The sequence below is a fragment of the Rhinopithecus roxellana genome, chromosome 8, assembly GCF_007565055.1.
Source record: "Rhinopithecus roxellana isolate Shanxi Qingling chromosome 8, ASM756505v1, whole genome shotgun sequence".
Taxonomy (NCBI): Eukaryota; Metazoa; Chordata; class Mammalia; order Primates; family Cercopithecidae; genus Rhinopithecus; species Rhinopithecus roxellana.
This window is the reverse complement of record NC_044556.1, coordinates 44,453,981-44,526,069: the sequence shown is the minus strand read 5'-3', so window position 1 is coordinate 44,526,069 and position 72,089 is coordinate 44,453,981. Positions and strand designations below refer to the sequence as shown.

Below are 72,089 nucleotides of genomic sequence, written 5' to 3'. Positions count from 1 at the left end.
CAAGCTACCAATGAGATTCTTCACAGAATTGGAAAAAACTGCTTTAAAGTTCATATGGAACCAAAAAAGAGCCCGCATTGCCAAGACAATCTTAAGTCAAAAGGACAAAGCTGGAGGCGTCACGCTACCTGACTTCAAACTATACTACAAGGCTACAGTAACCAAAACAGCATGATACTGGTACCAAAACAGAGATATAGACCAATGGAACAGAACAGAGTCCTCAGAAATAATACCACACATCTACAGCCATCTGATCTTTGACAAACCTGACAAAAACAAGAAATGGGGAAAGGATTCCCTATTTAATAAATGGTGCTGGGAAAATTGGCTAGCCATAAGTAGAAAGCTGAAACTGGATCCTTTCCTTACTCCTTATATGAAAATTAATTCAAGATGGATTAGAGACTTAAATGTTAGAACTAATACCATAAAAACCCTAGAAGAAAATCTAGGTAGTACCATTCAGGACATAGGCATGGGCAAGGACTTCATGTCTAAAACACCAAAAGCAATGGCAGCAAAAGCAAAAATTGACAAATGGGATCTAATTAAACTAAAGAGCTTCTGCACAGCAAAAGAAACTACCATCAGAGTGAACAGGCAACCTACAGAATGGGAGAAAATTTTTGCAATCTACTCATCTGACAAAGGGCTAATATCCAGAATCTACAAAGAACTCAAACAAATATACAAGAAAAAAAACAAACAACCCCATCAAAAAGTGGGCAAAGGATATGAACAGACATTTCTCAAAAGAAGACATTCATACAGCCAACAGACACATGAAAAAATGCTCATCATCCCTCGCCATCAGAGAAATGCAAATCAAAACCACAATGAGATACTATCTCACACCAGTTAGAATGGCAATCATTAAAAAATCAGGAAACAACAGGTGTTGGAGAGGATGTGGAGAAATAGGAACACTTTTACACTGTTGGTGGGATTGTAAACTAGTTCAACCATTATGGAAAACAGTATGGCAATTCCTCAAGGATCTAGAACTAGATGTACCATATGACCCAGCCATCCCACTACTGGGTATATACCCAAAGGATTATAAATTATTCTACTACAAAGACACATGCACACGTATGTTTATTGCAGCACTATTCACAATAGCAAAGACTTGGAATCAACCCAAATGTCCATCTGTGACAGACTGGATTAAGAAAATGTGGCACATATACACCATGGAATACTATGCAGCCATAAAAAAGGATGAGTTTGCGTCCTTTGTAGGGACATGGATGCAGCTGGAAACCATCATTCTTAGCAAACTATCACAAGAACAGAAAACCAAACACTGCGTGTTCTCACTCATAGGTGGGAACTGAACAGTGAGATCACTTGGACTCGGGAAGGGGAACATCACACACTGGGGCCTATCATGAGGAGGGGGGAGGGGGGAGGGATTGCATTGGGGAGTTATACATGATATAAATGATGAATTGATGGGTGCTGACGAGTTGATGGGTTCAGCACACCAGCATGGCACAAATATACATATGTAACAAACCTGCACGTTATGCACATGTACCCTAGAACTTAAAGTATAATTAAAAAAAAAAAAAAAAAAAGAATTGGAAGCCAATGTGCGAAAACTAGAACTAAAAAGCGGTCAAGGCTGGGATTTACCAGGAAGAATGGGACAGAAGGTCATGTATAAATTGTCCCCACCCTTTTTTTTTAAGCAGCCCTACTCCTATCCAGCAGCAGCTGCCCTCAGCCTGGGGAGGGAGACAGGTGAGGAGCTGCCAGTCACCAACCATCACAGGACCCACGTGGGTATCAGGAGGTGAGTCCTCTCATGCCCAGGCCCTGTCTCACCACAGGAGGCAGAAACTCAGGCTGGGACAAAAGGGCTCAGGGCCAGAGCACCCCATTCACTCACTTCCTGAGGTGCTGAAGGACCCTGTGCTGCCTGTGACTTTGGTATGTGTCCTCTGGGAACAGGAGCAGGGGCTTCCACAGAGGGATGCTCAGATCAGGGTAGGAGGGGTGGGGGGCAGGGCCTCCGTGGGTGGAGGCCATGTTGAGAAGACTGATGGAATGGGGGACAGGGAGGAGACTGGCAACAACTGGGACAGAAAGAAGAACTGGCTGGCTGTGCCGTTGGGCTCCGAAAACACTGCTCTAAGGTGGAGCAGGTCCCTCAGGATGGGAAACCTTGAAGCACAGACACCTGGGGCACTCTGATAGGCCACAGGAACGAAGCCCACCTCTGAAAATACAACCTTGTCCTTGTCTGCAGGGAAGAGCTGGAGCCATGGACAGGGGACCAGAGGCTCCTTTGGGCTTATGGAGCTGACGTTTTTATGGGTCTGGATTTGTTCACAAACTTCTCAGGTTGATTAGGACACACCAAGCCTGAGACCCACCATGCCAGCCCATCAGCTTTAGCAGGTGGTAAGCTGAGGAAGTCTGAGCTCCAGCCTGAGATCAGGAGGCCAGGGTTCAAATTCCAGGGCTGCAGGAATTTATGGGTTTGTCTGTCTCTGCTTCAACAAAGTGAGTTTACTGAGCCAGTAATATCCAAGATCTTTTGTAGTATGGATCTTACAGAGTAAAACTACTTTGCAAGTTACAAAAGGTAGTGACTATTTTTTGTCTTTAAGAAATAATTTTCCCTAAATGACCTATAAATCATATAATTTCAGGATGTGAAGACATATTCGGAATAATTTATTCCTTCACTTACAACACTTTAGACTGTCAGATGCATTTGGTAATATTGTTTGGTCTTAGTTTACTATTTTGTGTAACAGATAACACACAAGGGTATCCTGAGCTTGCAAAGAGATGATGAGAGAATTTGGGGAAAGTATTGGAAGTGAAGCTACTGGACATGATGTTTCTATAATTATAAGTCATGCTAAGAGTGTCACAGGGGCAGGGGTGACCTCTGCCTAAGTCTGATTTTCTGTCTGACTCTCCCTCAGCTCCTAAGTACCTACTGCCGAGATGTCCTGCCAGCAGAGCCAGCAGCAGTGCCAGCCCCCTCCCAAGTGCACCCCCAAGTGCACTCCCAAGTGCCCCACTCCTAAGTGTCCCCCAAAGTGTCCCCCTAAGTGCCCTCCAGTCTCTTCCTGCTGCAGTGTCAGCTCCGGAGGCTGCTGTGGCTCCAGCTCTGGGGGCTGCTGTGGCTCCAGCTCTGGGGGCTGCTGCAGCTCTGGGGGTGGTGGCTGCTGCCTGAGCCACCACAGGCGCCGCAGGTCCCACTGCCGCAGACCCCGGCACTCTGACTGCTGCAGCCAGCCCTTGGGGGGCTCCAGTTGCTGTGGAGGGGGCAGCGGCCAGCATTCTGGAGGCTGCTGCTGAAGTGGACCTTGACTTCCTCTTCCTTCCGATTCTGCCTGAATAGCTGAGAGGTTCCAGCAAAAGCTTGAAGTCTTGCCTGGAGAATCCCTCTGGTCTGGTGTCAGGAAACCCAAAATCTTTGTCCTTAATGGCGTTCAGAGACTTTCTTCTGCATATCCATGGCTTCCCTGGGAACCCTAAAGCACACACCTAGTTCCTCCACAGTTCATGCTGAACTGAAGAAATAAAGTCCAGAATCTGCTCCCCAACTTGCTACCAGCTTGCTTGATTTTCCTGTTTGTGTCATCCTTGTTCTGCTCCCCTGTATCTGCTGGTGGCTGCTGAGTCCTTGGTGGGCAGAGGATGGGGAAAGGGTTCAGGAGGAAAAAGCTTGCATTTTTGTGTGTTTTGTGTTGTTTCTTCTTTCTGTGTTTTCCTTTTAAACCAAGGGACCGAAGTAGCTTTAAGAAGCATTGTTCTTTCAAATTCTGGTTCCTTTCGTGTATGTAACTGTGTCCCTTAGGCATGGCCAGGAGGCCGACTTCATCCTCCTTCCCACTATCACCTCTTCACTCTTGTGTTCCTCGTTCCCCACTCCTTCCACTAATAATCTCCCCGGACTCCTCCTCCGTATTGTATGTGCACGCATTCACACACACACGTACATGCACATAGGTGAAATGAATTTGCATTGTAAAAAAATTAAATCACATTTAGTGCTGTATAATTTGCATGCAATAAAATTTAATAAATTTAAATGTAAATTTAAATGAGTTTTGTCCGCTATTTATAGCTGTATAACCACAACTGCAATAACACACCAAAAATGTAGTTAATTTATTGAGAAGATTTTCAAAATAACACAAAATCTAGAATACATAAGTGAAAATGTGGTACAGTTAACCACATTAAAATTAAATTCTAAGTATCAGATAGTACCACTAAAGGCATGGAGGGATAAAAAATTAACTTGGGAAAATTACAATATATGTGATAGGGAGATGACTCATATTGGTAAGAAACATAGAGTTCATGAAAATTGAGTGAACAAATGTTCCTATATAAGTTTTGGCAGACAAAACAAAAAGCACCTAAGTACAGCAGAGAAAAATCTGCTTGGTAAAATAATAAGAATATATCAAAAAAGGGTTCTTGTTATAGATTTCTCAAAATTTAAGCATAGTGGCAAAATGTAAACACTTCTCACATTTTCAAAGTGGCTTCGGTTTAGAAAGTCGAGATAAAATAACCTGAAGCTATATTAAAGTCTTATTTAAAAATTTGAAAAAAAAAAGTTTTGGCAGAATTCATATTTAATTCTCAAATAATTAATGAAGAAAATCAATAACTTCTGAAATTAGATTTTAAAAGCAATTTAATCTCATTAATAAAGAAAAAGCGTAGCTCATCTTTTAGGGATGAGAACTCATCTATTGGTTCATAAGCTTTTTGTGAGCTTTTTAGCTCACGAAACATTGCTGTTGAAGCTGTGTGGAAATGATCACTTACTCTTTGTAATTTAGAATGCTAACTGGCATAACAATTCATGCAAAAGATTTAGTGACTAATTTATTCATTTAACAATACTTATCGGATTTCTAGTATTAGGCAAAGGGACAAAATATAATAATAATAAATAGATATTTAAGAGTGTTCACTGCTGAGGTGACATCAAATGATGACATAAGATGGTAAATAAGGAATCTCTGGGCTCTAGGTCACTTCAGAGACATTGGACAATGATATACAGACCAAAACATCTTTCTGAAAACTTTAAAAACAAGGTAAGAAGCTTCAGCAACCAAGCAAATCTTTAATAAAGAAAGTAACCATACACAAATGGTAGGAAATTTTGTGGTGCTTTTACTCATCCCTACCCTTTTCCATCTTATGCATAATGTGGTGTGGTCAGAGGAGGCTGCACAACTTCTCAGCCTTTCTTACAGATGGAAGGAAAAGAGTGGAACTTGCATGCAAGATTGTGGGTTGTGTGAGGACTGTGTGAGGAACTGATTTGTGTCTTACCTGACTTTAGAGCACCAATGAGTCAGTGGCATAGTCTGGATATTCGATTGAAGGCTGCTGAAAGCAGAGGCTGCACTGTGGCATGAAACAGCTGCAAGGGGACTGCAGACTTGCAAGTGCGTAAAGATAAGAGATTAGCAGTAGAGGAACAAAATTGCCAAAGGCTCCAAGAAGAAGCAAGAGTAAGACTCTCTGAAAAATTTAGACATTTAAAAGCAGTCAGGGAACTGAAACAAAAGTGTCTGCACACACACACAAACACAAGCACAAACACACGCTCAGGGAAGGTGCATCCCCAGGAAAGGTTTGAGAGGACTCTGAGCCTTCACACTACCTGAAGGTTTTCCACTGCACAGAGCCAGCTCCCAAAGATGGAAAGACATGGCTGTTTTTGCAAACATTTAATTTTCAACAACAACAACAAAAACACACGGCATGCAAAGAGAATGCATGAAACAAAATATTTACAGAAACAAAATATATCTCTAGAAACTGACTTTAAAGAAACACAAGCCAATGAATTCCTTGAAGAAGCTTTAAAACAACAGTCTGAAATGCTCAAAGAATTAAAGGACAACACACAAAAACAACTAATAAAATTAAGAAAATTATGTATTAACAAATAAAAATATCAACAGATAGAAATTATTTTTACAAAGACTCACACAGAAATTCTGGGGCTGAAGAATACAATAACTTCATAGAAAGATTATTCAGAGAAGTTCAACAGCAGAGTCAAAGAGGCAGAAGAAAGAATCAGCAAACTGAAGACAAGTTATTTGAAACTGTTGAATTTGAGGAGGAAAATGGAAAGAAAATAAAGTGAAAAAAACCTAAGAGACTTATTAGACAAATTAGACTTTAACTCAAAGACTCTTACGAAAGACAAATAAGGACATTACATAACGATAAAAGAAATAATTTAATAAGAATATAGAATCACTATAAACACATATGTGCCTCAAATCAGAGCTCCGACATATATGAAGCAAATACTGACAGAATTAAAGGGAGAAATGGAGAAGTCTTCAATAATAGCAAGAGACTTCATATTCCACCTTCGGTAACAGATAGAACCACCATGTAGAATATCAGTAAGTATACAGCGGAATACGCTATACATCAATTGGACCAAAAAGACATATGCAGAACGCTCCACCTGAGATCTGCAGAGTGAGTACACATTTATCTCAAATACACATGCAACATTCTCCAAGATGGGCCACATACGGAAACCCACACAAAAAGAATCTTAGTAAATGTTAAAACACTGAAACTATACTAAGTATTTTTTTCCAGCTACAATGGAATAAGATTAGAATTCGGCAGCAAAAGGAAAACTGGAAAATCCACAAATATGTGGAAATTAAACAACATACTCTTATACGACCAGTGGGTCAGAGTAAAAATTACAAAAGGAAATTATAACATATCTTGAGAAAATGAAAATGAAAACGCAGCATACAAAAATTTATGAGATGAAGAGAAAGCAGTGCTAAGAGGGGAATTTATACCTACAAACTTACATTAAAAAAGAAAAAAAATCCCAAATCAGTAACCTAGTTTTACACCTTAAGACTTAAGAAACCAAAAAAACAAACAAACAAACAAACAAACAAACAAACAAACAAAACACACAAAAAACAGTCTGCATCAAAGCTAGTAGAAGGAACGAGGAAATAAAAAAGATATAATAAATGAAATGAAAAATAGAAAATTCAATAGTGAAAATCAACAAAACCAAAAGTTTGTTCTTTGAGAAGACCACCAGAATTGACAAACCTTTCACTAGCTTGATGAAGAAAAAAGAGAAGAATCAAGGAACCAAAATCAAAAACGGGAGGGAAGGCATTACAACTAACTCATAGATATAAAAAATTATAGGAGAATACCATGAACAATTGTATGCTAAATTGTATAACCTAGATGAAATGGATAGATCCCTAGAAACAAATCTGAACAGACCTATAACTAGCAAAGAGGTTGAATTCGTAATTAAAACTCTGCCAACAGAATAAAGTGCAGCACCAGACAGCTTCACTCATTAATTCTACCAAACATTTGAAGAGAACTCAACACGATTCTTACTCAATGCTTCCAAAAAAATTGAAGAAAAGAGGACACTTATGAGTTCATTCTCTGAGGCCAGCATTATCCTGATGCCAAAGCCAGAAAACTACATAACAGTGTCTCTGGTGATATTGAGGGATGATAAAAATCCTCAACAGCACATTAAAAGGATTATACACCATGACTAATTGTGAATTATTCCTCAAATAATAAAACCAATCTTGAAGAAGAAAAATATAGTTAGAGTCACACACTTCCTGACTTTAAAACTTATCACAGACAGACATAGTGGTGCATACCTATAGTCTCAGACACTCAGGAGGCAGAGGATAGAGGATCCCTTGAGCCCAGGAGTTCTAGAGAAGCCTGAGTAACATAGTGAGACCTTGTCTCTAAAAAAAAAGAAAAATAAATTAATACAATTTATTACAACAAAGCAACCATAATGAAAATAGTGTTTTATTGGCATAAAGATAGACATATAGGTCAATGAAATAGAAGAAAAGAGTAGCAGAGAAACTTAAAATAAATAAACCCTCATATATATGGTCAAATTATTCTTTTTTTGTCCAGAAACAGGATCTTGCTTTGTTGCCCAGGCAGGACTCAAACTCCTGGACTCAAATAATCCTCCTGTCTCAGCCGCCTGAGTAGCTGCAACTATAGGCACAAACTATCATGCCTAGTTGATCAAAATGATTCTTGACAAGGGTGCCAATACCATTCAATGGAGAAAGGACAATCTTTTCAACAGGTGGTGTTGGGAAATTTAGATATGCACATGCAAAAGCATGAAGCTGGACCCTCAGCTTACACCATACACAAAAATTAACTCAATAAGGATCAAAGACATAAACATAGAGTTAAAACTGCAGGCTGGGTGTGGTGGCTCATGCCTGTAATCCTAGCACTTTGGGAGGCCAAGGCGGGTGGATCACAAGGTCAAGAGACAGAGACCAGGCTGGTCAACATGGTGAAACCCCGTCTCTACTAAAAATACAAAAATTAGCTGGGCATGGTGGTGCACGCCTATAGTCCCAGCTACTTGGGAGGTTGAGGCAGGAGAATCGCCTGAACCTGGGAGGTGGAGGTTGCAGTGAGCTGAGATCGTGCCACTGCACTCCAGCCTGCTGCGCGACAGAGTGAGACTCCATTTAAAAAAAAAAAAAAAAAATTCCTAAAAGGAAACATAGGAGGAAATCTTCATGACATTGGATTTGACAATGATTTCTTGGCTATGATACCAAAAGCACAGGCAACAAATGTAAAAATAGAAAAATTAGACTACATAAACATTAGAAATGTATGTGCATCAGTGAACAAAATCAATACCATGAAAAGGAAAACTTTGTTACGGGAGCAAATATTAGCAAATCATGTATCTGGTAATGGGTTGCTATCCAAAATATATAAAGAACCCCCACAATTAAACAACAAGTAAACAAAACAACCTTATTAAAAATGGGAAAAAAAGACTTGAATAGACACTTAACCCAAAAGAAATTTACAAATGGCCAAAGGATACATGACAATATACTGAACACCATTCATAATTATATTAAATTATTTAAAGAAAAACCCACATTGAGATACCACTTCAAACCCAAGAGAATGGCTACTATAAAAAATAAAGCAAAACAAAACAGATAATAACAAGGGTTGGTGAGGATGTAGAGGAATTAGAACCCTCGTGCACTCTTGGTGAGCATGTAAAATGGTATAATTACTGTGAAAACGAGTATGGTGATTCCTCAAAAAGTTAACAGAATTAACATATGATCCAGCAATTCCACTTCCGGGTATATGCAATACAAAAGGATTGAAAGTAGAATCTTGACAGGGTACTTGTACACCCATGTTCATAGCTTTATTATTCATAATAGCTAAAAGGTGGAAGCAAACCAAGCATTCACCGCTGGATGATTATAGAAACAACAGGAGGCATACACATACAATGTGATATTACGTGACCTTAAAAAGGTAAGAAATTTATGCACATGCTACAATATGAATGAATCCTAAAGATATGCTAAATCAAAAAGTCACAAAAAGACAAATACTGTACGATTCCACTTATGTGAGATATGAGGAGTAGTCTTTTTGATAGAAACACAAAGTAAAATGGTGATTGCCAGGGGCTGGGGAGAGGGAGTAAGGGAGAACTGTTGTTTAATGGGTGTAGAGTTTCAGTGTTGCAAGAAGACAAAAATTCTAGAGATCAGTTATACAACTATGGGATTCTATTTAACATTACTAAACTGTACACTAAAAAAATGATTAAGACAGTAAATTTTGGATTATGTATTTGACCAAATTTTTTTAGAAAAGTGTTCACTGCAAGAATTTAGGAGAGTTCAGCACAGTTGCAGTATATCAATATATTAACAATTATAACAATAACCGCAATAAAAATATTTTTAAAAGATACATTTAAATAGAATAGAATTTTCTTCCAGACTTTAATAGTATTTTTTCATCACTGTAATTGTTTAAAGGGTTGTAGATATGGAAAGAACAAAACAAAGACTACTAACTTAACTTGTTACTGGTTATAGAACACACACAAAAAAATTATTCCATTTGAATTATTTCTGGTTAGATCTCAATAGTATTCACTCACCTCCCATAAGTTGGTGAATTTTTGACTACCTAAAAGAGAAAAACCTTGACAAATAGGAAATTTCAGAAAGTCAATGCTTTGCTGGACAAGATATCTTATTTGACCTAATAGCTAAGCCATGATATCTCACAGCCAAGATTCAAGTTCCAATCTTCCTAATACAACTATGTTGCTGACTCATCACCTACATCCTAGTTAGGTCAGTTGAGAGCTTGGGTGTTGCCCTGCATAAAGACGGAGGCATGGACCAGATGGCATCCCAGCCCCATCATCCTAGATACCAGGAGTTGAACTTCTGAGTAGACCTGCCATTGTGACAGCCTGGGAATCAATGTCCTGACCACTCCCCCATTACTAAGCCCTTTGGAACAATCTGAGCAGGAGAACAAACGTCATACCCAGGAGAGATGGTAGCAGACCTCTCAGGGTGATGTGGCCCACACACCTCACTGAGCCTGTCTCAGAGTGTGTCTCCTATGAGGGTGGCCTGAGTCATAAGGAATAGCTGTTTATAAACTGCAAATCAATGCTAATACCAATGAGAGGATTTAAAAGTCATTAACTATCCATTGTGCACATAGCCTTGTGTTGAAAACTGGAGGTAAAGAAATATGAAACACCCAAGGCAGGCCATCAGAGAATTTACTATTATGTCATTAGAGTGATACGCCACAGGAAGGGGAAAAAAACTGGGATTGAGCCACACTGTCCTGGAAGGGCAGAGGCCATGGCATGCACTGCAGGGAGAAGCATAATCAAAGTACAGAATATAATCCAGTTCAGTTTCAGAACATTTCTGAAGGTAGACAATAAAGGCTTAAACTAAAGGGAGCACACAAAGTCTTATTTCACTGCAGGAATTTGGACATTTACCCTTACGCAGTGTGTAATCATGAACAAGACTTTACTAAATGACTTAGTGTTAATTATGCACAGGGATGGGAGAGTGTTTTCTTGGATGTCATAAAAGAACAGAATCAAAGACACACTACAAGTGTTTGGAGATACTACATTGTCAGAGGAGTCTAGGCAGCTGTAACAGTTGATGCTCTGAGAAAGGGGGTACACACACACACACATCTCTCTCAATATGTAAGCTCTGTGTATGTGTTTATAAATACACACGTATCTCCACCACGTTTTGGTTAGGGTCACCAAGTCCATTGCGACCTAGATACCATTCCCAAGTTCTGGGCATATCCAGAGTCTGTCGGCGCTGGGAGGAAGAGGACTTGTCCCTTTTATGATTTAATCTGGCTTTTCTTGGTCTTCCTCTGAAGAAATAGTTTAATTTGTGGATAACCGTGCAGTCATGGCTGTCTTAGTGACTAGTGTGTCCTAGAATGAACAGCAGCCCATTTCATTAATACCCTAAAAATGTAAAAATTTAAAACACTCCATTCATATAAATCCTGTGGACATGTAGAAAGCTAGTGATTCTAGTGGAGAGAGAGGACAGGGGCTTCCAAAGTAGCAGCATAAACATATTCACATTAAATATTAAGGACTCTTGTTCTTAAAAGGCACCCGTCCGCTTATGTTCCAGGACAGGGTCCCACCAGCCATTTGACCCCACATGGAAGCGTAGGCTTATAATGTCTCACAACCTTGTCTCTTTTCTTTCTCTTTCTCATCTGTGACCATCATCCTGTGCTCCCAGTGTGAACCCAGAAAAGTCCAAATTCTCACACTAATACTAACAGCAGAGCTGGGGCTTCTTGTTTCTCTAATGAGCTGCTTCCTGGGTCACATCTCAGTGCTGACACATCAAGGACCCCACCAGAAGAAAAGGGCTATTTAAAAGCAAACAGATCACCAAACAGCCAGACTCACTCTCATTAGAAAAAAGCTGCGCTTTGTTTGTTAAAGATCAGTATATTCACTCTGTATTCAGCAAGGTATGAATGTTTCACTTATTCAGAGCCTACAACATTTCAGTCTCTCTGTCAGACACCTTTTCTCTTTTTTGTGTTAATTTATTGACTTTCACAACTAACTAATTCTTCTGTAACTAATTCTATTTCATCTTCCAGCTTTATGGTTTCAAAAACCGTATAGGCTAAATAGTTTCAACAGTTCCACCTCGCAGGGCCTAGTCCTGGGCCGGGTTCTACTTCAAGGGTTTTACTTGTATAGATGTCTACATTGCACCCACAGCCACACAGCTTGGTGGTGCACAGGGACAGAAGTAAACATGCATGGAAACCTTAGGGATTAGTATTTCAACTTCAACCCAGGCTACATGGAGCATCAGGTACTTCGGAAGAGACAGAAATGAGATAGGTCCTAAGTTCTAAGACTGAGAACTGAGAGGCTCTCAGGGAAGCAACCTTCAAGTAAATGAGGTGGGTGATGGTTATCCTGGAACCCCATTTCAAGTAGGCACTTTCCTATCTGGGAGTGGCTGCTCTGAGCCTGGGGAGAGAGGTAGGTGAGGAGCTGTCAGTCACCACCCATCACAAGACCCACGTGGGTGTCAGAAGGAAGGTCTTCTCATGCCCAGGCCCTGTCTCACAGCTGGGGCAGAGCCCAGGCCAGGATAAAAGGGCTCAGGGCCAGACCACCCATCCACTTACCTCCTGAGCTGCTGAAGAACCCTGTGCTGCCTGTGACTCCGGTAAGAACAGGAGCAGGGATGCTTAGAACAGAGTAGGAGGGAAGGAAGGGCAGGGCCTCAGGGGCTAGGGCCATGTTGTCAGAGGTGGAGAGTTTAGAAAAGACTGGAGGGGCAGGGGCAAAAAGGGGTCTGGCACTAACTGGGAGCAGAAAGGAGAAGAGGAAAAGAGCTGGCTGGCTGGCTGTGCCATGTGCCTTTGAACTCCAGAGGAAACAAACTGCTCTGGGTTGAGGTGGGTGGTCCAGAATGGGAACCTTGAAGCAGAGAGACCTGCTCCACTCTGGCAGCCCACAGGAGGGAAGCCCACTTCTGAAGATACAACCCTGTCTCTGCCTGCAAGGGAAGAACTAGAGCTGTGGACATGGGACTAAAGGCTTTTTGGGGTTTGTGAACCCCCTATTTTCATGGGTATGAGATTTGTTCACAAACTTCCCAGCTTGGTTAGCACTCACCAAGCCTGAGACCCACTGTGTCAGCCCATCAGCCTGAGCAGATGGTAAATGAGGAAGTCTGAGCTCCAACCTGAGATCAGGGAGTCAGGGTTCAAGTACTAGGTCTGCAGCAATTGCTAAGTTTATCTGTCTCTATCAAAGTGAGTTTACTGTCTAGTAGTCTCCAAGATCCTGTGCAATGCTGACCTTCCCAAGTAAAATTGTCTTGCAAGTTATGACTAGAGAGAATGACTGCCTCTTCTCCTTTAAAAATAAATTTTCCTTAAATGACTCGTAAATCAGACAATTTCAGTCTGAAGACATATTTGTAATAATTTCTTCCTCCACTGACAACACATTAGAATCTTAGATGCATTTTGGAATATTGTTTAGTCTTAGTTTACAATTGTCTGACATTCAAAGATATCCTAAGCTTGAAAAAGATGATGTGAGAGTTTGAGGAAGTTATTGGAAATAAAACTACTGAAGATGATGCATTTATACATGAGAGATGCTAAGAGTGTCACAGGGGCAGAGGTGGCCCCTGCCTGGGTCTGACCTGTTATTTGACTCTCCTTCAGCTCCTGAACACCCACCTCCAAGATGTCCTGCCAGCAGAGCCAGCAGCAGTGCCAGCCCCCTCCCAAGTGCACCCCCAAGTGCACTCCCAAGTGCCCCACACCCAAATGCCCCCCAAAGTGTCCCCCTAAGTGTCCTCCAGTCTCTTCCTGCTGCAGTGTCAGCTCCGGAGGCTGCTGTGGCTCCAGTTCTGGGGGCTGCTGTGGCTCCAGCTCTGGGGGCTGCTGCAGCTCTGGGGGTGGTGGCTGCTGCCTGAGCCACCACAGGCGCCGCAGGTCCCACTGCCACAGACCCCAGCGATCTGACTGCTGCAGCCAGCCCTCGGGGGGCTCCAGTTGCTGCGGAGGGGGCAGCGGCCAGCATTCTGGAGGCTGCTGCTGAAGTAGACCTTGACTTCCTCTTCCTTCTGATGCTGCCTGAATAGCTGAGAGGTTCCAGCAAAAGCTTGAAGTCTTGCCTGGAGAATCCCTCTGGCCTGGTGTCAGGAAACCCAAAATCTTTCTCCTTGATGGCATTTAGAGACTTTCTTCTGCATATCCATGGCTTCCCTGGGAACCCAAAGCACACACCTAGTTCCTGCGCAGCTCACACTGCTGTATTCTGCTGCCTAAACTGAAGAAATAAAGTCCAGAATCTGCTCCCCAACTTGCTACCAGCTTGCTTGATTTTCCTGTTTGTGTCATCCTTGTTCTGCTCCCCTGTGTCTACTGGTGGCTGCTGAGGCCTTGGTGGACAGAGGATGGGGAAAGGGTTCAGGAGGAAAAAGCTTGCATTTTTGTGTGTTTTGTGTTGTTTCTTCTTTCTATGTTTTCCTTTTAAACCAAGGGACCGAAGTAGTTTTAAGAAACATTGTTCTTCCGACTTCTGGTTCCTTTCGTGTATGTAACTGTGTCCCTCAGGCATGGCCAGGAGGCCGACTTCATCCTCCTTCTCACTGTCACCTCTTCACTCTTGTGTTCCTCGGTCCCCACTCCTTCCACTAACAATCTCCCTGGACTCCTCCTACAGATTGTATGTACACGTAGTAGACATATAAATATAAGTGTGTGTATGTGTATATATACACATATATTTACATATACACACATTATATGGAATAAATCTTTAGTTTTTAAATCTAAATCACTTTTATTGATGTATAACTTTCACACAATAAAACCCCTTTTTAAAATATACAATTCAATTAGTTTTACCAAATGTATACACTCTTGTAAGCACAATTACTAGGAACACTCTAAAACTGTAGTTGATTATTTATTAATCATTATTTGCAGTAAGGTTTAAAAATAGGCTATAAGTTTATGTATTTATTTCTGAATTTTCTGTTTTGTTTTTTTGGTCCATACGTCTGTTTTTATGCCAGTACTATACTGTTTTGGTTAGTATAACTTTGTAGTATAATTTGAAATCAGGTAGCATGATGCCTTCAGCTTTATTCTTTTTTGCTCAGGACCACTTTCGCTATTTGGAGTCTTCTATGGTTCCATAAAAATGTTAAGCCTTTTTTTTTTCTGTTGTATTAGTCAGGGTTCTCCGGAGGGACAGAACTAATAGGATATATGTATACATGAAAGGGAGTTTATTAGGGAGAATTGGCTCACATGGTATTTCAACAGAGATTGCACTGAATCTATATATTGCCTTGAATACTGTAGACTTTTTAACAATATTAATTCTTCCAGTTCATGAGGCTGAGACACCTTTCCATTTGTTTGTGTCTTCCATTTCTTTCATCAATGCTTTTAGCTTTCGTTGTAGTTCTTTCACTTCCTTGGTTAAATTTATTTCTGGCTATTTTATTTTTTGTGGCTATTATAAATGAGATTGTTTTCTTGATTTCTTTTTCAGATAGATTTCTATAAGGGTCTAGAAACACTGCTGATTTTTTTACGTTGATTTTGTATCCTGCCACTTTGCTAAATTTATCAGTTCTAAGAGTTTCTTGGTGGAGTCTTTAGTTTTTCTAAATATAGTATCATGTTATCTGCAAAAAGGATAATTTGACTTCTTCCTTTCAAATCTGGATGCCATTTATCTCTTTTCCTTGGCTAATTACTCTGGCTAGGACTTCTACCCTGTGCTGAATTAAAGTGGTGAAAGTGGGCGTCCTTGTCGTCTTTTACACTTAGTAGAAAGCCTTTCCATTTTTCTTCATTCAGTATGGTATTAGGTGTGGGTTTTATCATGTTGAGGTATGTTCCTTCTACAGGTAATGTCTTGAAGGTTTTTAACCACCAAGAGATGCTGAATTTTATTGAATGCTTTTTCAGCATCTATTGAGAAAACTTAAGCTAGACCAAGAAGAAAAGAGAGAAGCCCCAGAAAAATAAAATCAGATAAAAAATGAAACATAATAACTTATATCACCACAATATAAAGGATAATTAGAGACTGTTATGAACAACTGTACACCAACAAATTGGAAAACCTAGAAAAAAACAGATAAATTACTGGACAACCCACCAAGATCACACCATAAAGAAATACAGAACCTGAACAGACCAATAATGAGGAATGAGATTAAAGCAGTAATAAATAGTTTCCCATCAAGAAAAAGCCCCAGACCGGATATATTCCTTACTGGATTCTACCAAACATTTAAAGAAGAACTAATTCTGATTCTACTCAAACTACTTCCAAAAACTGAAGAACACCAAATACTTCTAAACTCATTCTACAAGGCCAGAATCACCCTGATATCAAAACCAAACAGACACACTAGAAAAAGAAAACTACAGGCCAATATCTCTGATGAACATAGATGAAAAAATCCTCAACAAAATGCTAGCAAACAGAATTCAACACTACCCTAAAAAAATTATTCACCATGATCAAGTGGGATTCATCCCAGAAACGTAAGAATGGTTCAACATATGCAAATAAATAGGCATAATGCATCAAATCAGCAGCATCAAGGCTGAATAATATTCCCCCTGCTATACAGTATATATATTCAGAATCTTTAAAATTCACTCATCCACTGACAGACATTTAGGTTGTTTCCAGATCTTGGTTATTGCTAATAATACTGAAATAATGCTGGGAGTACAGATATCTCTGGAAAATATTGATTTTATTTCCAGAAGTGGAGTTAGTAGATCATGAGGTAGTTTTATTTTCTATCTTTTTAGGAAATTCCATATGGTTTTACATAATAGCTGTACCAATTTACATTTCCACCAACAGTGTACAATAATTCCCTTTTTGCCACATCCTTGCCAACACTTGTTATATTTCATCCTTCTGATAATAGCCATTTTAACAGGCATGAAGTGATATCTCATTGTGGTTCAGATTTGTGTTTCTCTGATGATTAGTGAGACTGAGCACCTTTTTCTGTACACCTGTTGGACATTTGTATATCTTTTGAGAAATAGCTGTTCAGTCTTTTGCTCATTTTTAAATTGGGTTGTTTGGTTGTTGCCATTCAGTTGTATGAGTTCCTTCATGTATAATTATTAAGAGTTTGTCAAGATGAGAAAGCAAAACAAGATCACTAGTTTCCTTGGTGCTGGCTGTGATGCAGAGAGATAAACATATAACTCCACTTTAACTATCATATTTCCAGTTAGATCTCAGTAATGTTTCCTTCCATCACATGTTATGAAAAAATGTTGATGATGTAAAAGATAAATGCCTTGACCCTCAGAAAATCAGTGCTTTGCCGATCAACATGTCTGTATTGACCTGAAATCTAGGCTATGATTTCTCAAAGCCAAGACTTAATTTCCAGACTTTCTGATACAACCATGTTGCCGACTCATCACCTACATCCAAGTCAGGTCAGTCCAGGGCTTGGAGTTGCCCTGCATGAAGGCAGAGGCATGGACCAGATGGCATCCCAGCCCCATCATCCTAGATACCAGGAGTTGAACTTCTGAGTAGACCTGCCACTGTGACAACCTGGGAACCAATGTCCTGACCACTCCCCCATTACTAAGCCCTTTGGAACAATCTGAGCAGGAGAACAAATGTCATACCCAGGAGAGATGGTAGCAGACCTCTCAGGGTGATGTGGCCCACACACCTCACTGAGCCTGTCTCAGAGTGTGTCTCCTATGAGGGTGGCCTGAGTCATAAGGAATAGCTGTTTATAAACTGTAAAGCCTGTGCTAATACCAATGAGAGGATTTAAATGTCATTAAATATCCATTGTGCGCATAGCCCTGTGTTGAATAATTGAGGTAAAGAAATATGAAACACCCAAGGCAGGCCATCAAAGAATTTACTATTATGTCATTAGAGTGATACGCCACAGGAAGGGGAAAAAAATTGGGATTGAGCCACACTGTCCTGGAAGGGTAGAGACCATGGCTTGCATTGCAGAGAGAAGCATAATCGAAGTACAAAATATAATCCAATTCAGCTTCAGGTCATTTCTGAGAGTACATGACAAAGGCTTAAATGAGAGGGAGCACACAAAGTCTTATTTCACTGCAGGAATTTGGACATTTACCCTTAAACAGTGTGCAGTCCTGAACAAGACTTTACTAATGATTGAGTGTTAATTATTTATGGAGATGAACAAGTCTTTTCCTGAATCTCACACTGGAACAGCGTCAAGGAGACCCTTTTATCCTGGCCTTGGGCTGTGCCCCTGATGGGTGAGGCAGCACCTGGGCATAAGAGGACCTGCCTCTTGTCACCCACGTGGGTTGTATGATCAGGTGATAAACCAGCAGCTTCTCACCTGCCTCCCTCCACAGGAGATCAGAACAGCTCCCATCAGTGCCACCTTATTTTTCCTGGAGCTGTCTTAGACCTTTTTCTTGGAGTTTGGCCTCCCAAGCCCTCTTTTTCTATATCCCTGATGGTATCACTTAAGCTAAAATTTTACAGAAGTCTTTTAGTGTCCCTGATGTGTCCCAGATTGTGTGTGTGTGTGTGTGCGCGTGCGTGTGTGTGCGTGCGTGTGCAAATACGTGTCTATACCATCACAGTTACAAGCCTGGTAGGAGTCAGACACACCTGGGACAGAATCCTGGTTCTGTCTCTTATTAGCTGTGTTACTTCTGAAAATCCCCAATTATCTCATCCTCTGTTTCCTGAAATTTCAAATGAAAATAATAAAGATTAGTCTCCAGGATGTCGTGAGGATCAATGAAGTTGTAGGATAAAATGCGTGTTAAAGTTCCTGTAACACAGTGAACCCTCGTATGAAACACCTGTCTATCAATAATTTTAAAGGGAAAGAATACTTTTTGAGATGGTCCAAGTCTCAGGCACTATGTGGAGTGAAGGACCCCATGGAAAAGAGTTCCCCAGTGGAGGAGGCTGGAAGACCTGAAAAAAATAGGAGGACTTGAAATACAATGGGAAAGTTTTAGTGTTATTGCTTTGTTTCGACATGAACAAAAGTTTTTATGTGAAGGTCTATTTAAAAACATTTTTAGGAGATTAAGATTTACTAATGTCAATTTGGTATATAACAGGTGTTCCTTTCGTATCTTGAGGGCAATATTATTTAAAAAATAAAAGAACTAATTAGATGAAAGCAAATCAGACTAGGGAGTAATCACGTGAAAAAGTTATCTTTTCAGGAAGTGTCCAAAACAATTCTCCAGAACATGTGATGAGGTGGAAATGGCCACAGTAAAACAATATCCAGGTCATAATGGGTATAGAGAATCAATATCTGAGATATGTATATGGACATAGGCATAGATAGATATAGAAGTAGATATAGACATCAATATATAATCAGCCTTGTTCTATTATTACCGTATCATGTATCTCAAGATGCGTGGCCTTCCCTGAAGTTACACTGCCTCACTTCTCTAGGGTTTCTCCATGCTTCTAATCTTCATTGGAATCCAAAAATGATCTTTCCACGCCATCCCGCACTCCAGAAATAATTACCCCTAACCATTAAGAAAATCTCATCCAGAGCTCTGCACTGTGTTCAGGATCAAAGTCAATGTCCATTGAGTGACATAAGGCTCTGTGCATAAGACTCTGTACAATTCCTCTAATTTATGCTTTGCTAAGCAGGACTGCATATTAGCTATACTTTGAAGATGTCTCTTCCTACTTTGCCTCTACATTTTATTCCAATATATTTTTTTCTTTCTGAGACACCAGCAGTTCAAATCTCACTTGCTCCATTTTCCTTTTTTATTTTTGACATATCTCATGAACCAAGTTTTAACAAAACTTTGGACAGCACAATGTGTGACTTATATTGTGTAGTCCCCATCAGCTACTAGTACAAGGTCATGGCCACATGGGTGGTTAAAACTTTTAAATCCTGTCAGCAGCATTAGCGGTGGGGTTTCATGGGAGGTATGAACGGTAAGCCTTAGAAAAGAAGTTGGAAACACTTTCTGTTAAGTCTTAAATGTAATACTTAAGAAGCACACACATTTTTCTATAAAGAGTCACGGGCAAGTTGAGAAATACAGTATAGGGATTGTGTTCTGAAATAAAGTGTAGATAATTTAATGAAGATGGAAGAGGAACAAAACAACAAGATTTGATGGAAGGTTAATAGAAAAGCAATTTTTACTTGCAAATGTGCCTGGAATTAAACTTATTGCAGAAGTAGTCAGTGGGAAAACTGTATTTTCAAAATATATTCATGGGTTTTGTTCTCTTTTATTTCATTTGTTTATTTATTATATTTTTCTTTTTTATCCAGGTATATACATGCATGTGTGTGCATGTTTGTGTGTGCACCTGGAGATGTGCAGAAGTGTGCGTTTTTGCATGTGATGTGTTTGTGCACACACATATGTGTGTGAGGGAGGAAGGATGTTGGTGGGGCTAGGCCAGGAGGAGCAGACTGCACTCACAGAGAAAGAGAAGCATAGAGAGACTAGTCAGGCCCTTGAAGGGGACCAAAGACAAAAGAAGCTGTGTTTATAAGAGACAGTTCAGAGTTGGTCAGAAGCAATGCTGCTTCAGACCAGTTGACATAGGACAGACAGAGTTGGGAGCAATAGTCCCTTCCCACTCCTGCCCCCATTAACCCCAATTCACTCCAGAGTGCCCCATTGTCCCCTGAAGTTCCAAGGCCACCACCTGCAGAGGACAGGGTGAAGAGAACAAGAGTCACTCATGGAGAATAGGGTCCTCATAGAACAAGACACTGAGCGGATTCCTTGTTTCATTGCTTTAATCAGCAGATGCACACAGCAAACGACATGGAGTGAGCTAGGGGCTTAGACAGAGGGTGGGAGGGTAGCCACAAAGGTGAAGTCCAAGACCAGTGAATGGAGATCCAAGAGAGGATCTGAGTTTCTGGACTCCAGAGAGAAGATATGCTCTTGGCAAGTTCAGAGCTTTCCCTTGGACCTGTGAGCCTCTCAGGCAGGCCTAGGAGGAGAAGGGGGATGTCCGTGGCAGTTTGCTGTCCTGAATTCCACTCTTCTAGGCTCAGGGTCCACTTCAGCAGCAGCCTCCAGATTGCTGGCCACTGCCCCCTCCACAGCAGCTGGAGCCTCCTGAGGGCTGGCTGCAGCAGCCAGAGCTCTGGGGTCTGTGGCAGTGGGACCTGCGGCGCCTGTGGTGGCTCAGACAGCAGCCACCTCCCCCAGAACTGCAGCAGCCCCCAGAGCTGGAGCCACAGCAGCCTCCAGAGCTGACACTGCAGCAGGAAGAGACTGGAGGGCACTTAGGGGGACACTTTGGGGGGCACTTCTGGGTGGGGCACTTGAGGGTGCTCTTGGGAGGGGGCTGGCACTGCTGCTGGCTCTGCTGGCAGGACATCTCGGTGGCGGGTGTTCAGGAGCTGAAGGAGAGTCAAATAGCAAGTCAGACCCAGGCAGAGGCCACTCCTGCCTATTCTTGTCCTTTCCACATTGTTTCTATTTCCTTTATTTTGATGAACTGTTTAAATGTCATGGTAAATCATTAATCACTGAAAATTTTGTTATTTCTTGTAGTTTGGCAAATGCTCTTACACTGTATCTTTTGAGTTCACAATTTCATCTTAAGACAGTCAAGAATTACTATATCTTTTACAAAGAAGGAAACTGAGGCAGTAAACCATATGAAAAAATATCTGTCAAGATTAAACATTTAGTAAATTAAAGGAAGCAATTTTTCTCACGTCAAATAAAACCCTGAAACTGTCCAGTGTGGAAACCTGGGAATATAAATATTTTCTTGGGAAAAGATAATGAAGGATTATCTCTTGGAGTAACTTCCTAGGAGACTTTGTCTTGTAAAAAACCGGCGAATGTACAATTGTAAATGGTTTTGGAGACAGGCTGGTCTCACAGGCTCCCTTTGTTAAGGAAGATGCTGAAGAGCAGTATTTTTGGTGCATAGAGGGGATTTGAACTCAGGTACCCTGGCTCTAGGCTGGTGCACTGCCATATTCGTCACACAAAGGCCTCACAGTAACATCTTGGCACAGTGATCCTCAGCTTGCTATGTCTAACTACTTAAAGAGATTCTCAATTCCAGTTTGAATCTAGAGATAAGTGGGTTTCAAAAAGCCCTAAAAGATCCATTAATTATCTCGACTCCACTGATTGAGAGCTACTATCTCCAGCTCAAATTTACAAGGAGTGTCACAGTTTTGCTCTGAAAAGTAAGTGTCCTGTTTGAAGCTGTTCTAGCGGAGTCTGTTTGCCTGGATTTCAACTCCCTCTGTCCTTAAAACTCAGCCAGCTGAAGCACAAAGACAGAGCCATCTAATTCTTATTTGTGTTACCAATTGGCCCTCTCCCTGCCTCCTGTGCACACCCTCCTTCAATCTTTCTGAGGTCTTGACTTCTATCCAGATGGATCTCAGCCCTCAAGGCCCTGCCCAGCCTCCCCTCCTGCCTACGGCTGAGCAACCCTCTGTGGAAGCCCCAGCTCCTATTCTCAAAGGACACTTACCAGTGTCACAGGCAGCACAGGGTCCTTCAACACCTCAGGAGGTGAGTGGATGGGGTGCTCAGGCCCAGAGCCCTTTTATCCTGGCCTGGGCTCTGCCTCCAGCTGTGAGACAGGGCCTGGGCATGAGAGGACCTGCCTTCTGACACCCACATGGGTTCTGAGGTGGGTGGTGACTGGCAGCTCCTCACTTGCTTTCCTCCGTGGGGCCCAGAAAAGCTGCTCCCAGCTTGGACTATGGCCACTTAGAAATAGAAATGGCATTAGAAAATCCCTACCATCATTTCATGTCTTGATCTCCGTGGAGAATACTTAATCTGTTTAGTTTTGGAGCTTGAGTTCTCTGTTTTGTTAACTTCCAAATCTTACCTCTGTGGCTCTGGGCAACCTGGCTTAACTCAAGTTTCATAGAATCCTCTAACCCTCAACTATTTTATAGCTGTGTGTGTGTGTGTGTGTGTGTGTGTGTGTGTGTGTGTGTCTGTATTACAGCCATTAGGTAACTGGTTAAAGAGTCAGACCTAGAGAGAAACCTGATTCTGCCACTTATTACCCACGTTACCTTATGAAAAACATTAATACCTCATCATTCTTGTTCTCAGTTTGTCACTTCTGTAATAGAGATGATATAAAAATAATTGTCCAGGGATGGCTGAGAGTCAATGAAATAATGCAAAGGAAGTTTCTGGTGGAGAGTTTATAACATGTCATTTTCCCTAAACAAATGCCAATGCATTAATATTTTTAAATTACACCTGCTTTCTAAGGAGAGATGATAGCCTCCAGCTCCATCCGCGTTTCTGCAAAGGACATGATCTTATTCTTTTTTATGGCTGCATACTATTCCATGGTATATGTGTACCACATTTTCTTTATCCAGTCTACCAGTGATAGGTATTTAGGTCGATCCCATGTCTTTGCTATTGTGAATAGTGCTGGGGTGAACATACACATTCATATGTCATTATGGTAGAACAATTTATATTCATTTGGGTAACCCTCCTTCTTCAACATCCAGGCTTTATTCCATGACCTATGCATTTCTAAAACAGTGCCATTCAACTGTAACTTCGTTATGAGTCTAAATTGTCAAATATGACTACAATAAACTATCTTTAATTCTGCAGCTTGGTTCTTATATTTGTGTACCCCTCAACAGTTTCTAAAACAGAGGTGGACTCCATAGGTAAGCAATTTAAAAATGAATTGATTACTATTAGCATCATCTTTACTTTGTATATGACTTAAGCCATCATAATTGGAATTCTCACTCTGAGACATTTACATTACAGTATACTAGCCTTATCACCCTGCAGAAGTCTACCACTGAATTACCTGGCTATGGCTCATGTTGTTCCAAAGAATGTATTTAATAATGGAGTAGTCAAGATACTGATTACTCAGCTTACACTGGCTGTTCTGAGCCAGAAGCCCAGCCCATGCATTCCAAGGATGATGAGGATTAGAAGCTATTCTGTCCGTGACTCTGATACCACAAAGGGTAGCACCCAAACTGTCAATTAGTCTGGCATGGATTGGGTTAATAAGGTAGCAATATGATGTAACATCATGAGTATTGTTTCCTTATGTTTGGTGTTAGATTTCAATAGCATTTGAAATTTATTGAATTTGGTACCCTTTTAATGCTAACAATATACACTAGCAAAGGAGTGACTTTCTGAAAGAACATTTGTACGTTGTCAGACTCTCACATCACAAGAGATAGGTTGGAAGAATGCTGAGACCCAGTAAAAATTAACTTAGACTCAGTAGATCTTACTCTGTGTCCCAGAGCCAGCACCATGTGAGTGATTTTCAATTTATTTCCTTCCTCTGCAACCCCTGCATAGAGTAGTAACGATAAACTGATACTCCAAAATTATTAGAAGAATATACAGAATATCTAATTATTTCTTTATAAGTAATTGGATAAAATATGTAAGCATGAAAAAACTTGATAAATCTCATCACATAATGAAAGAAATACTATATGTCAGAAAGCATAATTTTAAAAGATGAAAAATGTAAATAACCAGTTGAGAAAAAGTAAAGTACATAAGTAAGGAATCGTATTAAAATCTATGATAAATAGTAAGTCCTTACAACTTTATAGAAAAGAAATAAGGCTATCTACAAATGAATGGGCAAAGTGTATGAACAAACAGATAGCTTGGAAAGAAATACAAATGACCAATACATTTTGAAATTTGTTATTTCATATTTGCATATACAAACAACCAAAGACTTGTATATAAAACAAGGATGGTCTTTCAAGGATGAAGTCTGAGTCTGTCACTGCATTGCCTGGCTGTGGCTCATGTTGTTCCAAACAATGTATTTAATGCGAGAGTAGTTAAGATATTGGTTACTCACCTTACACTAGTAGTTCTGATCTAGAAGCACAGCCCATCCATTTCAAGGATGATAAAGGATTAGAAAATATTCCTTTATATTGAACTAGAAGAAACTGAAAATCAATAACAAAACAGTATTGCTGAAGGTGATAGGAAATGGGTCTTATAAATTGGAATAATAACGAAAATTCAGATGAAATTTGGTGACCCATTACTCAACAAATAATAATTTTCTGTATACAAATCAAAATTTTAAATGTGCATACTTTTTATCCAAGAGTTGTGCTCCCAAGAATTTAACTTAAAGAGGAAAACTTTGAGAAAGAAGATATATAGACAAGAATGATTACCACAGAAAATTAAAATAACATTAAGAGTTGGAAAAGTTTCAAGATGTAAGAATAAATTTATATTAACCGGCAACAAGTAATTCAAAAATATAATTTTAAAAATTGCCATTTAAAATAGCAAAAATACATAAAGTCTAACATACAATTTTAATGTAAAATATATTTGATAAAATGAGAAGACTATTAAACAGCATTACAGAATATCATAATAAAGAGTTATACCATATATATGGGTGAGTAGAAAAAAATTATAATAAAATATAATAATTTTTCATGAATTAATGCATATTCTCAATGATGTTTTCATCAAAATTCTAATGATGATTTGTTTTGCTTCATCTTCATTGTGTGGGACGTGACAAACTGACTCTAATGTTTATATAAAATAACAAAGGTTTAATAATCACCAAGACAATCTTAAGGAATGATGGAACCTGTGTGATTTAGATATCACAATTGATTATACACCTATGATAATTAAGGCAGCAGATGTTCTCAGAGGTGCTGACAAATTGACAATGACAAGAATTGTTCACTCAATTATAAATCTACAGAAATGTGAAAAATTGATTCTGACCCATAGGTATTTCAGATGAGTGGGGGGAAATGGAAAATTTGATTACAATACTAAGACAATTGGTTATCCATTCAGAAAAATGTTTAAAATATATAAAATGTACAAAAATTCCTTTCTTGATTGAATAAAAACCTTCATTTTTAAAAAGAAAAAAATTTCAACTTTTTAAAGATAGGTAAAAGATTTCTGGACTTACAAATGGTTGAGATTTATTAAAATCATGAAAATCACAAACCATAGTTATTGTTGCAGAAATTCAACTATGTTTAAAATAAAACACTAGTTCATCAAATGACACCATTAAAATGCAAACAGGAACATACTTGCTTGGAAAAGGTATTCACAACGCATTTAATAGCAGTACATTAGTAACTACAATATGTAAAGAACATTTACAAATACTAACAAAAGCAGATAAACAAATTGAAAAACATTTTTAAGAAAAAGCAGATGAGTTACAGAAGAGAAAGCTCAAATAACCAAAAACATATTAAAATATGCTCTGATCACTACAAAACAGAGGAACACATATTAAACTACAAACAGATACCAATGCACATCCATCAAATGGCAATTATTGAAGTTTAGCAACAATGTGCAGCAAGAATGATTCTTATACACCATAGGTGCAAACTGAAATCAATATGAGCAATTTGGAGAGATAGGTGTGATCCAAAATTCAGCACTTCCACTTATAGCTACATAACTTGGTGAGACTCTCCCACAAATACACAAGTAGACATGCACAAAAATTTCCATAGCTGCAATATTGATACAGTGAAAAGTGAGAACACTCTAAATGTCCATCCAAAAGAGAGAAGCTAACAAATCATGATGCACTCATAAGATGCACACTACACAGTTGTGAAAATGAGTAAACTATGGCTATGCAGATCAACTTGAGTAACTAGCAAAAATAATCTTTAAGGAAGAGAACAAGTGAAAAATGAGTGTCTTAAGTATGATGCCATTTCTATAAAGTTAAAACCATGTAATCCATAATACATACTGTATCAGGGTAACCTGTACAGAATAAAATTGGAATACATAACAATTTGGTTTGAAGCAGGTTGCATGGGCTCATTAACACTGGGGAAGCAAGAAGGGCAGTATTAGGGCCAAAACTTCAAAGCTCCAAGAGTGAGAAGTGAGAACCTTAAAGGCAGGTGCCCTTCAGGCAGATCAAAGCAGGAGATGATAGTAGGGATTTCCCCACCCTACCTCTATTTCTAAGTGGCCATATTCCATGCTGGTAGCAGCTCTCCTGAGCACCCATGAAGGCAGACATGTGCAGAGCTACCAGTCACCACCTGTCACAGGACATACGTGGGTGTCAGGAGGCAGGTCCTCTCATGCCCAGGCCCTGTCTCACTACTGGAGGAAGAGCCCAATGGACAGGATAAAAGGGCTCAGGGCCACAGAACCCCATCCATTCACTTCCCGAGGTGCTGAAGGACCCTGTGCTGCTTGTGACCTCAGTAAGTGTTCCCTGGGTACTCAATCAGGGGCTCCCACAAAGGAATGCCTAGATCAGGGCAGGAGGGGAGGCCGGGCATGGACTCCAGGGCTGGGGTGGTGCTGGAATTCATATGAGTGAAAGAGGGAGTCTCAAGGAAACCAAGCAAGGGCAATGGGGACAGACCAGGGACATGAGAAGGAGGAGTCCTGAGATGGTGTTCTGGAGAAATGAGATCTAGAGTTCTTGGGTCTCTAGTCTGAAGGCATTGCAACATTGCCTCCCATGTTCACCTGTAACTGTTTTTAGAAAGGGAGGTTTACCTTGAAAAATGTAACTGTCCTTTCCTGAAAAGTTGAGGTGGAAACAGTGGTTCCCAGCCAGTGTAGAGGATATCACAGCTAACTGACTCTCCTAAACTCACATTTAATGGTACTTAACTTGGTAAGGCAAGGACAGTAGACAAACAAAATATAAGTGCTGAGCATTCGGTATAGTGTTTGTCTGCTGAGAATTTCAGAGCATTGGACTAAGTCGGAAACCTGGATACAAGCCTCAACTTAATTCAATGGTATTTTTCCTCAGTTAGTTTTCCAACATCCTTTGCAGTTCTGAACTTCTATGTCCTTACAACAAGGTATTCTAGAAAATTCGTCCAAGAGAGAATGACTGTTTCCCCTTGAAAAACAATTTTATTTCCAAACCCCTTTCTAGATTGTTTTCATGATTCAGGTGTGTAGTTGAAGCAGAATGTCTCCTCTACATACTACATGCTTGATTTTAAGAATGCTCTCTTAATATCTTTTGGCTTCGGCTTTCTAATTATAAAATAGTTGAAAATGCTTTATGATTTTATAAGTATATAAAAAGCATAAGGTTCAAAACAGAGGCTATAAGTGTGCTTAGCCAACTATTAGAAATAATGAAAACTCCCGTGATTAACTAGCTACAACTACACTAAGGAGTTCATCAAAATGAAGGGATTAGAAATGATGTTGAAAGGGCAAGAATAGGCAAGGATGGCTTCTGCCTGGGTCTAACTTTCTGTCTGACTCTCTTTCAGCTCCTGAACGCCCACATCGAGATGTCCTGCCAGCAGAGCCAGCAACAGTGCCAGCCCCCACCCAAGTGCACCCCCAAGTGCACTCCCAAGTGCCCTGCCCCTAAATGCCCCCCAAAGTGTTCCCCTAAGTGCCCTCCGGTCTCCTCCTGCTGCAGTGTCAGCTCCGGAGGCTGCTGTGGCTCCAGCTCTGGGGGCTGCTGCAGCTCTGGGGGAGGTGGCTGCTGTCTGAGCCATCACAGGCGCCGCAGGTCCCACTGCCACAGACCCCAGAGCTCTGACTGCTGCAGCCAGCCCTCGGGAGGCTCCAGTTGCTGTGGAGGGGGGAGCAGCCAGCACTCTGGAGGCTGCTGCTGAAGTGGATCCTGAACCTAAAAGAACATAAACGGCCAAATATTTCCCTCTCCTCTTCCTTCTCCTTCCGGGCCTGCCCATGTTGCTCAGAGATCTTGGTGAAGACTGAGCTCAAGCATAGAGTATTCTTCTGTCTTGGAGTTCAGAGGCCCAAAACTTCTCCCACAAAGCCTTTTAATGACCTCGGTTTGCATATGTGTGGTTGCTCTGGGAAGCCCAAAACACAGACCTATATCCCTTTGCAGCTTGTCTTTTTGCATAGCTCAGCCTGATGTGAAACAATAAAACCAGAAATATGCATTCCTTTTTGCCTTGACTGTTATTTCTTCATTGCTTTTCATACTCTGTCCTCATCTCCAGGCTCTCCCAAGATGTTAGTATCTACAGACCTTATTCAAATTTCGCCAGTCTTCCTACTAATATCCTTTATAGCAAAAGACAATTTTGTTGGTTCAGAATCCAATCCAGGATCCTCCATTGGCTTGACATAGTTGCCACGATTCTTCAGTCTCCAATCTGAAATGCTTCTTCAGTCTTTCTTTGTCTTCCTTGACACTGACCTTTCAAAAGAACCATTGGTTTTGTAGAATGCCCCTCAGTTTGGGTTTGTCTGATGTTTCCTCTTGACCAGGCTCAGATGACACATTTTTGCAAATATCCCACAAAAGTGGTGTTGTCCTTAGAGCATGATGTCAAGCCTTACCTGATGTTTAATTGTCCCATTCCTGGAGATATAACTTCAACCACTTGATCTGCCAGCTTCCTCTATTGCAAATTTAATATTTATTCCTTTGAATTAAAAACTTATGAAGGAAAGAATAAACTTTATTATTTTTTTTTGAGTTGGAGTCTCACTGTCACTCAGGCTGCAGTGCAGTGGCTCATTGCAACAACCACTTCCTGGGTTCAAGCATTTCTCTTGCCTCAGCCTCACAGGTAACTGGGATTTCAGGTGTGTGACACCATGCCCGGCTACTTTTTGTATTTTTAGTAGAGATGGGGTTTCAACATGTTGGCCATGTTGGTCTTGAACTCCTGACCTCAAGTTATTCGCCCACCTCAGCCTTCCTAAGTGCTAGGATTACAGGCGTGAGCCACAGTGCCCAGCCTAAACATTTATTTTGTATCAAACATTTTCTCAAAACATTTTTAGTATAATTGATGTTCTTTTACAAAATTATTATTACTATAGTGTTGCTAGTATCATTGAGTATAGTTTTTTAAAATATATTTATCTCATACCCTGAGTCTATGCACATAAGTAAAGCAAAGAGAGGTGGTGAGGATGGGTCCTGAGCAAAATCAGCAATGTCCTGCAATGCAACTACTTGAAGGAAGTCCATTACAATTTCTTCTTGTTGAACTCTTGTTATATCTAATTTCCTGTGATGACCACTCTTATCCATTTCTCTCTCCTATATTATAACTCTACTTTCAGGGAAATTCCTAGAACATAGTTTTTGTGTAAAAAGATATGCTTATTATAAATTTAAACTCATTACGCCTCAATAAGTATTAAATTGTTATCCAGAATCGGTACGCCAATTCATATTGCCATCTCAAAACATGTGTATTACCACCAACTGTCACATACTATTTTGTTGGTCATTAAAATAATTGTCATTTTGAAATAAGTAAATATAAATCCGTTAGTCTCCTTTCTCAAATTCAAGATATTTCTTTTTTATTTTGTTTGTATTTGTTTGAATATCAGTAAAGTTGAATATGTTTTTTGAAATTTTTTGTTTGTTTATTTTAGATGGAGTTTCACTCTTTTGCCCAGGTTGGAGTGAAGTGGCGCAATCTCTGCTCACTGCAACCTCAGTTCCCTGGGTTCAAGCGATTCTCCTGCCACAGCTTCCCAAGTGGCTGGGATTACAGGTGTCTGCCACCACGCTCTGTTAATTTTTGTATTTTTAGTAGAGACAAGGTTTCACCTTGCTGGCCAGGCTGGTCTCAAACTCCTGACCTCAGGTGACCCACCCACCTCAGCCTCCCAAAGTGCTAGCGTTACAGGTGTGAGCCACTGCGCCTGATCTTTTTCAATTTTATTTGCCATTATATTTGCCTGTATGTATACATATGTGATGGTTAATTTTATGTGTCAACTTGGCTAGGCTATGGCTCCCAGATCTTGCTCTAGCACCAGTCACCAGTCTAAATGTTGTTGTGAACATATATTTTTAAATGTGACTAATATTTAAATCAGTAGAGTTTGAGTAAAGCAGATTACCCTCCATAATATGGGCAGGCCTCAGTCAGTCAGTCAAAGGTCTTAAGAGAAAAGACTGATAACCAGAGAGAGAAAAAATATTCCGCCTTCAGGAACAAGGAATGCTTATACACTCTTGGTGGGAGTGTAAATTAGTTCTGCCATTGTAGAAGACAGTGTGGCAATTCCTTAAAGACCAGCAATATCATTCAAGTCAGCCATCCCATTACTAGGTACATACCCAAAGAAATACAAACTATTCTACTGTAAAGACACATGAACACGTATGTTCATTGCAACACTACTCACAATAGCAAAGACATGGAATCATCCTAAATGTCCATCAATGATAGATTGGATTAAGAAAATGTGGTGCCTATATACCAAGGAATACTATGCAGCCATAAAAAAGGATGAGATCATGTACTTTGCAGGGACATGGATGGAGCTGGAGGCCATTATCCTTAGCAAACTAACACAGGAACAGAAAAACAAACACTGCATGTTCTCACTTATAAGTGGGAGCTAAATGATGAGAACACATGGACACATACAGGGGAACAATACACACTGGGGCCTGTCAGAGGGTGGAGGGTGGGAGAAGGGAGAGGATCAGGAAAAATAACTAGTGGATATTAGGCTTAGTACCTTGGTGATGAAATAATCTGTACAACAAAACCCCATAGCACAAGTTTACCTATGTAACAAACCTGCACTTGTACCCCTAAACTGAAAATAAAAGTTAAAACTAAATCTGCCTCCAGAATGATTTTGGACTTGAGACTGCAACATCAGCTCTCCCCTGAATCTGCATTCTGCCATCCTTCCCTACAAATTTTGGTTTTGCCATCCCTGATAGTCACTTGAGCCATTGCTGCAAAATAGTCCTTTTTCTGTCTTTCTTGCTTACACTTACTTTACCAAAACATAACAGAATCTCAAAGAATATAATCTTAAGGACAAGTTTTCTGAATGAGTTCTGGAATTTCTGGAATTTGTTCTCTAGCCTAACTAGATTTAAATGCACTAATGAACCCTATTTCCCATAGTGAAGAGAACACCGATAGTAAATGTGACTATAGGGATATGCAAAATATCACTATTGGATGTTTCTAATCAGATGCTTATAAGAGACAAGGTTTTGAGTGACTATGGATTTGCTACCTGAGAATACTTTTGTCAAACTAATGAATATAAAGAGATTGGCTGGTTGCTCCCCATTGTGTTAAGTAAGATGGGAGAAGAAAACGATGAGGTCCAGGATTTGAATCCTCAGTTTGTGCACCACATAAATAACCATGCAGCACATAAATAACCTGAAAGTTTTTATGTCTGTCCTGAAAGAAACTCTTATCTTCTGTAGTCTCAGCGCTGAAACTGCTAAAAACTAAACCCCAAATCTTTTCAGTGAATGACTGAATTACAATACAAATTAAATTTCCAAATTCTCAGCATGTCTACAGATAAAGTGAAGCCATTCTTCAGTCTCCTCCAGTCTGAAATGGTTCCTCAGTCTTTCTTTGTCTTCCTTGACATTGACCTTTTTAAAGAACCACTGGTTTTGTAGAATGCCCCTCAATTTGGGTTTGTCTGATGTTTCCTCTTGACCAGGCTCAGACTACACATTTTTGCAAATATCCCACAAAAGTAGTCCATGATGTCAAGCCTTACATGATGTTTAATTGTCCCATTCCTGGAGATATAACTTCAACCACTTGATCTGCCAGCTTTCTCTATTGCAAATTTAATATTTATTCCTTTAAATTAAAAACTTATGAAGGAGAGAATCAACTTTTTTTTTTTTTTTTTGAGTTGGAGTCTCACTGTTGCTCAGTTTGCAGTGCAGTGGCACGATCTCGGCTCATTGCAACAACCACTTCCTGGGTTAAAGCATTTCTCCTTGACATTGATTAAGAAGAAATGGGAGCCGGGCACAGTGACTCATGCCTGTAATCCCAGCACTTTGGCAGGGGGAGGTGGGTGAATCACTTGAGGTCAGGAGTTTGAGGCCAGCCTGATCAACATAGTGAGACCCTGTCTCTTCTAAATAAATAAATACAAAAATTAGCCTGGCATTGTGGCACACGCCTGTAATCCCAGCTACTCTAAAGGCTGAGACTGGAGAATCACTTGAACCCAGGAGGCGGAGTGAGCCAAGATCTCACCACTGTACTCCAGCCTGTGTGACAGAGTGAGACTCTGTCTAAAAAGAAGAAGAGGAAGAAGAAGAAGGAGGAAGAAGAAGAAGAAGAAGAAGAAGAAGAAGAAGAAGAAGAAGAAGAAGAAGAAGAAGAAGAAGAAGAAGAAGAAGAAGAAGAAGAAGAAGGGGAGGAGGAGGAGGAGGAGGAGGAGGAGGAGGGGAAGAGGAAGAGGAAGAAGAGGAGGAGGAGGAGGAGGAAGAAGAAGGAGGAGGAGGAGGAGGAGGAGGAGGAGGAGGAGGAAGAGGAATGAGACTCTGAAAATTGGAATGAGACCCAATGAGGAAATCCTGATGACAGTGGAAACACTATATCCCTGAATTTGGTTGCGTCTTCTTTGCCAGTAGAAGCAGCCTTTCCACACCCACCTGAGGAGACTGACCCTGATTTTCCTAAGGAAACTGTAATGGGCTCCAGTGAGGCAATTGCCTTGAAAGACATTGATGATTCATCTCAGGACCCCTCCCTATCAACTCTTTTTGCTTCTAGAGTGAAGTCCCAGCAGGTCCCCAATGGTGAGGTACAACATGTGACCCAAGACAAGGTGCACTACGCTCCAAAAGAACTTCAGTGTATACAGACGTCTAGACATTCAGGGAACACGTGTGTGACCTAGAAATGACAGGCCTGCCTTGTTTTGCTGCAGAGGAAGAGATTCAGAGCATTAGGGAGATTGGAATATTAGAATTAATTTGTCATGAAATGACAAGTCACCCACCTTGGAAGGCCCAGATGATTCACCTTTCATCACAATTGTGAAAAATATGTTTGTGAGGGGAGGCTCAGCATCCTTGAAGAGCTCTAAAAAGCTTAGATTGGCTGGGCACGGTGGCTCATGCCTGAAAGCCTAGCACTTTGGAAGGCCGAGGTGGACAGATCACGAGATCAGGAGATCAAGACCATCCTGGCTAACACGGTGAAACCCCGTCTCTACTAAAAATACAAAAAATTAGCCAGGCATGGTAGCACACACCTGTAATCCCAGCTACTCAGGAGGCTGAGGCAGGAGAATCGCTTGAACCTGGGAGGCAGAGGTTGCAGTGAGATGAGATCACGCCACCACACTCCAGCCTGGGTGACAGAGTGAGACTGTGTCTCAAAAAAAAAAAAAAAAAAAAAAGGCTTAGATTGCCATTCTCTCTGTAGATCAACAATTTTAGTGGGATCTGCTGTTACTGAAAACGATGGGGAAAATTGGATCCCTGGGTGTCAGGGGCCAAGGAATGGCACGTAATCACCAAAAGCAAAGTGGATGGGTGTGGCTACCATATGGACAGCAGAATCCAAGCAGCAATCAGAATATTCTGACCCACAGGCATGTAGAATGCTGGCTAGTTGGTCACGCTATCCTTGGAAGTGAAATAAATGGGAAGTCTACTAAATTCTTTCTTGATTTGTATACGAGAAGAGTTCCAGACAAGTGAAAAAAAGTCCAACTTGAGTCATAAAAACAGTCACAGTTCCTCAGTCAAAGCCCAGGCTTGAGCTACTTTATGGACTCCGAACTCTTCAAAGGAAGGAGAGGCCAGATCTCCTTGAAGAAAGAGCCTAGTACACTGCTAAACATTTATACTGTTTTTCTTTCTCCCAAAGGGACCTACACCTTTTTACCAGGGTGGCCATGCATTGGGAAAAGGAAATAATAATCAGACTGTTTTGGATAACTGGACACTGGCTCTAAATTGAAACTAATTTCAAGGGACTTAAAATGCCACTTTGCTCCACCAGTCAGAGTAGGAGCTTATGGAAGTTAAGTGATCCATGGAATTTTAGCTCAGTTCTATCTCACAGTATGTCTCTGCACCCATTCTGTGATTATTTACTCAGTTCCAGAAGGCATAATTTTAACAGGCATACTCGGCAACTGGCAGAATTCTCTTATCAGTTCCCTGACCTGTGGAGTGATGACCAAATAGAAGCCTTTAGAACTGCTTCCACCTGGGAAAATAATGAACCAAAAGCAACACCATATTACTGGAGAGACTGCAGATATTGGTGCCATTATCAAGGACTTGAAAGATACAGAGATGATAGTTCTCACCACATCCCTATTCAACTCACCTATTTAACTTGTTCAGAAAATAGTTGAATCTTGAAGAATGAAATTGGGTGTCTATGGATTGATTTATGTTTCCCCAGAATCCATATATTGAAGTCGTAACTTCCAGTATGGCTATATTTGGAGATAGGGCCCTTAGGAAGGTGATAAAGTCATGAGTGTCGGGCCCTCATTTCATAGGGCTTGTGCCCTTGTAAGAAGAGAGATAGATGCCAGAGATTTCCTTTTAGCCATGTGAAGACACAGTGAGAAGGTAGCCATCTGTAAGCAGAAAAGGAGCTCTCATCAGAAACCAAATCGACCAGCACCTTGACCTTGGTGGGCTTCCCAGCCTCCAGAACTACTAGAAATAAATTTCTATTATTTAAGCCACCTAATTTATAGTAGTTTGTTATGACAGCTGGAGCAGACTAACACACTGAATTATTAAAAGCCTAGCCAGGGGATGACTCCATTTACAGGTGTTGTACTAGATGTGGTATTTGCTTGAGCAAATTAGCACATACTCTATTACACAGCTATTGATCTGGATTTGTTTTTCTTCTTACCTATTAGTAATGACTACCATAATCAGTTTGTTTTCAGCTGGCAAGGGCAGCAATACAACTTCACTGTCTTACCTGCCACCATGGCCACTTTGTTCATGAGCTCATTGGGAAATGACAGGAGAGGCTGGGGAAAGATTCTCACTGGTATCCACAGAATAGGTTATCCTGTCCACTTATTTATTAAAGTCTCTGCTAAGGTTATTGTTTAGTAAACATTCATATGCAACACAAATATCTTATATTTTTTGCTCATTTACAGAGATCTCTGTACATACCTCTTTCCCTATTCTCCCTGAGTGGCTATTGTTCTCCTCATCCTGTCCTCTGCAGGTGGTGGCTTTAGAACTTCAGGAGCCAGTGGGACACTGTGGCTTGAATTGGGGTCAATAAGGGCAGGAGTGGGAAGGGACTTCCAACTCTGTCTGTCCTATGTCAATTGGCCTGAAGCAGCACTGCTTGTGACCAAGTCTGAAATGTCTTTTGTAAACACGGCTCCTTTGCTTCTGGTCCCCTTTAAGGCCCTGACTGGTCTCTCCATGCTCCTCTCCCTCTATGAGCGCCATCTGCTCCTCCTGACCTAGCTTCACCCGACATCCTTCCTCCTTCACACATGTATGCACATACACACACATCACATGCAAATACACACACTTCCACACATGGACAGGTGCGCACGCACACATGCACACATTGATAATTCGTCTCAGGACCCCTCCCTATCACCTCTTCTTGCTTCTAGAGTGAAGTCCAGGCAGGGGACTCCCAGTTTTCTCACTAACTGTTTCTGAAATCAGTTTAGTTCAAGGCATATTTTTTGTGTAAAAATTGCACTTGTATTAACCTTCCATTAAATCTTGTCTCTTTCTTCCTCTTCCATCTCCATTAAATTCTCTGCATTTTTTTCCAGAACACGTTCCCTATACCACATTTCTGAAATTTTCACTCTACTTCTGTAAAACAGAGGCTTTCTACAGAACAATGCCTGTGCTTCTTAAGTATTACATTTGGGACTCAGCAGAAAGTGTTTCCAAATTATTTTCTAAGATTTACCATTCATGCTTCCCATGACACCCCATGTTCTTGCCGCACTGAACAACTCACCTTTGCACAGATACAACTTACTCCTGTATATCTTCATCCTTTTTTTTCTGAGAAGCTGTAAGTAGAATTTACTATCCATAGCTCCATATCCAGAATACTGTAAGTCTTCAATAAAGAGTAGCTTCTCTTGATATTTTATAAGTGTTGCCACTACTACTGCTACTACTCTTAGTATCACTACTACCTACTCTAATCACTACTTACTATTACTGTTAGCAGCTTTACTTGCTATTTCCTCTATCTGAAGTTCCTCCAAATCTCTCCTCACCATCTGGACATTTTGTAATTCTGTCCTTCTTTTAAGACTCACCTCAAATGTCATCCTTCTATGAAATCTTATCCAATTGTATGTTTTCTTAAACTGGTGCGTGTTAAATAATCTGTCTACAACCTTCACATTGAGCAAGCTTAGCTTGGAGGATGTAATGAAAATTACAGCTTTTTAAAAATTTAAACATTTTTAAAGTAAAATTGTCCTTAAAATTTTACTCAGTGGGATGGTTTTCCGATTCCTAAATGAAAAGTTGAAAGGCCAACTGACTTTACAGCTCTTTCCAAGTCATGGAAAGTGATTTGTTACTTGAAATCACAAACCTGGGCCCATTGCAGTTGCTCATGCCTATAATCTCAGCTCTTCGGGAGGCCCAAGAGAGAGGATCACTTGAACCTAGGAGTTTCAGACCAGCCGGGACAATAAAGCAAGACCCCATCTCTAAAACAAAAAAATTACAAACTTGGTTTCAGTTCAGTAATGAAATATCCAGTCAGGAAAACAATATCAATGCCAAATTTGATTGGCTGATTGATTGATTTTTTTTTTTTTTTTTTTTTTTTTTTTGAGACAGAGTCTCACTCTGTGCAGGCTGGAGTGCAGTGGTGCCATCATGGTTCGCTGCAACCTCAACCTCAACCTCCTAGGTTCAAGCGATCCTCCCACCTCAGTCTACTGAACTGGGACTACAGGCACACACCATCATGCAAGGCTGATTTTTGCATATTTTTTTTAAAGACAGGATTTTGCTGTGTTGTCCAGGGTGGTCTCAAACTCCTGGCCTCAAGGGATCTGCCTGCCTCAGCCTGCCAAATTGCTGGGATTATAGGCATGAGCCACTGCACCGGGCCTCAAATTTGATTGAATGGCATATTTGCCCGTGAACCCGCTCCAGTGGGTTGCCCCACCATACCAGAGAAAGGAAGCCTGGTCCTTCTACTCATTCCCCACCTAATGTCTATCCTTCAGCTTTCTAAATGTATTTTCTGAATGGAGAAAAGAAGCTCAGTCTGACATGTAGGCGCAATTTCCTTCTGATACTAGAGAAACCAGGAAGCAGAATCTAATTTCTGACTTCTCCTCTCTTAGGCATTTTAGTGTCCCCTCTACCTATGATGTGAGTGATGCCTCTCCAGGGTGAATTTCTCAAAATTCAGCCTTGGTTCCAGAATCTTCTCTTAGGCAAGGGATGAATGGCTAAGAGCAGTTCGTCTTTCCAATGTGATCCACATCTGGTCTTAGAAAGCACTCATGCATCATTTGACCCACGCTTGCAGAGGAATTAGAAGCTTATCTTTGCTTAGATGAAAAAACTGGTTTCATTTCCTCCAGGTTTCCTGAGGGAAGAGTTGGGTCCTCATTCTATACATCCCCCATATCAGGCATTCACCTGCAGGCTCCTCCCTGGGAAAGGCCGAAGAGGGCAGCATCCTAAACTTTTAGTCCTAGGAAATTCTCTTTCTTCCTTTTGTTTGCCAGAAATCTAGAGGATTTTTCTTATCCACCACAAGTCCCAATCTGATAAAATACTTTTCTGTAACTTTCACGTAATTAAACCCCAAACCTTGAGACTGGTGCAAATTTAAAACGAAAGAAAGAATGTAATAGTATATATACATATACACATATAAATGTATATACACACATATACGTATCTATGTATACACATACATGTATGTATACATATAAATACTATTAAATCTATATATATATATATATATATATGTATACAAAGATTTAAAATGTGATGATGCAGATGATGGTTATCAGTGGGGAAAAGACGGCTATTCAATACCTGGAGTTAGGGAATTTTGACAACTGAAAAGAAAATGTAAACCATCATTTAGTATTAGATGCCAAGACAAATTCCATGGGATTAAATATTTTGAGGAAATCAGATTACAAAGAAAGAAGTACTTGTAGCTAAATGTTTATCTTCTCTCAGGATTGAGAAAAACATTCTCAATATAAAAACAATTAAAGAAATTATAAAGAAAAATAGGCACAAATACATGCATATTAAATTAAATATTTTGCTAGAGAAGAAGAAAACAAAATTAAATCAAATAATTTTCTGAAATATTTTAATATATATGAAATATGATAGACTAATACTTTACTATATAAGTGTGTGTTAAATTTTACACATATATAAATTTCTTAAATGAAATATTTTATACAGATATAAACTTAAAAGGATTTCCTGATAAACACCCCATGCATGTATTTTGCACTCATATTAAGAAATAAATCATCATAAATATGATTGAAACCATCCCCTTATATATCCCTTCTACCTAGAGATATTCATTATTCTGTATTTTCTGTTTTTCCTTCCTGTGTAATGTATATACTTTCCTGTGCTTATTTATCCTTAACTTATAATTTATTTATAAGTCAAAAATATAACAATTCCTCTGTACTTAACTACACTTTATTTGTACTTAGCTATATTTAATTTATAACTTATTTCTATATTAATTATAATTTGTATTTTTAGTTTTCTGAAAGTGATCTACTCTGTGACTTTGAGACATTTATCTATGTTGATACAGGTGACTCAATTTCATTTCCATTTTTTCTCACTATTTTATAGCATTCCAGTGTAAGAATATTCATACTTTACTTATACTGAAATTGGGTACTTACCTTGTTTTCACTTTGTACTTCATGAAAAGTGCTACTTGTTCTTACACATACCTTGGAAACTTGGCATCCGAGGCATAGACTTAACAAGAAGAATCAGCATGTCATTCAGTATATCTGCCTTCATCCTGAGTAGGTATTGCCAAATTACTCTTCAAAAGTTGTACTAAAAAGTACACTCCCTTCAGAGTATATGAAAATTTCTGTTATTCAACATCAATGAGAAGAATAAATAGTGTGAATTTTTCATTCTCACCAAGATGATGGATACGAAATTATATATATACCATCATGGTTTTTTCTTGCTTTTCTCTGATTCCTAGCAAGGCTGAAAAGATTTTTCAAAAACGTATTGGTTATTGGTTATTCAGGTTTTCACTTCTGGAAATCAAGTCTCATGTGTTTTTCTCATTTTTCCTTTGGGCCATTGCTTTCTTCTCACTGATTTGTAGGGTTCTTTATTTAGATACTAATTCATTGTCAATTATATGTGTTGCAAATATCTTTTCATAATCTGTATTTTCATCTTTTGTGATGTTTTCTGGTTAAGGAAAATTTAATATAACCAAACTCGTGGGTATTTTTTTGCTTGTAACGTGTTTGTCTCCGATGTGAACACATGTATATTATTTAGGAAATCTTTTCCATCAAAAGTCCATAAGGTTATTCTATCAAATCATTTTTGAAATTTTAAAATATATTTCTAAAGTTTTGTTTACTACATTAGATCTTTGATTTATGGAATTTAATTATATGGTGTGGCATAGAGGTATTTATTTACTTCCCAAATGAATGAACAGTTGGTATGGTATAATTTACTAAACTGATTACTCTTAACCCACTTTTCTGTAATCCTGCCTCTGACACATTTCAGGGGTTCATATATGAATGAATGATTTTTAGTTCCTTATAACCTGTCACATTGTTCCTTAATCAATAGCTCACAGTCTTAATGACAATAGTTTTATAATTATGTTTAATGTTTTGTGAGATAAGTTTCCATGCCTTCTTATTCATGGTTATCCTTTCTATTCTTGGTCTCTTGCTATTTCATTCAAGTCCTAGAATCAGCTCATTAAGTTCCATTGAACTCCCTCTTGTGGTTTTTATTAGAATTACATGGAATCCACAGGTTGACTTGCAGAAAATTGACCTCTAAGACAATGTTTCTTTCAATCCATGGATATGACATGGCTTTCTATTCGTTGTGGTCTACTTTAATGCCTTTCAATACAATGTTGTAATTTTTTCAATTTGGTCATCTTTTAGAGATATTGATTTTTAGATGTCTCATATTTTTGTTACTGATATCTATGGTTTTATTTTTAAATAACAATTTCTGATTGTTGGTGCATATGTGTTCTATAACATAACAGCTTCAGTCAGGATATATCTTTTTATGCCTAAATGTAGAACCACAAAATAATTTTAATTATCGCCATATTGATGCCTGTTTCTAAAGGCATTATTGCCTTTAGATGCCTGTTTCGTAATTTAATACCGTAAGTATTAAAAATAAGTACTTAGTAGTAAGCGTTTCCAACTTACCTTATTACAATATGATAGTTAACACCTTTGAGTATTTAGATTTTCACATTGTTACAATAATCTCCACAAAATGAAAGCCTGAAAATTGGAATCATTTGGTCAAAATATATGTACATTCTACATTTTAATTATTTTAACTCACCAGTAAATATTACCTGAATGAATCAATAATCAGTTTGCCTTTCAGAAAGGTATTCCATCCAGAGTAACTTTTCCCTCCCATATCCACCCTTGGTTTGTAAAATTGTTAAATCTTTGCCTATTTAATATGAATGCATAAATTCCACAGAGAAAAATCAAATGTAAATTTTTATACATGTATTTTTCATCTATAAATTTACCATTTTGCATTGCCTGCTTATCTCTTTTGTCCATTTTTTACATGAAATTTTTTCTTATTAATTTGTAAAGTATATTTGTATGTCCACAGTGTTGATCTTATTCCTGGGATATGTGATGTAATTTCCTCTCAATTGGTCACTTCTCTTTCAGGAGTGTTTACATGTTGCTCTTTCCCACGTGAAGTTTTTATTCAGAAGTAAATAAACATCACATTTTCCTTTTGTAACATGGTTTTGGGAGCCACCAAGCATAGGAAATAACGAACTATCCTTTTCTACTTTAAGAGTGTTATTTAATAATGTGTGTTACAAAAAAGGATCTAATGGGTGAAAAAAATAACCCATTAGCATACTACGTGCTGATTCCAAAGTATAAAGTACAATACCACTCAGTACGAAGTTCGGGTGATTCTTTAAAAATTGAACATTTCCAAAAATGTGTTAATTAATAACCAGTTTACAGATGGACATAGAAACAATTAGAAAAAAAAAGTATTACAGTCATTCCTACAAATTTACAATGTGGGACATAATGCTTTACTTTTTTTTTTTTTTTTTTTTTTTTTTTTTTTTTTTTTTTTTTTTTTTTTTTTGAGACGGAGTCTCCCTCTGTCCCCCAGGCTGGAGTGCAGCAGTGCGATCTCTGCTCACTGCAAGCTCCGCCTACTGGGTTCATGCCATTCTCCTGCCTCAGCCTCCCAACTAGCTGGAACTACAGGCACCCGCCACAGCGCCTGGCTAATTTTTTGTGTTTTTAGTAGAGACAGGGTTTCACCGTGGTCTCGATCTCCTGACCTTGTGATCTGCCCGCCTCGGCCTCCCAAAGTGCTGGGATTACAGGCGTGAGCTACCGTGCCCGGCCAATGCTTTACTTTTGATTTGCCTCATAGCTACATTCTAGATCTCAGCCGTGTCCACTTCCAAGTCTTGGTAACAGAAGACCTAAAAAGCTAGTCATTTGCTTAATAAAAATTTTATGAAATTTAAGTCATTGACATCATACAATTAAGGCAAGCAGACCAATCTTTATGAGGTTTCAAACATGCTGCCAACTTACCATCCAGATCTAAATCAGACTGATTGACACATTGGGTACCACATCACCAGAGGCATGGATCATGTGATCCCTCAGGCCAAGTGTCCTAAGAGTCAGTGAGCTCTGCTTCTGAGTAAGACTTACCTATGAGCCAAGGTATTGATATCCTGACCACTCCCTTATAATGAAGCCTTTTGTAACAATCTGAGCAGGAAAAGAAGAGTCACACTCAGGCAACATAGGTACAGATCTCTGCAGGATGACACATCCTCAGCATGTACATTTGCATGTTCCAGGTTCTTATGCTGATAGCCTAAGTCACGTGGAATAACTGTTCATAAACTCTATAGTGCCATGCAAATGTTGGCTTCATGCCTGATCAAAAAATAAATGTGTGTATATGTGTGTGTATATATATGTACATATATACGTATATGTGTATATATATATACACTTTTAGAAATAATGATAACTTGTAGTATGCATAACATGTGCAAGGAACAGTTCTATGAGCTTTAAGTATGTTATCTCATTTAATACTCCTAACAAACTCATGAAAGGGAGGTTATTAAAATTCCCATTTTACAGTCAAGGAAACTGAGACAGTGAGATTAAATAGTTTGTCCTATATTATATAAGCAGTATCAGAGCTAGGATTCGTCCTCAAGATGTCTGGCTCCAAAGCCCCAAAGCTAACTTCCAAGTACTTTCTCCAAGCTCAAGCTGATTCTCAGAGACAGATCTACTTTGAACGTGTGCTCCACACAATGCACACCTAATGCACACACCATACTTAGAAACACACACACACACACACGTGTAAACAATTCCCAGTGACAAAGCGGTGGGACACACATGAAAAAGCTAAGAGTCTTCTGTGATTCTTTGTGCAAACCTGGAAGCCTGGAGCTCATAAATTAATGTTGCTAGAGGAAGAAGGAGAACATTTGGGGGACCACACTTCAAGAGAGAGAACTGAGAGGTAGGCACCTCTAAGAAAATAAGGTGCCAGGTGGTGGTAGGAATTCACTCCCACCCCATTTCTAAGTCATATTCCACACTAGGAACAGCTCCCCTGCGCCCCGTGGAGAAAAGCAGATGAGGAGCTGCCAGTCATTCCCTGTCACAGGACCCATGTGGGTGTCAGGAGACAGATCCTTTCATGCCCGGGCCCTGTCTCACAGCTGGAGGCAGAGCCCAGGCCAAGATAAAAGGGCTCATGGCCAGAGCACCCCATCCACTCACCTCCTGAGGTGCTGAAGGACCCTGTGCTGCCTGTGACCTCGGTAAGTGTCCACTGGGAAAAGGAGCAGGGGCTTCCACAGAGGGATGCCCAGACCACGGCAGGAGGGAAGGCCAAGCAGGGCTTTGTTGGGGAAGGGTAGCTGGATTAGAAGAGGTAGAGAATGTCTAGAAATGCTGATGGAGTTCAAGCTGTGGGGCAGGAGAGATGGGAAGCACCTGGATGGCTTGTATGTCTGTGCTTCATGTTCTAATCCAAATTAGTTCTGTATATTTTTTAGTGTCTCCCATTGCAGATAAGTTAAAACAAACTTTCCTTTCAGAGAGTAGATCTTAGCAACTCAACTGTGTCTCTTCCCCAAAGTCTGTACTGGGATTATAGTGGTTCTCAAATAATGGAGACCAGAGACCAGAGGAAGCATATTTGGAGCTTGATAAACACAGAGATACATGGCCCTTACACTTTCATCAGGAGTCAGGAGTGGTGTCTAGGCATCTGATTGGATGCCCTAATGTTGAATAGCAAGTAACAAGTTGAAATTTGTGGTTGCCAGGGTGGCAGATGGAGGAGTCTCTGGGTTCTAAGAGGGAACTTCTCTAGGCCTGGGTTCACCAGACGGGGAAATCTAGGGTCACGTGTCAGCTTGCTGCAATTAGCTTTAGACCTCATTTCTCCATTTATAATATGATTTGGGATAGCCAACTCATATAATGATCCTTTGCAATTCTGACTATAATATATTGTGTGTTTGTGACAAGTAAATACAGCCATCTGGGAAGCTCCTCCAAAAGGGAATCTTTATTTTTATTTTGTTATTTTATTTCATTTATTTTGAGACAAAGTGTCATTCTACTGCCCAGACTGTAGTGCAGGGGCGAGATCTTGGCTCACGGCAGCATTGGCCTCCTGGGCTCACATGGTCCTCCAGCCTCCGCCTCCTAAGTAGTTGGGACTACAGTTGCATGCCACCATACCCAGCTAATTTTTTTTTCTTAAGAGATAGGGTTTTCTTGTTTATCTTTTAAAAAGCAGAACTGCAGGTTTAAACTGGCTCCCAGATTGCACATTTTCAGAATTCTGAGTGGTGCAGAAGGTCAGACTTCAGTGAGATTCTGTGAATGTCAAATTGCCTTGTCCATTTCAAGGACATTAATTTTGGGCAAGTTTGTTAATACCGTTGTCCTCATTATCTTGCTTGGTTAAAATAAGATAATCTATTTCTATTTTATAAAAACATCCTGATGATCCTATAAGACACTGTGAAAGCATCTGACAAAAAATTTTAGAGATAATTTCTCTCTGACTTATTTGAACAGGTTTTAAAAATGTAGCAAAAATAAATGATGGTAAAAAAGGCAATAAGGGTGGTCTCTGTGCCTGGCTCTAACTCGCTGTTTGACTCTCTTTCAGTTCCTGAACACCCACCGCAGAGATGTCCTGCCAGCAGAGCCAGCAGCAGTGCCAGCCCCCTCCCAAGTGCACCCCCAAGTGCCCCGCCCCTAAGTGTCCCCCAAAGTGTCCCCCTAAGTGCCCTCCAGTTTCTTCCTGCTGCAGTGTCAGCTCCGGAGGCTGCTGTGGCTCCAGCTCTGGGGGCTGCTGTGGCTCCAGCTCTGGGGGCTGCTGCAGCTCTGGGGGTGGTGGCTGCTGCCTGAGCCATCACAGGCGCCGCAGGTCCCACTGCCGCAGACCCCAGCACTCTGACTGCTGCAGCCAGCCCTCAGGGGGCTCCAGTTGCTGTGGAGGGGGCAGTGGCCAGCACTCTGGAGGCTGCTGCTGAAGTGGACTCTGCACCTAGAAGAGTAGAGTTGGGTGAAATGAGTGGTCAAACATTTCCTCCTCACCCTTCTCCTCCTGGGCCTGTAAGAGTGGCTGAGATGCCCCCGTGAAGGCTCTGAGCTCTGGCCTAGAGGATCCCTCTGCCTTGGGATCCAGAAACTTGATTCTTCGCCCACAAACCTATCTGCTGCCCCTGACACCAACTGTGTTGTCTACTCTGGGATCCCAAACCACAAATTCACTCTCCAGCTCATTTCCTGCAGCTTCAAGTGAAACGATAAAGCAAAAAATCTTCTTGCCACTTATTCTGTACTGTTCCTTGCCTGTTTGTGTCTCCAATATTTTTTTCACTGCTCTCTAATTTCCTGCTGCCTGGAAGCTTTGGAAACCAAAGATGTGCTAGTCACATGGCTAAAGGTAGGGAGGAGGGAAGAGAAAAACATCTCTGGCTCCTACTCTGACACCTTATGTCAGAGAAATCACTACATGGCTCTGCCTGTGCCCACCCTCCTGGTGTTTCAGGAACACAAAGCCTTGTGCTTTGGACTTTCTTCAGGGTGCTACTCAGTCTCCAGGGTGTGGCAGGGAGACAGATGTGCACTCCATCCTTTCATCCATCTACCCCTCCTTGCCTTTACAATACTGCCCACTCACTCCCAAATTTCATTCTCTTTCAGTAAAACAAAAAATTAGAAAATTATACATAAACTTTCTGCAAATAGACCATGAATCTTAGACTATTCTAACTATAAGTATACATAGAACATGTGGTAAATATGATTTGACAAAACTTAAAAATCCATAGAAAAGGAGTCAGTATGTTAAAAATCAATGTCTTTCTTTTCTCTCCCAGAGTCCCCAATCCAATCTTTCCAGTCAAACATTTCATCTCTGTATTTTGTAAAGAAGTCCTGATTTTTCATCAATATTTTTTTCAATTACAAATTTTACATGGGATTGAATAATTGTTTTTTCAGCTGTTTTTGTGTGTATTATGCCTCAATAATTTTACTATGAACTGGATAAGTGGGCAATACCCTGCACTGATTTTTTTAATATTGAAAACCCCCGGTGTCTGGCAGATCAGACAGCAAGAACATGTAGGAATAATCTGATGTGCACCTCACAAATGCTGTGATTAAGACGACCTCTAGATGTCCCTGTGGCTTTCGTCAGTCACCCGAGGGACATCCAGTACACTGATTCTCTGCCGTGTATCTGCTTCTTGACTATTCCGGGAGACTAGATGAGGGATATATTCCCTTTCGCTTCAGTAACAAGAAGGAGCTCAAGCACTGCATATATTGGGTGACCCCTCCAAAGAATTCAACTAGCATATTAATGAGTATGGAGCTGATTGGTGGCCAAAGTGACAGACGATACCATTCCCCAGAAAGGAAATAATGTTCCAGTTGCGACCAGACACATGCTAAGGTCCAGGTTTCTCTCTCCCAACTTGGACTGCGTGCTCCCTAAGGACAGGTGCTATGTAGCCATCTCAGACCAGAGTTCCATGAAAGCCAAGACTGTGTTTTCCCATAAGGTCATAAAGATTTCTTGTATATTTTCTTCTATAACTTTTATTGTTTTAGCCCCTCAGTTCTGTTCTTGATCCATTTTGAGTTAAATGCTTGTAATGTTATAAGATAAGGGTCAATTTTATTATTTTGCTTGTGGTTTTCCAGTTGCCCTAGCATTATTTGTTGAAAGACTATTGCTTCCTCAGTGAAACCGTCAAATTTTTGGCACCCTTGTCAAAAAATCTTTAACCATCAATTTATGGTTTATTTTTGACACTCAATTCGCTTCCATTGTTCTTTGTGTGTAGCTTTAGTTGACAGTTTTGTTTTGATTCTTGTTTTTTGTTTTTCTTCTCAGCATTTTGAAAATGCCATTCCAATGCCTCTGGCTTCCATTGATTAAAAATAAGCTGTAAATATTATCGAGATTCTCTTGTAAGTGATGAGTCATTTTTCTGTCACTATTTTCAGGAGTTTCTCTTTGCCATTATTCCCCAATAGTTTTACTCTGATGTCTCTAAATGTGAATCTTTTTGTGTGTCTCATACTTTGAGTTTCTCGATCCTATTAAATGGATTGTTTTTCATCAAATTTAGTACATTTTACATCATTATTTTTGTATTTTTTTCATTTTCTGTTCCTTTTCTCTATCTACTCCTTCTTGTACTCCTATCACACATATGTTGGTGTGTATATATCCCAAAGTTTTCTGAGGCTCTGCCTACTTTTCGTCATTACTTTTTTCTCAGTGTTATTTAGATCGCTTAATCGCTATTGATCTATCTCGTTTGCTGATTCTGTCTTCTGACAGTTCAATATATTGTTGAATTTTTCATTTCAATTATTTTACTTTTCAACTGTAGAATTTCAAGTTAATTCTTTAAAACATTTCTACCTGTTTGTTGACATTCTTTATTTTATAAACATTACCATACCTTCCTTTACTTATTTAAGTATATTTTCCTATAATTCTTTAAAAGTGGTTACAATGGCTACTTTGGAATTTTCATTTATTAAGTCCAGCCTTTGGGCCCTCTCCCAGGAAGTTTCTGTTTATTGCTTTTTTTCCTGTGTAAGGGTCATACTTTCCAGTTTATTTGCATGTATCATATGTTTTTTCTTTCAAAGTGGTTATTTTAGATATTAGAAAGTAGCAACTCTGTGTAACGGTGCTCCTCTCCCTTCAAGGTGTGCTGTTGCTTGTTTATTTGTTTGAATATTTAGATAGACTGTATTAGTATAGTCTATTTCTCTCCAAGTGTGATGTCTCTGATGTCACTCCTCAGGGGACTCAACTCCGGGCTTGTTCACAGTTACCTTGAATGACAGTCAGTTTAGTAGAACTCTCTTTGGTTGTCTCTTCGATGATTTCTCTGTTAAGCTCTCTCTGTTGGCATCACACACAACTGTTAGGCTTCAATAATTGCTGACAGATTGCTTTATTATTTTTGATAATGTCGTGGAACATAAATTGCTTCATAATTGAAGCTGATTAAGTCTAGGCCCCTTTGCAAGGGCAGTGTTTGAGGCCAGGTTTGAAATTTGTTCTAAACCCAGGAAGACTCTACCTAGCCCTCACTTTCCTTGGTTTTCTCTGGTAAACAAGCTGCCCAATGGTTCAGAGTATTACTCTTATGACTTAACAGCCTCCTCTTAAATGCTTGCCAACAAAGGCTCTCCTATTTACCAAAGTGCCTTTAGGCTGTCCCCATACTCTTTTCCAAATATAGTCAGTTCCTTAGGTGAGAACTTTAGAGTTCTCTGGGTTTTCTGGCCTTCCTCTTCCCTGGACAAATTCTCTTAGCCACTGCTTTTGAGCTGAGGGCAAATATCTCCTGGAGCTCACTGCTGATTAACGAGCAGAGCACTTTAATGGGGTGGCAACTACTGTTCTTCTAGGATTGCTTCTCCCACCATTGATCCTCCACCCTACAAGTGAGCTGGGACAAAGGCCTTTGGTGTCCCAATATTCTTGCCCTGCTGCACCTGAGGTAGAGTGACTGCCTGCACCATGAGTGGGAGATGGCAGAGTAAGAAAGCCCCCAATCTCTTAGAGTCACCCTCCTGAAATTTAGTCTCTGTACCACAGAACTAGGGAAAGAAGTGTAAGAAATGTTGGCAGCGTCCTCTTTTGTAGGGACATGGATGCAGCTGGAAACCATCATTCTTAGCAAACTATCACAAGAAGAGAAAACCAAACACCGCATGTTCTCACTCATAGGTGGGAACTGAACAATGACATCACTTGGACTCGGGAAGGGGAACATCACACATCGGGGCCTATCATGGGGAGGGGGGAGGAGGGAGGGATTGCACTGGGAGTTATACCTGATATAAATGACGAATTGATGGGTGCTGACGAGTTGATGGGTGCAGCATACCAACATGGCGCAAGTATACATATGTAACAAACCTGCACGTTATGCACATGCACCCTAGAACTTAAAGTATAATAAAAAAAAAAAAAGAAAGAAAGAAATGTTGGCAGCCTCCCCATCACAGGAAGATACTAGAGGCCTTCAATTTGGAGTTAAAGGGGGATGGAGCCTTACCTCATTGATTGCATCTTCTAAGAGTGGAGTTACCATCATGCCCAGCTGGAAGAGATTAGGGAGGGTGTAAGTAGTGATTCAAGTACCACAGACTCTTGCTATTGTTACTATGATTTAGTAGATTTTCTTGAATAAAAGTGTTTTAATTTGCTGTATACCCTTAGGACAATTTGCAAAGGACAGTTGCAAAATTACTTTTCAAGTCTTAATTGTTTTGCTAGGAGAAGGCTCCAGGGAGCTCTTCATGCCATTGTTCTGAAAGTCCTCCCTAAAGGGATTTTTTATTTAAATTGTCTTAGGTTTTCTATGAGGCTTTTAAAAAATACTCTGAATTGAGATTTTATGTATTTATAGATTTCTTTTATAATTTAGTCTCTAAAAGTTTTTAAATATAGAGTTGTGAACAAGCTAAGCTGTGGACACAGTTTTAACTATTTTCTTCTAAGTCTTAGAAGCTTTCTCTTCTCTTTCTTTGGATGGTGAGAAAGAGAAAAAAGAGACTCATCTCATGAAGAAAACACTATAGTAAGCTCTTCTTTTGCCAATGACAATTTATTCTATTGAAATGGAAACTAAACCACTTATACCCAAAGTTCTACATCGGGGCATCCAATCTTTTGACTTCCTTGGGCCACATTGGAAGAAGAAAAACTGTCTTGGGCCACACATAAAATACATTAATACTAACAATAGATGATGGGCTAAAAAAAAAAAAAATCACAGGCTGGGCGTGGTGGCTCACGCCTGTAATCCCAGAACTTTGGGAGGCCAAGGCGGGTGGATCACGAGGTCAGGAGATCGAAACCATCCTGGCTAACATGGTGAAACCCCATCTCTACTAAAAATACAAAAACTTAGCCGGGCGTGGTGGCGGGCGCCTGTAGTCACAGCTACTAGGGAGGCTGAGGCAGGAGAATGGCGTGAACCCGGGAGGTGGAGCTTGCAGTGAGAGGAGATGGCTACACTGCACTCCAGCCTGGGTGACAGAGCAAGACTCCGAAAAAAAAAAAAAAATCACAAAATGTTTCATGTTTTAAGAAGGTTTACCAATTTGTGATGGGTCGCATTCAAAGGCGTCCTGGGTCACATGGGGCCCACAGGAGTTGAACAAGCTTGGCCTAGATTAACAAGCCAGTTCTCGTGATATTATAGTCCTGAGTACAAGTCGGGATAATTGGTGGTTTGGATACCATCCTGCCTGGAGGAAAAAGGTAGGACCAGATCTCTTGACCCTTCTTCCTAACAAAACATGAGCAGGACTGGGTTCTAAAATAAGAAGTGCCTGTAGAAAACATGATATAGATTTCTTGAACACGCTCCTCAAGCTAAATTCTTTGGCACAGTCTAAGTAAAAATATACAATAGTGTTCGGGAAATATAGTTGAAGTGTCCACAGTGTGATGTGGACAATCCCAACCTCACTGTAAGTGTCTGATTTTGTCATGGCCGGAGTCTATATTTCATCAGAATTAACTGACTCAGTACATAACATTTGAAAAGCATTCTGTAAACTAAAATTCTTTGCAAATGTCTGTGATGGGGATTTTTAAAACCTTAATAATTAACAAACCTAATAACTGGTAACTGTAATGAGCCATTGTGTAAACTGAAATGAGACATGAGATATACAGGTCATAGCCCCATGTTCAAAGCATTAATAATATCACATACAAGTACAATTGTTTATGATAATAAATTATATGTATAGTGTTTGGACAAACGGAGGCAAGATGGCGCAGTTCCGGGTTCTTCACCATCAACTTTCCCGCACCCGGGAGAGACACGGGTGGACCGCGCAGGCACAACCCAACCTCCGACAGAGAAAAACCAGAACCCGCCTAGTCACGCCTACCGCCCCGCCCCCGATCTGCCTATGTCCCGCCCACTGCCCTCCCACTCCAGGGCCCAGGACATAAAAGCCGCTCCACGTGGGCGCGCGGAGCAAACTTCCTCGGCCCCTCCTCCTGCGTGGGACCCAGGAACCTCATCCGAGAACGCCGGAGCAAACTTCCTCGGCCCCTCCTCCTGCGTGGGACCCAGGAACCTCCTCCGAGAACGCCGGAGCGAACTTCCTCGGCCCCTCCTCGTGCGCGGGACCCAGGAACCTCGTCGGAGAACGCGGGAGCTAACTTCTTCGGCCCCTCCTCGTGCGTGGGATCCAGGAACCTCGTCGGAGAATGCTGGAGCGACTTCGTGGGCCTCCACCGCCGGAGACCGGTGAACCTCGCCCCTCCCTCACATTGGCTTGTAAATAAAGTTTTTTTTTGCCTTGCCTACTTGCCTTTTCTCTGGCATTTGCTCTGGGGGTCGCATTAAAGCAAATCAGCTGGTGCTGAAACCCAGGAGGAGACCCCTCCTCAGGGCCCCCCAAGGTCCCAGGAGCCTCCTCCTTCCACGCCCCAGACGGACCAGGACCTGGACATCGCTTTCCCCACCTCCAAGTCTCCTAGGGGTGAGTACCTTTTGCCTCTCTCTCATATTCCTTGGCCAGAAGTCCTGCACAGGCCCAAGGCTTTTTTTTCCAGTCACCAGGTGACCCAGGGAAGTTCCCAAAGGCAGAGACGTCTGCCCAAAGGAACTCCATTCCGTTCCGTGGGAGACCCGTCCAGGATGGAGATGTTCGCCTGGAGGTAATCTCCATTCCGGCTCCAGGAGCCTCTCACCGGTCTCTAGTGGCTCCAAAGGACGCTTTGTAGCCAGGTAGAGTTCAGTTTCCGTTTCCGCCTATTGGCAAGAGGAAGGCAATGGGAAACCCCCAATCCAAAATACCTAGAGACTCCCCTTTAGGGTGTCTTCTAAAAAACCTCAAAACTTTGCAATTAGAACAAGATCTCAGGCAAAAGCGACTGGTGTTCCTCTCCACTGTGGCGTGGCCACAATATAAATTAGACAATCAGTCTCAATGGCCGACTGAGGGCACTCTAGACCGTAACATTTTAACCGACCTCAGTAGTTTTTGTCAACGCTTAGGCAAGTGGTCCGAAATTAATTATATACAAGGATTTTGGGCCTTGCGTTCTCGTCCGGACCTGTGTAGCCAGTGTTCCTTGGCTCAAGTCATGTTGGCTAGGGACGCAGGCCTAACAAAGTCCGAAAAAGAGGAGTCATCTTTCCTGTCTGAGTTGCCCAAAGACCTTACTTCCTTCCACTCCCGCCGTATACCCCACCTCCCCCTCCCGCTTCGGCCCCACCTCCTCTTTCGGCTCCACCTCCCCTCCCGCTCTGGCAGTTGTTCCGCCTCCCTCCTCGGCCCCTCCCACCATTGTTGAGGCTACACTTCCCTCCGACCCCTCAGCACTTCCGCCTGGTCATCTTAGTTAGCCTATCTCTGCCCATACCCGCTCTAAAGATTGCCTAACTGCCCCCGCTCCTACTCCCACCCTATCCAACCCCCCTGCGGTCTTGGCACCCTTGCGTGAGGTGGCCAGAGCAGAGGGCGTAGTTAGAGTTCATGTTGCCTTTTCATTAGCAGATCTTTCAAAGATTGAAAGACGCCTAGGAGATTTTTCTGCCAACCCTACAGTTTATACCAAAGAATTTAGATACCTTTGCCAGGCCTACGATTTAACCTGGCATGATCTCCAGGTTATTCTTACCTCTACTCTAAACTCTGAGGAGCAAGAACGCATCCTAGTGGCCGCCAGGCAGCATGCCAACCAATTACACTTAACAGACCCTGCGTTCCCACTAGGGGAACAAGCAGTCCCCTCTATAGACCCAGACTGGAACTATCAAGTAGGCCAGCCAGGCTGCCGAAGACGAGATATGATGACTCAATGTCTTCTGGCTGGTATGCAGGCGGCCTCAAATAAGGTAGTAAATTTTAATAAACGAAAAGAAATTATTCAAGGTCCAGATGAGAACCCGGCCACATTTTTAAACAGGCTAACTGAGGCTTTAATTCAATACACTCGGTTAGACCCAGCTTCCCCAGCCAGGGCCACTATTCTAGCATCATATTTTATTTCACAATCGGCCTCAGATATTCGGAAAAAACTCCAAAAGGCAGAGGATGGACCTCAAACTCCTATTCAAGACCTAGTCAAGTCGGCCTTCAAGGTCTATAATTCAAAGGAGGAAACGGCTGAGGCCCAACGACAGGCCCGCCTAAAGCAGAAGGTACAGCTCCATACTCAAGCCTTAGTTGCTGCTTTGCAGCCTAGCCGTAACCCAAAACTGGAGAGCAAAACCCCCGGAGGCTCAAAAACAATAAAAGGGGCTTGCTATAAATGCGATAACCCAGGGCATTGGGCTAATAGATGTCCCCAGAGTCCCCAACCGCCTGAGCCAGTGCGGCCATGCTACAAGTGCGGAGTAGCTGGACACTGGGCTAAAAAGTGTCCTATCCCTCGTCTGCCAACAACTCCTTGTCCAGCATGCCATGAAGAAGGGCACTGGAAGTCTGACTGCCCCACCCTGAAAACGGGCATGGCGCCTCAACGTGATGTCCCTTCTCAGGACCCTGGGAGCTCCTTCTGGCTCTTACATCTGGATGATGACTGAAGGTGCCGGGACTCGGGGACCCCCATCACCCTCGCCAAGCCGCGGGTAACTCTCCTGGTAGCGGGTAAGACAATTACTTTTTTAATCGACAGCGGGGCTACCTACTCTGTTTTGCCGTCTTTTGAAGGGCCTAGCCTTCCCTCCAATATTTCTGTTGTAGGAGTCAATGGCTCCCCGTCCAGCTCTCGAAAAACCCCACCCCTTAATTGCTGCCTGGCCAACAACTATTTTGCACACTCGTTCCTCATTATCCCCTCATGCCCCACTCCCCTACTGGGCCGAGATGTTTTAAGTCAACTGAAAGCCTGTATCTCCATCCCTACTAGTGCCCCCCACCCTACCCGCCATCTGCTTCTAGTATTGACTAACTCAAATGACTCCAACAATCCTACTAACCCTTTCCCCGATTTCCCCATTCCTATCGACCCCCAAGTGTGGGACACCTCCACTCCTGTCGTGGCGGACCATCATCCACCAATACTTATAAAACTTAAGAAACCATCTCAGTTTCCAACCCACTCACAGTTCTCTCTCTCTCCACAGCACTTACGAGGACTAAAACCAATCATCACTAGGTTACTCAGCCAACACATCCTCATCCCTATTCATTCTCCCTGTAACACCCCAATCCTACCTGTAAAAAAGGCAGATGGAACTTTTTGGTTAGTGCAGGATCTTTGTCTTATCAACGAAGCTGTTTGTCCCACCCATCCGGTAGTTCCCAACCCCTATACCCTTCTTTCTCTCATTCCACCTAATACAACACACTTTACTGTACTGGATCTAAAAGATGCATTTTTCATTATTCCCCTGCACCCAGATTGTCAGTTTCTTTTTGCTTTTACATGGGAAGACCCAGACACCCATACCTCCACCCAACTGACATGGACAGTGCTTCCCCAAGGGTTCCGAGACTGCCCCCATTTCTTTGGGCAGGCCCTAGCAAAAGACTTAGCCTCCTGTCCTCTTACCAATAGTAAAATTCTCCAATATGTAGATGACCTTTTACTCTAGTCCCACGGGACAGGACTCTCTTTTAGACACTGCGATCCTCCTTAATCATCTAGGATCCAAAGGTTACCGAATATCCAAACACAAAGCTCAACTCGCACAACAATGTGTCATATATTTAGGTATTGAGATCACTCCTACGACATGCTCACTTACTACAGACCACTTAACTCTAATACAAAATCTTTCTCCTCCTCAAGATGCTAAGGAAATTCAATCCTTCCTAGGCCTAGTAGGATTTTTCAGACATTGAATTCCTAATTTCGGAATCTTGGCTAAGCCTCTATATGCAGCTGTCAAGGAGACTCCCCAAGGACCTTTGTCTAACCCAAAGTTAATCTATAAACATTTCACTCACCTGAAAAACTGCCTTCTCTCACATCCTACTCTCTCACTCCCAGACTTCCAACGCCCCTTCCAGCTTTTCACAGATGAAAGACAAAAAGTTGCAGTGGGTCTTTTAGCCCAATCTATAGGCACCACCTACCGCCCCGTGGCATATCTATCTAAACAATTAGACCCCACTGTACAAGGGTGGCAGCCCTGTCTTCAGGCCCTAGCAGCAGCAGCCTGTCTAACCCAAGAAGCAAAGAAACTCATTAGGGGTGGTAACCTAACAGTCTTCTTTACTCACTGCCTTCAGGATCTTATTGCCCACAGAAGTATTAGCCATCTAACCCGTCCAGACTCCAACTCTTTCACCTCTTATTCATAGAAGACTCCACCATTGCCCTAGGAGTCTGTTCCTTTCTGAATCCAGCAACCCTACTTCCTGACCCTCTCAAGCAACCTAGTACTGAACACTCCTGTCCAGAACTTTTAGAGACCCAACCACCTAGTCACTTACATTTACATGACCAGCCATTGGAAGGCTCACAGTTAACCCTATTTGTAGATGGCAGTTCTTTTATAAATTCTCTAGGAAACAGACAGGCAGGATACGCGGTAGTTACATCTTCTGCTGTCCTAGAAGCTAAGCCTTTACCACAAGGGACAACATCACAGCAGGCAGAACTTATCGCACTAACCAGGGCTCTCCTCCTATCCAGAGGAAAAATGGTAAACATATACACAGACTCCAAGTATGCCTTCTCGATTGCACACACCCACTCTGTCATCTGGAAAGAGAGAGGGTTCCTAACCACCAGTGGTACCCCTATAGTCAACAAAAAACAGATACTCAAAACTGCTAGATGCTTTATCAGTGCCTTCCAGAGCAGCCATCATACACTGTAAAGGTCATCAGACTCCATCTAACTCGGTGGCGGCTGGCAATAACTTTGCCGACACCACTGCCAAATCGGCAGCTGGATTCTCCACTCCCACGCTTCCCTCTATTTGTTTTCTCTCTCCTCAATATACCCCTACTTATACCCAAGAGGAAAAGACCAAACTATTACAAGATTCAACAGCCAAACTAGCCGCAGACAATTGGATTTACCTCAATAATAAACTAGTTATTCCTGAAACTCAACTCCACACCATTCTAAAAGACATACATAATTCCCTACACATAGGACCCAAAGCTTTATATAACCTCCTAAGCCCCCTCATTCACTGCCCCACACTCATGAAACACCTAATTATAATCAACCGACAGTGTTCCACATGTCTCAAGTCAAACCCTCAAGGCACATTGTGCAACCCCCATCCGAGCCATCAACTCAGAGGCCACCAACCAGGCGAAGATTGGCAAATTGACTTTACCCACATGCCAAGGCATAAAAAATTCAAATATCTCTTAACCCTCATTGATACTTTTTCAGGATGGATAGAAGCCTATCCTACTACAGGAGAAACCGCCAATATAGTTGCCTCCATACTCACTGAACACATTATTCCTAGGTTTGGCCTCCCGCTCACTCTTCAGTCTGACAACGGCCCAGCATTCATCTCCAAGGTAGTCCAACAGGTGGCAGCCCTCCTACACATCACCTGGAAACTCCACATCCCTTATAGACCTCAGTCTTCTGGTAAAGTAGAGAAGGCCAACGGGCTCATTAAGCAGCAACTCACCAAACTCTCCCTCGAGACTCGACAATCGTGGGTAACTCTCCTTCCCCTGGCCCTAACCCAGCTGCGAGCAGCCCCACGGAGTCCAACAGGCCTCAGTCTGTTTGAATTAGTTTATGGCCGGCCCCTCACCCTCCAGCAGTTACCCACCCTTTCTTCCCCGCTGGCAACTTATCTCCCATACCTCACCCTCTTGAGACAACTCCTGAGACAACATGCAGAACTAGCACACCCCTCTCCAACAGACACCTATAGCCCACATCTCTCTCTCAGCCCAGGAGACCAAGTATACTTAAAAGATATCCAAGCCAAAGATCTTCAGCCTAGGTGGAAAGGCCCCTATACTGTCCTCCTATCCTCATACACAGCAGCCAAACTTCTAGGACACATGCACTGGGTCCATATATCACAATTAAAAAAGGCCCCCACAGAAGACAATCAGTGGAAATCTACTAGACTTACCCCTACCCGTCTCAAATTCACCAAACTCTCCCAACCACCGCATGTTCCCTGACCCCTTGTGCTTATCCCAATTTCTCGCCATACTCTATATAAACATAACAGAATTGCAATATCTTACCCCAGATCCCTACTTGTCTCCAGATAATAGCCCATCACAGTGGTTCTCCCGCTTACCTTTATAGAACATCTTCAGTGACAAGGTGTACCCTGTGATTACACTGAAGATGAAGTACTATTTCATACTTACATTACTATCTTTTTCTTGCATTTCAATCTCTATTACTAACCCAACTTTCATATGGAGATTCTCTATAGTTGAAACTTGGTCACACAAAAATAAACAGCACTCACAGCTACAAGGCACTGCTGACTGCCCCCCTTCAGGCTGCCAACCCCATCTTACTATAAATTTCACCCTATCATGTTGCAGTGCGGCCAGAGCTAAGGCTCTCTGCTTCCTGCATGATCAGACACATTACAATTGTAAGACTTACTGGAAACAAAAGAACCTAGGATGCCCTTATATTTATTGTAAGATCCATTATGCAACATTGAGACAGACGAAACCCACTGCTCTCTTCACCATTACGAATCAACGAACCCCCCTTCAGTACCAATTAAATATCAAGGACCCATGGGACCCCTGATGGGCAGATGGAGTGAAAGGTGGACTCTACACAGGCTACACAATCCTTAGTTCATATCCCATGGCTACTCTCCTGATAAAAAGAACACTTGTCCAGCAAAAATCCCTTCCTCAAAACATACAAGCCCTACAGAATTTAACCTTAGCCATACAAGCACAAGAACAGGCCTTACAAGATCAATTACACTCCTCCAATAAGGACCCCTTCTCATGGTTAAAACTAGTCCGTCAAGGGTTAAACCTAACATGGGCAGCCAACCTAACAAATCTCTCCCACTCTTTCCTCTGTGCGGCCCTTCAAAAAGCCCCCTTAGTGGCAGTCCCCTTACCTACTGCTTTCAGGGCTACAACTAACTCCATAGGCACCTCCCAAAAACCGTTCTTACTCCAAGTCCCACTATACCAAAGCCCAGAAAGTCCAATCCTTCCTTTCTGCTACTCTACCCCAAACACCTCCTGGTGTAACTATACCCAGCCACCCGCTAAGACCCAGACGGCTCCCATCGGAGGTTATTTCTGGTGCAACAAAACCCTCTTCAAGGTCCTTAATCACACATCCATTGGTCAATCCCTTTGTGTCCCAGTGTCCCTAGTACCTAGTTTAACTTTATATAGCAAAGCAGAAGTAGCTGAACTTGTCATACAATTTAACCCTCCTCCTAATGATCTCCAAAAACGGGCTGTCTTCCTTCCCCTAGTCATCGGAGTCTCCCTGGCCACCTCCTTAGTGGCATCAGGGCTTGGAACTGGGGCACTTGCCCACTCGGTACAGTCTACCCAATCTCTAGCAGCTCAAATCCGAGAGGCCATAGAGGCTTCAGCTGAAAGCCTGGCCTCTCTACAGCATCAAATTACCTCAGTGGCCCAGGTAGCAGCACAAAATAGGCGAGCATTAGATTTACTTACTGCCGAAAAAGGAGGAACATGTATCTTCTTAGGAGAAGAATGCTGCTATTACGTAAATGAGTCAGGCCTAGTAGATACTAACATCCAAACCCTAAACAGGATTAAAGCAGAATTAAAAACCTACAATACCCCCTTCACCCCCGGACCACCGGTATGGCTGCTGCCCATAATACAGCAGATGCTCCCGTTCCTAATTCCCATACTAATCCTCTGTTTTGTCTTATGTCTCGCTCCTGTTTTAATCAAATTTCTCCGAGCCAAAGTTCAAGAGATCACGCGCGTCACCTTCAACCAGATGCTTCTTCATCCGTACATCCAAATACCAACCATAGACCCCAACCTCAACGATGTCCCTTAACAGCAGGAAGTAGCCAGACAGACCACGGCACCCCTTATCACTATTATCAATAAAAGGTTGGACTGTTTGGACAAACGGAGGCAAGATGGCGCAGTTCCGGGTTCTTCACCGTCAACTTTCCCGCGCCCGGGAGAGACACGGGTCGACTGTGCAGGCGCAACACGACCTCCGATGGAGCAAAACCGGAACCTGCCTAGCCATGCCTACCGCCCCGCCCCCGACCCGCCTATGTCCCACCCATTGCCCTCCCACCCCCGGGCCCAGGACATAAAAGCCGCTCCTGGCGGGTGCGCGGAGTGAACTTCCTCGGCCCCTCCTTGTGTGCGGGACCCAGGAGCCTCGTCCGAGAATGCCAGAGCGAACTTCCTCGGCCCCTCCTCGTGCGCGGGACCCAGGAACCTCGTCCGAGAACGCCGGAGCAAACTTCCTCGGCCCCTGCTCGTGCGTGGGACCCAGGAACCTCGTCCGAGAACGCCGGAGCAAACTTCCTCGGCCCCTGCTCGTGCGCGGGACGCAGGAACCTCGTCCGAGAACGCCGGAGCAAACTTCCTCGGCCCCTCCTCGTGCGCGGGACCCAGGAACCTCGTCCGAGAATGCCGGAGCGAACTTCCTCGGCCCCTCCTCGTGCGCGGGACCCAGGAATCTCGTCCGAGAACGCCGGAGCGAGCTTCCTCGGCCCCTCCTCATACGCGGGACCCAGGAACCTCGTCCAAGAATGCCAGAACGACTTTGTCGGCCTCCACCGCCGGAGACCGGTGAACCTCGCCCCTCCCTCACATTGGCTTGTAAATAAAGTTTTTTTTTGCCTTGCCTACTTGCCTTTTCTCTGGCATTTGCTCTGGGGGTCGCATTAAAGCAAATCATATAGTAAGACATAAATGCTCTGAAAGATTTTTTCAGCCAGGCATTGTCTAGAAATTCATTACAGAGAACACGGGATTTGGACTGGCACTTGGAAGTATTCTCAGAAGAGGAATCAAGAAAGACAGAAGTAAGACAGAAAGAAAGAGAGAAAGAGAAAGAAAGGAAAGAAAGAAAGAAGAAAAGAAAGAAAGAAAGAAAGAAAGAAAGAAAGAAAGAAAGAAAGAGAAAGGAGAGAGAGAGAGAGAGAGAGAGAAAGAAAGAAAGAAAGAAAGAAAGAAAGAAAGAAGAAAGAAACAGAAAGAAAGAAAGAAAGAAGAAGAAAGAAAGAAAGGAAGGAAGGAAGGAAGGAAGGAAGGAAGGAAGGAAGGAAGGAAGGAAGGAAGGAAGGAAGGAAGGAAAAAGGAAGGAAGGAAGGAAGGGAGGAAGGAAGGAAGGAAGGGAGGAAGGAAGGAAGAAGGAAGGAAGGAAAGAAGAAAGAAAGCAAGAAAGAAAGAAAGGAAGAGGGAAGACAGGCAGGCTGAGTAAAAAAAAGGAGGAAGACAAAGAGATAGAGAGGGAAAGGGAGGAAGAAAGAGAGGGAGAGACAGACAGACATCAGACAGGATAAAAGCCAGTTCACCATACAATAAATCCACCCATTCAGCAGAGGAGGAGACATAACGAAAGGAAGTTCCAGAAGTTAAGCATGAAGTGATGGGATAGGTTCAAGTATACACAGGGACTTGAATGCTGGCTAAAGGAATTTAGATTTATCCTGAAGACATCAGAGTGTTCTGGAAGAACATTTAACAGGGCAATTATTCATTAAAAACATAAAGCAAAATAAAAGAGATTTAAAAAATATATTTGAGGAGTTACTTCAGGAATAGCCAAATGATTTGGGATATCTGAAAGAAATTGAAGAGAAACCCAAACACTTGGGAAGCCGAGCAACTTCATTTGAGGCTGGGGACCTGAAGATATCTGCTGCTCAGAGAAACAGCCTCATGAATAGAGACCAGGAATGAGATGAGATTATTCTCAGAGATGGGCTCCTGTCTTCAGACCAGGTTGGGACTCCGATAATGGTGGGAGCCACATCACTTGAGAAACTACCATTCTAATTTGGTACATTTAAAAGGACTAGTTCTGTTCTCAGGCTACAACTACAATTAGCCTATTTACCCATCTTTCACTTACAATCTTGTGTTACCTATTAATTTGTCTGTATTCCCTCTAGAGTGAAAGCTTTGAAACATGATATAGACATCTTATTCTTTCTTGTATCCAGTACGTAGTTGGGACTTAATAAACATCAAATCACAGAATTACACTCATAGACACAATCTGAACCAGGAAGAGAAGTGGAGTGGGATTAGAATAAGAACATTACATTTCTGTGGTCCTGATTTAAAACTGGCTGGACTTGTAAGCCTATCTGGAAGACAGTGCAGCTGAGGGGCCTCAAACAGGCTCACTTTATGAGCTAGGCAAATCTAGATGCTGAACACACGCCATCCTATATGTGATGAAATTCACTGTACTGAAAAGGAAGGGGCTTAGAAATTTTTGTGGGCAATTTATTATGGGAGGTGGTCTGGGAGAGATATAGAGGAGGCAGGAAGTGTAGTTTGCCTAGGGCAGGGCCCTCAGAAAGAACCCTCAGCCCTAGGTAGAGACAGTAAGAGTTGGGTACTTGCTAGTTAGCCTCAAAGAAATGCATTTGTGCTGTATGAGGTCTCTGAAGCATGTGTTTAAGTGGTGCAGGTCTTGGGTGGGGAAAAGGAGCAACTGGTGCATTGAGACCAAAGTTACTTTGCCTCCCTACTAACGCTTAGTGCAAGGGAAACACTTCTGAGGTGCAATCAGAGTTATTTCTGGTGTTTGAGGGAAGAAAAGAGGAGAAAGAGAAGGAGAGCGAAGAAGGAGAAGGAAGTAAAGGAAGATGGGGTCTTTCCCTGAGGCCGTTTAAATCAGGCACTCTCTCTCCAGGGCTCTGCTCTAACAGGGTGAGCGAGGTTTCATACCATTCTCCCACCTGCTGTTTCACTCACAAAGATCTTCTCTTTCTCCATCCAAACTGCATCTCAAAGTTTTCCCAGATGAAGCAATTGAGACCTGATGATCCTGCCCTGCTGGATTTTGGGATCCAACAGCTGCTCCTTTTCTGGCCTTGTCTATTTTCCACCCTGGTCTTCATACCTTCTCCCACACCCCAACCCTACTCGCCTTTGTCCTATACATGATTTGAAGTACTTTGAGGACTGCCCCTACAATAAGAATGTTCCTTGTAATTGCTCATCTTTTTATTTACCCAACTATTTCCTGAACAGTTACTATGTGTCAGGCATCAGGAATACAGAGGCAGGTGAGGTGCAGTCTTGAGCAGCAGGGAGTTCCATCAGTGCCTTTTAACTTAGCTGTGCACACCAGGAGCAATTCTGTGATGGAAGCATCCAGAGGTGAGGGACTGTATTTAGATGAGAATGTTCCCAGTTTAAGCACTGCCAAAACATGATGATCTCAATTTTCATGAAAGGTGAAGACCTTTTCACTCTGTGGAAGGCTTTTCCATAATGTCCCTTGATAATTCCAAGAAGAGCTCCCCTTTTGCATTTAAGAGACAGCAGGTGTGTGAAGGTTTTACTTTCCACCCTCTGCTCAGCCTATTGTGTAAGGTGAGGTCCATGCACAGAGTTCCCTGTAGTATTTATGAAAGGGTGTTCACAAATGCCTTAGGGGAGAATGATGGAAACAAGAAGTCAAGGTCTGATCCACAAAACAAAATGAGTTGGGCTTTATTTTCTTCCTATTTTTTTTCTCCTGAAACACAAAGTCTTTTCTAATGGTTCATAGACTGTTTCATTCAACAAATGCTAATGAGCATTTTCTTTGTGTCAGGGACAACATCAGGCTCTAGGAATGCAGAAGTGATAAAGGCAAGGTCCCTGTCATCAAATAACAGTTTAATAGATGAAATAGGATATGTATCTTGGTCACAAGACCCAAAGCAATAGTAAAGGTTATAAGATATATCTATAAAGGTCAGAGGATGAAGGACTCAGATGTAGTTGGAGCACTGGGCCAATCTCCACAGAGGTGATGACATGGAATGGGATGCTGACAGTCATGGATGATGGGTGGGGAGTAGACAAGGAGGGTCTTCCTCAGACCCTGGTGGTTGTTGAACCTGATTTTTCCCTCCAATCCTACATAGAATTCAACAGCAGCTGCAACCCGCCCAAACCCCCAAAGACATCATCCAGACTTAGCCAGTGTACCCACTTCTATGTAGGCCAACCTGAAGGCCCCAGCCTTCTGCTCACTTTACCTACCTGCAGATGCCTTTGAACCACATCCCAGCTACATGTAACTGAGGAATCTAACACTGGAAATTGTGAAATATCCAGATCAATCATCCGCTCCATGGCTGTCCTCCAATGACATGTGGCCTGCAGGCTTCAGCTGGAGGATATATAAAAGAGCCTCTTACTTCCTGGAAACACAAGGCCTCCAGACTCCTGGGATAACTTGTCCACACATCTTCCACTAGGGTAAGGCTACTTCTGGCTGAAGAGATACTTGGATGTAGCTCAAGTGCTGCTAAGGCAGTACTGATCTCTCCTCTTGTCTCTTCCTAGGGAGCTGAAAAGCCAGGTAGGAGATGCTTGGGGTAGAAAGAAGGGAAGGGAAGAGGATCCCTGCAAAATAAAGACCCCAAATCATCTAACATGGGAGAAAGCCATAGAAGTTAGAGGGCCAGAAAAGCAGAGATGGGACAGTCAGACTTAGGAGTTTGGGGACAGAATAAGACTAGGTAGAGAAAGAGAAAAGATTTGGCTCTCCTTTGCACTTGACCAGGTGGACATTGGGCTGGGAAAAGCAAACTGTCAGCTCAACTAAGTACAATTTGTCTTTTTTTTTTAAAGGAAGCACATATCATCAACATGGTTATTAGTAAGTGAGTCCCCTGGGAAGACTTACTCCGCAAATATTTAGTCCTTTCAAGTCCATTCTTCTCCTCCTGAGATGGAGTTCAGTGGGTTGCAAATGCTGGACTCCATTTTTGACAGCTCCAGGTCATGGAGGACAGAAACAGAAGCCCATGCTGCCTGGGTCCCTGATATAACTATTTCTCTTCCAGATTCCACCTGGTAGCCAAGCAATGTCACAGCAGAAGCAGCAATCTTGGAAGCCTCCAAATGTTCCCAAATGCTCCCCTCCCCAAAGATCAAACCCCTGCCTGGCTCCCTGCTCGACTCCTTGTGGTGGTCCCCATTCAGAAGGCTGTCATTCCAGTTCCCAAAGGCCTGAGGTTCAGAAGCCTAGGAGGGCTCGTCGAAAGCCACGCTGCCTAAGTGGGGGCACAACCTACCACTGCAAAGAGGAAGAGTGTGAAGGCTACTGAGCCCAGAAGAGTTGAGGCACAGGTGCAGTTGCTCTTTCCCTACCCCACCTTTGGGTATATATAATTCCCCTTGGAGAGCCAGGCCCTCAACCTCTCATTTGGGCTGAGAAACACTTCCTGGTCCCCAGCTCCAGAGAGGTGAGAACTAGGCTGAGCCACGCTGCTACTGCTCTCGTCCACTTGCCTCTTCAGCACAGCAACAGTAAAGCTGCTTTACTTGGAGCCCTGACTTCTGTGAGTTCTTGAGACCCCTGCTCAGATGTGCTGAGACCCCTGCCTCAACCCAAGTGCATGGTGCTTCTCCTCCTTCCTCTTAAGGCAGCTGATGGTATTTTAAAGAAGCAGATGTTTTTGGGATTTATGCCCCAGTTTCCAGCAGCCTCACAGCCATCAACCCATGTCATTGCATGATTCTAGCACCAAAGACTACAATAAACATATGTTGAGCACCTACTGTGTACTGGCCTCCATGTTTACACATGTAAGTGGGAAATTTGTCCCTGCTCTAGAAGGCTAATTATCCAGTAGGAGATGCAATGGACAGTGGATTAGTAAATATCATTTTAAGCTGATTAACTTACTCATTTTTATCTCTCAATTTGTGTTCAAAAGAACTTAAAGCAGAAATTTAAAAAGTACCTTAGGTCAAAGACAACAGACAGAGGAGACCCATTCTGATGGTGTGGATCAAAGGTGGTTTCCCAGGCCTTGGAAGGAAAGAGAGTATCCCACTTGGGAGTGGGGAGAAGAAGCTCCCTGGGGCAGGAAGCATTTAAACAAGACCTCTAAAGATAGCAGACTTGGGTGCTAGGAGGTGAAGTGAGGAGGAAAGTTCATCCAGGTGGAAGATCCAGCATAAACAAATGTATTACAAGGGCGATACTTGCCAATGGTGTGAATTTCAATGTGACTGTAGCACCAGGTGTGAGATGAGAGATGTGACACAGTTCATAACCCCAAGTCCCCATGATAATTCAAACCAGCTGAGTTTACTGAGCTTTAGGTATCAAACACCAGCTACCAAAAGATCGTACCTCTGGGAAAAATCTGGGCCCAAGCCCCAGGTCTAGTAGTCTGAGATGAGGGGAGCATGACATAAATTACATAGGCTTGAAGGGGACTTGAAGCTCAACTATGAATCATATAAATATAAGTTTATGTAAATATTTTTTGCTGATCTACATTTTTGGCGGGACATTAAAAGCATTTCTTTTTATTAACCAAATGCCCAACCCAATAGATTATATTGATCAGGCTCAGAACAGAATTTCAACCTGTAATATCCAGTATGTAGGATTCTCATTTCCAGAGCTTAGTAATCCTCCTCATTGCTAGGACATGATGTTATTTTTGTGATGACACACATCTGTATGTAGAAATGCATCATGATTATATATAATTATAATTTCATATGCATGATTTTTCTCATTAAACAAATGACACACACTTGTATAAGGATTTGTTAATGGAGATAAGCTTAAGGAAGATGACTAAGACCAACCTAAAAATCCTATCACCTAAAAATAACCATGGCTAATCATTTCATAGATGCATTTGCAAACCTTTAAACATCACAAAATGGGTTAATTACAGAATATTTTATAACCTACACTTTTTTTTTTACTGTTAAGTAAATGGTAAAATTGAACAAGAGTCATTGTCAATACTCTTCCATCCTAGGAAATACTGATCAACACATGATATTCACAAACACATCATGGTCTGCATAACTGGTTCTCCACTACTGGGCATTTATGTTGTTTTTGCACTTGCTGTCAAGTGTAATTTAAAATAATCATTCCTATTGATAGTTATTCTTAATTTTCTTAGAATAAGTTTTTAGAATTGGAATAAATTCGCAAAACTATGAAGACTTTTTCAGACTCTTCAGCAAGACTGCATTTTGGGAGCAATAAAAATTACTTCACTTAAGAAATTAATTATGGTAGATTTGTTTGAGAGCAAAAGTGAGTACTAGGTTAAAGGACTGCTGCAGTTTATAGTAGAAAAAGTCTACTTTTTGAGAAGAGACACTGCCTAAGAAACTTGACAGGTGTTCATCTTTTTACCATCATAAAATCTATACTTTAAAGAAAATTTAGATGTCTTCCTCTTTTGAGGAAAAAAGAGTGCTTTATATTGTATGAAGCAATATCTTATGAATATTGATATACCATTGTTTGAAATTTTGTATCTAGCTGACATATTTTTAAATAATGGTTTTCAATATATTTGCATGAGAGATTTTTGGAAAGAATCTCATTTTTCCTTAGGAAAAATACAAAATATCAATGCTGAGTTGATTGTGTAAAGCTCAATGTGTAAGAACATCTTTTTTTCTACTTTTAATTTCTGCTCTTTATTGAAGACAGGCATTTACCAAATGACAGTTTTTTTTAAAGTTTTTACAGAAACTATTTTTCTTTGACAAGAATATTCCTTACTATTTTGACCTATTCAACTTTCTCTAGTCAGTACTTCAATTTCCTGTGCTAAGTGTTCAACCTATGTGTTATTCTACAGATACACTGGCTAGTCTGTGTCAAATTGATTTCAAAATTACTGCAATGAAAATAAACTAAGGATTTGATTATTGTTTTTCTTTATAAAGGCTGTATTTGGCATCTTCACAATTCCTAAAATATGCCTGTACATCAGAAATGTCAATGACGTTTTTATATGGCTTTAGTATGGCTTCATTTTAATACTATATGTATGTTGTACTTTGTTTTATAGTAATAAGTAATGAAAAATGTAGACTTTATATTTTATACAAAATATCCTGTAAATCTATATATATTTTATGATTTATACATAAATTATATATGTATTTTTAAGCATTCTCATCACAAAAAAATGGTATGTGAGATAATGCATGTTAATTAGCTTGATTTACTCATTCCACAATGTACACATTATTTCAAAACAATATGTTGTACCTGCTAAATTTATACAGCACAAGTTTTATTTGCCAGTTAAAATAAATAAATAAAGGTATTTTTTAAATGTCCTATACACAAAATTTTGTAAGTTCATAGCGACAACAAAACTGGGTAAGTGGTACAATTCCTTTTATTTAGAATATATCTAACTTTATGCTTTTAACAGATGTTAAAAATCTTATGTATATTTTACATCTTTTAATTCAGAAAACTTTATTTTGACAGAAAAACTTTATGTATTTGATATTCAATATATTCTTTTATCTAATTTTTAGAAAATGTTAAATGCTGTATTGTTTGGACTAAACAAAGAACATGCAAGGTGTTTAGAAGTGCTCCCCAGGGACTTTGAAACATCCCCACGTGTCAGTTCCTAATACTACTCTGTCTTCCTTAAGAAGTCTGGACTCCAGTCTTCCAGCAAGCAAGCTCTTGCATGGAAGCTGGACTTGAGCCCAATGATCTCAGTTCAGACCATCCACTGCCTCAATGTGCCCAGCTTTTCTGGGGTCTCCAGTCAGGACAAAAGGGCCCTCTTCAGCCTGGCCCATGGTCAACATAGTCAACCTCTACTGCGGCTAGCATAGCACACTCCCTAAGTATACACCTTTTTAGCAGCCACGAGTTTACAGTGTTTGACAGGTGGTGTTTTGTTATTGGATGCTATACACTTCATGATGTAACATAAATAATAAGTCGTTCCTTTTATTTATTCCTGTACAGATGTCACAAATAATATATTAAAATAAAGTTAATCTAAAGTGAAGGAAATACGGTGCTGATTTAGTAGGAAGTCAAGAAATACGGCCAAAACTTCAGGAATGAAGAAATAGAGTTTTAATTATAGTATTTAAACTTATAGAGGTAGCCAATAATGACATGAAAATAAAAAATATGTCTAAATAACAAGGAGGGAGGGAAGGGATGATAAACGTGAGCTTAATTCCCTGTTTTGTATTGAGAAAGTAAATAGACATGGCCTAAGAAATAAACATATAAGCAGATTATTTAGACTGATACTTAATTTTTTCATATTACAACTATTTGGATTACCTGACTTTAAATTTTCATTTAAATGTATTGCTTTTCTATAAATAAATAACTAAAATCACATCCTCTTTTTTTCACATGCATCTGTAAGAGTCCTAGGCCAAACCTTCCCTAACAGAGCAAGTGCAAGTTGAAATCCTGTCAGATGAAACTCACTTCAAATCTTTGACAACTCTGGCTTTAGAAAAATTTCTGTACCTCTGAAAGCTTCCTCATCTAAAAATTAGATAAAATTATAGTATCTGCCTTGTGAGACTGTGGAGGGATCATACATGATATCATAGGTAACATGTACTGCATATTTAACTCAATTTAACTCAAAGTTATAAGTTCATCGTAGTTTACATTTGGGGTGCACTCTATTTTTTTAAATAGACTATTTTAGGATAATTTTAGATTTACAGAAAAATTGCAAACGTAGTTAAGAATTCTTATATATCTGCACCTAGTTTCCCTTGTTAATATCTTACATTCATAGTAAATTTCTTTTTTTTTTTTTTTTTTTTTTTTTTTGAGACGGAGTCTCGCTCTGTCGCCCGGGCTGGAGTGCAGTGGCCGGATCTCAGCTCACTGCAAGCTCCGCCTCCCGGGTTTAAGCTATTCTCCTGCCTCAGCCTCCGGAGTAGCTGGGACTACAGGCGCCCGCCAACTCACCCGGCTAGTTTTTTGTATTTTTTTAGTAGAGACAGGGTTTCACCGTGTTAGCCAGGATGGTCTCGATCTCCTGACCTCGTGATCCTCCCGTCTCAGCCTCCCAAAGTGCTGGGATTACAGGCTTGAGCCACCGCGCCCGGCGTAAATTTGTTACAATCAATTTTCTGTGTGCCTGGATCCCATTCAGGAAATCAGGTTATAGTCAGTGGTCACATCTCCTCAGGCTCCCCTTGACTGTGACAGTTTCTCAGACTTTTTTTATGAAGTTGGTGCAAAAGTGATAGCTCAATTAATTTTGTGCCAACCTAGCATTTTGGATGACTTTGACAGTTTGAGCAGTACTTGTTGGGTATTTCGTAGAGTGTCTCTCAATTGAGATTTGTGTAGTAGTGTTTTTCCTACGATTATAATAGGATCATTGACCTTTGGGAGGAAGACCGCAGAGGTAAAGTGCCATTTTCATCACATTGTTTCAAGGTTATACAACAACATGACCTCACTGCAAACACTGACCCTGGTCACCTGCTTGAGACAATGTTCATCAAGTTTCTCTATTGTAAAGTACTCCATTTCTTTCCTTTTCTCTACTTGCGTCTTAGAAAGGTTGTCACTTCACATCACCCATTCCAAGGGCAAGCCACTTCCTTATGGAGCTGGGAGTACATGTTATATACGCTGTATAAATTATTTGTAATTCTTCTCTATGAGAGATTTTCCTGTTTTCCCTCCCTTTTAAAGAACTATACAATCATTTCTTCTTATCAGCATGGACTGATGGATATTGGATACTATTTATGTCATACTTTAGGTTATAATCCAATATGTGTCATTTAGTTGTTGCTCGTATTTTTCCAGCCTTGGGAGCTCTTTTATTTGGCCCTTGTGTCTCTTTCCCAATAACACCACCAGTTCCTTTTCTGAGCATTCCCTGGCTTTCTGGCCCTATAAGATGCTTCAGACTCATCTCATATAGCCTCTGTCCTGAACCTAGATTCACTCACTGCTCTAGTGAGCTTTGGTTTCTGTTATTGAAAAACTATATTATAAACCAAGCGTGTTGGTTGTGCTCATTGCTAGTGGAATGTCATTGCTTCTAAGCTTTCTCAGAGAAGCAATGGACAGAGATTAGAAATATATGTGCATATACTAATTAGTGTATATCCATAATTATTTCAATATATGTCTGTCTTTTTCTATATTAAGCTAACCATTTGTTTACACTGATGTCTTTAACTCTAATTTAGTATCACATGGTTTATTCTAGCCTTCCTTGCTTATCTATCATTTCTTACTCCAATACTGAGAAATCAGCCTCTCACCATATTCAATTATATGTCCAATCCCAGTTTGCCTATACGGTATACTCTGTTTTAAAAACAAAATTATAAAATGCTCAGTAGTCAGTGTATCCTATGTAAGCAACATTTTTTTCTTGCCTTTGCAGGTTATATGATTGTTGATTGAAAAGAAAGAATGAGTGAGTCAGGGTTCTTGGAACTGGGTAAGGATGGGACCAAGGTAAAGACAGAACATCTTGAGGGTCAAGGAGCTGAACAGAGGCTCAGCATGGTGGCTTAAGGCTGTAATCTCAGTACTTTGGAAGGCCAAGGCTGGAGGATCGCTTCAGGACAGGAGTTTGACCAGTCTGGGCAATATAATGAGAAACCATCTTGACTAAAATGGTAAAAAAAAAAAAAAAAAAAAAAAAAGTAGCTTGGCAAGGTGGCATGCAGCTGTAGTCCCAGCTACTCAGAAGACTGAGGCAGGAGGATCCCTTGAGCCCAGGAATTCAAGGCTTCAGTGAGCTATGATTGTACCACTGTACTCCAGCCTGGGCAACAGAGTGAGACCGTCTCTAAGAAGGAGGAGCAGCTAGTGGGGGTTGGAGGCTGAATAGAAGTAGACTTTCACTCCATGGGGACCTCCTTCTATCAAAATCTCCTACTCAGCTTCCTCCTCCTGCCATTCCATCTTAACAGACTCACTTCTGAGAACAAGCTTCCTTTATATAGTTTGGACACAAAGAGTAAGGTTTTGGGTATCTTGTATGGGGTTATGGGCATGAGAGGGCCTCACTCCATATAAGGCACAGGTTGAACCAGTTTGAATTTTCTCTGTGAAGCAGGACAGGAGTGAGCATGGCATCTCTGTTACACAACTATGAATAGGAAATCAAGAAACTGTAGGGAACAGGCTGTGAGTAGATAAAAAAGCACATGATATTCAATCTGCAACCTACATAGTTGCTGTACCTCAGCCTAATGAGTAGTTCTGAACTTCCTGACACACAGAATATAAAGAGAAAAACAGTCTATTATAAACTCTTTTTCATTCAAAGGAAGGATAGACCATCATAACAGTGGATTCTAAAAGAAATTGTTTGCAATAGTCAGCAAGACACTTAACACTCTTACAACAAATACACAGATGGTTGACAAACCCCTACTGCTTTGACTCACATTGAAAAACACACAGTACATTGAAACAGAATGCTACTCATGGTATGGCAGAAGGGATACACCAAGAATACAAGGAAGCAAAAATGCAGATGCCGGCCGGGCGCGGTGGCTCAAGCCTGTAATCCCAGCACTTTGGGAGGCCGAGACGGGCGGATCACGAG

The 72,089-nt window shown here is 41.3% G+C and overlaps 4 protein-coding genes across 4 annotated transcripts; all 4 read left to right on the top strand.

Annotated features, from left to right (window-relative positions):
- The first annotated feature begins 12,584 nt into the window (after positions 1–12,584).
- Positions 12,585–14,665, top strand: LOC104671271 (late cornified envelope protein 1C). The gene is made up of 2 exons (XM_010374701.2): positions 12,585–12,635; positions 13,648–14,665. The coding sequence occupies exon 2, from the start codon at positions 13,670–13,672 to the stop codon at positions 14,024–14,026; it is 357 nt and encodes a 118-aa protein (XP_010373003.2). The 5' UTR covers positions 12,585–12,635; positions 13,648–13,669; the 3' UTR covers positions 14,027–14,665.
- A 13,157-nt stretch (positions 14,666–27,822) lies between these two features.
- On the top strand, positions 27,823–28,919 carry LOC104671270 (late cornified envelope protein 1C-like). The gene has a single exon (XM_010374700.2). The coding sequence runs from the start codon at positions 28,293–28,295 to the stop codon at positions 28,623–28,625; it is 333 nt and encodes a 110-aa protein (XP_010373002.1). The 5' UTR covers positions 27,823–28,292; the 3' UTR covers positions 28,626–28,919.
- Positions 28,920–45,257: 16,338 nt separating this feature from the next.
- Positions 45,258–45,888, top strand: LOC115899018 (late cornified envelope protein 1C-like). Its single transcript, XM_030935000.1, has one exon. It carries the CDS (start codon positions 45,258–45,260, stop codon positions 45,600–45,602), a length of 345 nt encoding a protein of 114 aa, XP_030790860.1. The 3' UTR covers positions 45,603–45,888.
- An 18,029-nt stretch (positions 45,889–63,917) lies between these two features.
- On the top strand, positions 63,918–65,045 carry LCE6A (late cornified envelope 6A). The gene is made up of 2 exons (XM_010374699.2): positions 63,918–64,072; positions 64,560–65,045. The coding sequence occupies exon 2, from the start codon at positions 64,581–64,583 to the stop codon at positions 64,821–64,823; it is 243 nt and encodes an 80-aa protein (XP_010373001.1). The 5' UTR covers positions 63,918–64,072; positions 64,560–64,580; the 3' UTR covers positions 64,824–65,045.
- The last annotated feature ends 7,044 nt before the right edge of the window (positions 65,046–72,089 follow it).

What these genes read in the sequence shown, in the direction of transcription:
- LOC104671271 (XM_010374701.2), top strand. Translation starts at nt 13,670, where the DNA reads ATGTCCTGCCAGCAGAGCCAGCAGCAGTGCCAGCCCCCTCCCAAGTGC.
- LOC104671270 (XM_010374700.2), top strand. Translation starts at nt 28,293, where the DNA reads ATGTCCTGCCAGCAGAGCCAGCAACAGTGCCAGCCCCCACCCAAGTGC.
- LOC115899018 (XM_030935000.1), top strand. Translation starts at nt 45,258, where the DNA reads ATGTCCTGCCAGCAGAGCCAGCAGCAGTGCCAGCCCCCTCCCAAGTGC.
- LCE6A (XM_010374699.2), top strand. Translation starts at nt 64,581, where the DNA reads ATGTCACAGCAGAAGCAGCAATCTTGGAAGCCTCCAAATGTTCCCAAA.